This window comes from Buteo buteo, chromosome 30 (assembly GCF_964188355.1).
Source record: "Buteo buteo chromosome 30, bButBut1.hap1.1, whole genome shotgun sequence".
Taxonomy (NCBI): Eukaryota; Metazoa; Chordata; class Aves; order Accipitriformes; family Accipitridae; genus Buteo; species Buteo buteo.
This window is the reverse complement of record NC_134200.1, coordinates 3,523,037-3,592,043: the sequence shown is the minus strand read 5'-3', so window position 1 is coordinate 3,592,043 and position 69,007 is coordinate 3,523,037. Positions and strand designations below refer to the sequence as shown.

The following is a 69,007-nucleotide window of genomic DNA, read 5'->3' as shown; positions in this document are numbered from 1 at the left end:
ACCTTCCAGCAGCTTCTCTCAGGAGCCACCCCTGCGGCCCCAGAAAAACCGCCCCACACAAACCCCTAACAATTTCTTTAGGGCCCACAGTTTCGCTTGGGGGGTTTAAGCCCTCAGTTTTAGGGCAGAAAGCCTCTTCTCAGGGTCCAAAGCCTCCTTTTCCCGTCCCAAAGTCTTAGTTTTGGCTTCCAGAGCCCCAGTCGGATGGGCCGCAGGCTCCGTTGCAGTTGGCAAAGGCTCCTTTTTGGAGCCCAAAGCCACCTTGTCAAGCTCCAAAGGATCCGGCCAGTTGGTTTGAGGGCCCACGCTGCATCCTGAGTTTGCAAACCCTCATTTTCATGCTCCAAACCCCTCTTCTAGGGCCCAAAGCCTCATTTTTTACCCTCCAAACCTGGGATTCTAGGGTTGAAAGCCTCCTTTTGGGGGTCCAAACCCTCGCTTTTTGGGCCCGGGGACGCATTTTGAGGGTTTTAATCGCTCTTTTAGGCTAACATGCCTCATTTTTACCTTTCAAACCTTCATTTTTAGGACAGAAAGCCACTTTTTAGAGTACGCAGCTTCCTTTATAAGGCCCAAGTACACATCTTTCTGTCCCGAAGCCTCCTTTTGACTGTCCAAATACTCCTTATAGCGTCCCAACCCTTATTTTTCTGAACAAATCCTCATCTTGACGGTCCAAAGCTTCATTTATAAACTCCAGAGCCTCACTTCAGGCTCCACAACCTTGTTTCTAAACTCAAATTTTGAGGCTCCGAACCTCATTTTTAGGGCCCAATGCCTCATTTTCAGGGTCCAAAGAATCGTTTCCACAATCCAGCCCTTCATTTTTAGGGTCCTGAAGCCTCACTGCAAGGGCCCAAACACCCATCTTTAAGGTCCAAACCTTCCTTTTACAGCACACACCCCACCGTTAGAGCCCCAAGCCTCATTCTTTACCTGCCAAAGCCTCCTTTTCAGGGACCATAGGCTCATTTTTAGGATCCGGTCTGCAACTAGGAGAGCCCAAGGCCTCATTTTGAGGGTCCAAATACTCAATTGGAGGGCCCAAAGCCTCATTTTGGAGGCCAAGCTCCTCGTTTAGGGTGCAAGGCGTCTCTTCTTTAACGTACAACCCCTCATTTGGAGCCTCCAAAGACCCATTTCTAGGGCGCAAAGCCTTCGGTTTTGGTACCAAAGCATCCCTTGAAGGCACAAAACCTAATGCAGGGTTCAAAGCCTCAGTTTCATTTCCAAAGCCCCATTCTTAGGGCCCAAACCCTCCACAGGAGGGTCCAAAGGCCTCTTTTACAGCTGAGGGCCTCCCCCGGAGTGACCCAAGCCCTCTCTTTGGGGCCAAAGCCTCATGTCTTGGGGCCCTATCGAGACCAAGAGGTTCCCCTCCTTTGCAGAGCCCTAAGGGTCACGCGTAGCATCTCCCCCACCATTTTTAGTGCCCAAAGCCTCATTTGGAGGGCCAAAGTCCTCATTGTTCTGGTCCAAACCTTCTGGCCTTTTATGACCCATGCCCTTTTTTGAGGGCCCACAGTTTCATCTGGAGGGTTTAAACCCTCAGCTTTAAGGCAGAAAGCCACTCTTTTAGGGTCCAAATTTACACTTATAGGGCAGAAAGCCTCGCTTTCCCTTCCCAAAGTCTTAGTTTTGGCTTCCAGAGCCCCATTTGAGGCTCCAAACCCTCATTTTGAGGGTCCACAGGCTCCGTTGCAGTTGGCAAAGTCTCCTCTTCAGAGCCCCAAGCCACGTTTTAAGTTGCCGAACTCGCATTTTCAGACTCCAAAGCCTCATTTTTAGGATCCGGCCAGTCGTTTTCAGGGTCCAAGCCGCATCCTGAGTTTCCAATCCCTCATTTTTATGCTCCGAACCCCTCTTTTAGGGCCCAAAGCCTCATTTTTAGAGTCCAGAGCTTTGATTCTAGCATTGAAAGCCTCCTTTTTATGGTCCAAAGCCTCATTTTGAAGGCCAGTCCCTTGCTGCGACACAGACAGGACCACCAACGGCCCTGGGTGGGAACCCAAAGGCCCATCAGGAGGTCGTGAGGGGACGAGAGAATAAACGCACAGAACAAGGCGCAGCCTTCAACAGCGCCCACCTATGGGACTCACAGAAGGCAGGAGTACAGCTTTACAGAGCTGGACCAGCCCCTCCAATAGCCCAGCCACAAAGCTTTCTAAACAAGGCAAAAACACTGACTACTTTTCTCGTCCCTACTTAAGATTCCCTGTAGAACCGGGTCTTGGCCTGACCGAGGCTGTGGGAGGGAGGAAGACGAGGGAAAACTTTGCAGGGAAAACGCCCAGACACAGTATGGCCTGGCATCAATAAAGGTAGGCACAAGCAAGCCCTTGGGAGCAAACTCTTTATTCTCTGCCTGGGGGAGCTGCCCGGGGGCTCTGTGGCCCTGGAGCCGCACACCTCCTCAGGACACCCTCCACAAGGCTCCCAGCTACCGCCCTCTTCAACGACTCGGGCTGCACGGGCTCCTCCAGGAGAAGCTTTAAACACACTGGTCTGTGCCGGGCTCCTGCCTGGGTAGGGGGCTTGGGACCCGCTGGAGGCATGGGCTCTCTTGGAAACTGGGGGCCCGTGGAGGGAAGGGTGTCTGCGGTGCTCCCTGGCCGGAGTATACGCAGAGTTTCCCGTGCGGGCACTGAAGACCTTGCTGTGGCTCCGGAGGTGGAATCCCTGGACTCCTGAAGGCCTTCTGTTGGCCGGCGAGCACCTTGCGCGGCGCCTCGGCGGAGAGATGGGAGGAGAGTACGTGAGCTCTCCTCTTTGAGTTGTCCCGCTTCCTCTGAAGGCGTGACTATTGCAGGGAGGCTGAGAGGTGGCAAGACTTCCCTTGGTTGAAGCTTCTCTGATTTTTGCTTGGACTTCCTTTCCTCCTCTAACTTCTTCCTCACCGTTTCCAGAATTTCAAGGACAATGGTTTTGGCATACCCGATCAATTCAGCATCCAGCTGCTGAACTCTGGAGATGGCGTTTTGGATGCTCTCCTTGGCAATCTCACGGCTCACTCGTGAGACATCAGCAGCGTTTCGCAGTGGTTGCAACACGGGCACCTTTGCTCTCTTGCTTGCTTCTGGCATCTGCCGTTCCGATGCTCCGGCTGGTCCTTGTCCTTCTGTCACGCCTTGAATCTTCAGGATCTCGGAAAACTGACAGCGGAAGTCCTGTTCAAACTGAGACGCTACAAAGGATGACAAGGTGGAGCTAACACGTTCAACAGCCTCTTTGGTCCTTTTGTCGACAGAAGACTGTGAAGATGCTCTGTCGGAAGCTGCTAGTTCCGCCTCCCTCCATCTCTCTTCTCCGGATTTGCCTGCTCTGCTGGTGCTTCCCACAACAAGCTCTGAGAGCTTCTGCCTGCCTGCTGGCCCAGGCTCGGCTGCATCAGACGGGCTGGGTACCAAGTGCTCCCCAAAGCTCTCCAACACGCTCGCCACAATCTCTTGAGCCACCAGTCTGATCTTGTCCCGGCGATCCGCAGAAGTGTCCAAAGGCTCTGGCCTTCTGGCGCTGGCAAACAACCTTCCACGGACCTCATGGGGAGCCCTCCTTAAGACGCGGACAGACTGACCCAGCGCCTTCACCCGCTCCAGCACCGCCTGGACCACGGTCTCAGCCACCTCTTTAAGCTCCTGGTCTTCTGCCAGCGTAGCCCGCAGCACCGTAGGCTGTATGCTGTTAGGCGCTTCTTCTCCGGCACACGCTGCAGACTAAAAGGAGGAGCAGTTAATGAGTGAATGGGTTCCTTCACCTCCCTTTGCTTTCCTCTTCCTCCTCACGGGACCCCTGCCCAGACGAGCCCCTAGCAGTCAAGCTGGAAAAACTCTGGTTTCTCTGTAGGCCACCTGGCACACGGAGGTTTCTGGTCTCCTGCGGCCAGGAGCCAAGTGTTATGGGCACCTCTCAGAATCAAGCAGGTGCCATTTTGCTTAGAGCAAAGGGCACTGTAGCCCCCCTGGACCTCAGCACGGTGAACCAATAGCGGAGGGAAAGCTGTCGAAGGTACTGGACCAGGCCCTTCTGCCGCAGGTCCCAGCTGCTCTTGGGGCACTGCTGCCCTCTATCAGGGTGCCCTGTTTGCCCCTTTTCAGGGCCGAATGCCAGGAATGGCTGTTCTGAGAGCAGAAAAGAAAACGATCCTTCTTCTTGAGGCACCTGGCTGTTGTCTGCCAGCCCAAGGAAACGCCCTCGGGACAGGAGGCAGCCTGAAGGTCCACCGCGGGCTGCCGGCCTCGTGCAAAGTGGGGAAGAAACTGCAAGTCAAGCACAGAGCCAGGCAGCAGCCGGAAACTGACATTTGCTCTTTTGCAGCTTGACAGCCTGAGTGCCACGGCAGAAGGAGCTTAACCCTTCACCCCGGCGTAGACAGCACCCCACGCTATCCAGAAATGCTTCCCAAGAGGCTGTTGCAAGGGATGGAGCCGGGCAACGTTTAACGGGACCCCCGCTAACGAGAACCGGGCAACAGCAGGCTCTCTGCTAAGCTAATCAAAGACCTCCTGGAAGAGAAAACCAACCCACGAATGGCCAAGCACCGGCACTGTCAGGTTCAGGGACACTGCATCTTCGGATGCAGAAGTCTTTGGATGAAACCAAGAGTTTTTCAACCAGGCGCGAAACCAGCACCATGGACCGTGCGGCCACTTAGTGCAGCAGGTTCGTGCTAAATGTGCGAGTCCCTGCTCAGAAGTGGCCACTGAGAGTGCCCAGGCACACTTCTGTGTCAGAAAGGGCTAGTGCCTCGTGTCTCAGAGACACAGGAAGGCAAGCAACCGCTTCTTGGTCTCTGACAGCCATCCTCAAACAAGGACACGTCGCACACCGGCCAGGCACCACCTCCTCAGCAACCAAGCACCCTTCGCAAGCCCTGAGCAGCTGTGTGCGTGTGTGGCAGCGTCCTCTCCCGAGTCCCAGGTACCAACGTGCTGCCGCACAGCAGAGGCAGCCCCCAGCATCCACCCGGCTCCTACTCACCGGCCTTCCTTTGAGAGTGGACTTTTCGGAGCTGCTCTCATTGCCTGGCTGCCTTCTCTTTCCCAGCTGCTGCTGCTGCTGGCACTTGGCCTGCTGGAGGAGGCGTTGGTCTTTTTCAAGAGCCTCCAGTCTTTCCATCGGCTTCTTGGTCACAGTCAGATGCCTGTCAAGAGAAAGGAAGGCAGCTGAGAAGGAGCAGCTCTGTCCCTCTTGCCCAGGCCATTTTCTGCTCGGCCGCTCCCATCACCCTGCTCCTGGTTACTTTGCTCCAGTAGTCCCCCTGCCTGTCCAAGGCTCCAAACACAGACTGCGCCAACGTGACTGCAGCCCGCACCGGCTCCTTCCACCACTGGCCTTTGTTTGTTTACTGGAACAGGAGGCTCCAGCACTTCTCTCAGGGACCAGGGGCCCCCTTCAAGAGCAAGCGTTACTTGGCCTTTTCTTACCTCTGCCTCCTCTTCCTCTCTCCACCTGGCAAACTCTGTCTTTGCTCCTGCGGCAGCCACTCTTGCGGGTGAGAAACGTCAGTCCCTCCCGGCAGTTTGGAGGCATCCTCTGATTGGGCCAGGTCTTGCTGAAGCTTTTTCTGAAAGGTGACATCGGGTTGTGGCTTGCTGTTGCCTGGACAAGCGCTCACGCCCCTGCATGCTGAGGCACCCCGCGGACCCAGGACAGCGATCTGCTTCAGCCACGCGACAAGGGCAGAAAAGAAATGCTTCCCCCGGGACTCCGCGTGCTTGCACGTGACTTTCCTGCCCGTGCCCACCCCTGCACCCTGCGCTAGCTCAGCTCGCAGCCCGGTACTCCTCTCCCTGCCACAAGACCCGGCCCAGCAGCACAGCCCTCACCTCTTCGGCACTGACCGCCTCCCCTCCCCAACATGCTGCAAGTAAAGCCCCAGCCCTCGGCACCGTGCCGCTGACCGGTGTCCACGAACACTCCGCTTTGCCTACCTCCTCTCGCAGGAACGTTTTCTCTGCCTCCAGCTTGAGCGTGGTCAGATACTGCCTGTACTCATTGAACTCCTTCAGAGTGCAAACCACCTATGGAGAGACGAGGGGAGAAATCCCCCGAGAACTCTCAAGCCGGCTCCGTAGGCTACCTTCCCCAAAACGGCCCAAACCCAGCGGCGGGGCCCCTGACTCCCCCCCAGCCAGGGCCGAGCGGTGCTCCTCGCCTCAGCACCAGGCCTCGCACCGGCTGCCTCCTCGACGCTCAGGCAGCGCGGGGCAGCCGGAGAAGAGCAGGAGTGGGAATTGCCAGAGGGACGCTGGCGCTACTTCTGCTCCCAGGGCAAGCAGCCCCACAGCCCTGTGCCCTCCGCCAGCAACAGGCGGCTGCAGCAAGCGCTCTGGGAACCCCGCTTGATGAGGACTGTTTTTATCAGCCCCATGCCCAAACCTACTCTGCCGTCACTGGTGACGTAACCCTCCCTCTTCAGCCTCTGCAGGTTGTCCTTGCGTTTGTGGTAGGCCCGCAGATGCGGGTCATGCAGGCTGTTGTAGTCGGTGCTCAGCAGGCGGCAGTATGGATCTCCCAGATTGAAACAGCCAGAGGGCTGGTGAAGCTGTGAGAGAGATTTTGCAGACTATGAAGGAGGAAGGAGAGAGCAGCAAAGGGGTGCCAAGCGGTACTTGTGAAAAGGTAAAGGTCCTCTGAGGACCAACACTCTTCTCCATCCTTCTGAAGCCACAGAGGACACCACAGCCGGGCTGCGGGGTCAGGCTGGGCTGGGCTAGGCTGGGCTGGGGGAGAGAAGACAAAGCCCACCAGCAAAGTAGGCATCTTAGGCCAGCAGGAAGAACTGCAGACCTTGCCAGTCCTCCTCTTTGTCTCTGCACCAGGGAGCCAGGAGCTTCCCTCTACTCCCCAGCGCTGCCAGACTGAGGGGCTGCGGCGCCCGCTGTAGAACAGGCGGCCACAAGGACTTCTCTGAATGACGGGGACCCCGTAAAAGAGGAGAGCTCTTCTACCCCTTTCTACTTCCTTTACCTTTTCCCCCAGCTTTGTCCTGCAGAAGACAGGCTTGGAGCCCGCATGCACAGGGATCTTGACCCCAAGTGGGAGGTCCAGCAGCCCAGTACCTCCTTCTGCCAGTGGCTGTCTCCTGTTCCCGAGCTAGAAAGAGGGAGACACTCATGGGCACTCAGGCACTATCTCCATAAGCCTCCTGCACGGCAGTTGCGAGAAAGGCTCTCAGAAGACTCCAACCAAGGGGAGCGCCCAGAGCGGCCCAGGCAAAAGCTGCTCTCTCCTTCCTCGCCCCTGTCCCCACAACTCCCGACCCTCCCTCAACCCACGTCCGCGTCCTTTCGCAGCAAGCCCTCCCACCTGCTTAGCCGTAAGCCAGGCTGGGCAGAGAGGCAGGACTCCCTGCAAACTCTCCCCAGCCCGACCACCTTGGGATCCCTCCCAGCTCCCCGGCCATGTCCCAGGCTCCCGCGCTGAGCCCTCTCCATCGGCCCATTGCTCACCTTTCCCCCCTTCCCCACTACGCTCAGCAGTGCGTCCACGTTTCGGACGCCAGCAGTGACACGGTGCTCCATGGCTCCTTCCAAGAGCTCTCCTGGAGCTGCGACCCTGCGCTGGCACCTCTCGCTCCAGAGGCACCCAGCTGTGGCCACCACAGCCGGTCTTCCAGCAAGCGCCTATATAGAGCAGTTGCACATTGTTGCATCATTGCATTGCTGCATCATCACGTTGCTGCACCACCGCATTGTTGCATCATCGTCTTGCCACGCCGCCGCCCAGCCGCCCCAGGGCCCACCTGCAGGCCCGTCTGGACACGCATGAGGGCCACCCGCTCTCGCTGACCCTGCTTTGAGCAGGGGGCCTCCACTCGGTGCTGACCTGCTGCCCCTTCTTCCTCCTTCTACCTCTTTTTCCCAGCTTTGGCCTTCAGATGGCAGGGCTGGAGCTGGGCCGCCCGCGGGCGGCTGCTGCTGCTGCTGCTGCACTGGATTTGGTAGACCAGTTTTAGACCACTTCCCTGTCACGGGCAAAGCAGCCTCAACTTGGGGAATTGCACTGAATTACATTTTTGGCCCACTGCCCTCAACATCTCCTTCCTGATTTGCGTCTTGAGAAACACAGAGGACAAACAAAGGATGCAGGAAGCCCCTCTCCTCCCCTTCAGCCCAGACACCTCTCTGTCCCCTCCTCAGTCTCCCCTGCCCTCGTTTCTGCTGCGCGTCACCCTCTGTGACACCCTCCCAGTGCCTCCCGGGAGGTGACGGGCGGCGCAGGACGTTCTGCATCGGTGCAGGGAGCACCTCAGTGCCGCCTGCTGCTTCTGACCCATCAGCTTCCTCCCACACCAGTGACCTCACCGCACCCCAGCAATGTCACCTGCCACCGCACCACCCTCTTGCTTGCCTCTCTCCTCTGCCTCTGGTTCTCACAGTCCCTGCCCTCCTCCTGCTTCCCCAAGGGGCTGAGGAGCTCAGAGCTGGGGGAAAGTGGGCACAGCGCTGCTACAGAAACCTGCCGCTGGTGATTCGCGGGTTGAGTCCCCCATGGAAAGGAGGCACTGTCACCTCTGTCAGGAAGAAAATCCCCTCCTGATCACTGCAACACGCTCGCTCACAGCCCACGCTGCACTTATTGGAGAGGGACCAAAAAGATCCATTCATTGCCTCTGACACTCAAACGGTTTTAGCACGGACCTGACTAGTGTTTTCCCGACCCTCTTGCAGAAGGGGATAAGGAGCCACCAACAACCGCAGCCTCTGCATCTCCAGACCCCGCTGGGGAACACACTCGGCACTTGCTTTCTGCAGAGACGCCGCTTCCTCAGCAGCGGGGGGACGGGTGTGAGCCTGGCAATATATAAAACAGTAAAAGCAGGGGCAAGCCAGTGTTACTGGTCAGCGTGTCCTGCTGGGCAATCTGAAGTTCTAGTCAAAATGACACCTCCTCTCGGAATCCACAAAGACCCTGTCCATGGTTTTTTTGTCCTGGCAAGGCAGCATAAAAAAAGAAAAAAAACTAATTTAAAGAAGCCAAGAATATTAGGCAGAACAGCGTATCTTCCAGGATTTTGTAACTTGGAACCTGCAGACCGACGCAGATGCCACTGCAAATGCAGACACCATTGCAACTACCAGCTCAGAGGCAGATACCGTTACAGATTAAGATACCATGGCAGAGGCAAAGGCCGCTGCAGATGCAGGCACCACTGCAGAGGCAGGTACCACTGCAGATGAAGATACTGTTGCAGTTAACGTTGCACACATACCGTTATGCCAAACTTTTTATAGTCCAAGATTCTGTAACTTGCATCCAAGCTCTGTGCCCCCCAGAACCATCATCTCCATCTTCTCCACCATCTCCTCCTGCCCTCAGCCACAGAAGGAAGTCTGTCTCGATAGCTTCAGTAATTTGACCAGAAGAAAGCAAGAAAACGTGTTCCTGTACTAAGGAGGAAGGGCAGGAACTCGGCAGTCATTTTCCTTTTGTTACAATCATTAGGGATGTCCGTCCTTGCTATAAGAGAGATTCCCTTTGCAAGAACCAGGTGGCATCTCTCAGGGGAAGTTAGCTTCTAGTTCTAACTCTTGACTATTTTCTGACTTTCCTCACCTTTTGGAGCTGGGCCAGGGCCCTCTCCACATCAGACATCGCTTTTTGGAGTTAAGCAACAGTAACCCTGAGTTTCTCATGTCTACTCATTTCTGCCTTGCTCTCGTAATCCTCGGGAAGGATGCAGAAAGACTCTCAGAACTGTGACCTCTTTGTCCGGCCGGCCCAAATACATTGATTACAATACAGATTCCTCCTACATGGTCTATTTGTGCTAACCAGCCACTTAATTCACAGGCATATGAAAGCAGCTCTTCTCAGGAAAAAAAAAACCAACAACAACCATAACCAAACCCAAAACCCACTACAGATGACCAGAAGCGTCAGCTTTCAAACTGGCATTGTTTGAAAACAGAAACACTCTGCCCAGCCACAAACGCAAAGGTGTGCTTTTAGTACATAACATCGAGAAACAAGACGTTCAGTTGCGTTTCACGGTTATTGGGCCCGTTACATTGCCATGTTCACAGACACACAGAGGAAAAAAACCCCTTATAAACCTCTCTAAAGTGGGTCAGAGGAATAGCCACTCTCACAAAGATTGCTCCAGACAGAGTCAACAAGGTCAACCATGAAACGCTGAGCAAATGCCCCAGCTGCAGCTTTCTCGGAGGGGTCCTCCTGTTTCTGCAGCGTTTGCATCGGCTGGCGTTCGCAAGGTGCCTTTCGAGACAATGCTGCGTGTCAAAATTCAGCCTCTTGTTGGTACGTCTTTGACCTGGACTTGGAAGAGTGACCACAATGTACAACTCATCAATCCACACAAAATCAAGGACACCAGTATTTGCATTCTCCAGCCCCTCCAGTCCCTGTGTATGAAAAACAAACACCCCCGCCCCCATGTTCCTGTGAAGAAGCGATGGGCCAAACTAATCCTCTCCTGCTGCCCTAGCATGCACTAGTCTAATTAGACATTGTTTTATTGGGCTTGCAGAGAAAGAGAGCCTTGGGACAAGCTGAAGGCTGTCCAGGATTTTCTGCACTTTTCAGCGTTTACGGTTTATATCCAGTTTGGTGTAAGTAAAGACTGAAAAAAGAAATGGAGAAGGCTGATGAATGGTGAGTAAGCATTACTGTAAAGGTGGATAATTATTATTAGGATGGTGACAGTTTTTTATCAGAAATAAAATTCTATTATTATAAATAAACACCGTTATGAAGAGGAAGCCTTGCCTTTTCTGTCGACTGCTAATTGGGTATTGCTCTTATCGTTCCCTGACTCCTTGGAAATCACGAACGCATGCGCACCACAAGGCATGTCTCGTTATTTTGGGAACGTGTTATTTCCCACTGAGTACCAAGACGACAGCTCTTAATTGTACGTCCCGAGAGCAGCCTCCACCGACTGTCCCCTGCTGCGCACCAACACGAACAGCACTGTGCTCTCCCCTGCCCATCTCCACGCTCCGGAGGAGCTGTTCACACACCCCTGCCCGGGCCATGCTGCCTCAAAATTCCTCCTGTGCTGCTCAAGGCCCTGAAAACTGTCACGCTACAGCTGTACCCAGATCACTGTTCCTCATTCTGAGCGAGACCGCCTGGTCCTGTGTATTCCCACCTGTCTACAGCAGCTGTTGCCTTCTGTCTTGTAAGCGTTTTGGAAAAGTACCCCTTTTTTCCTGAATACCCTCTTTGACCTCACTACAGGACAGGTCCCCAGTCCACCACCACGGCTGGTAAAGGCCGTAGCGATACAGAATTGCGCAGGGATGACAAATACCCAGTGGTCCAGCTCGCTTCAATTGTTTAAGACAAGGCTTTTGGCTAGAACACAGTCGAGAAAATTTAAAACCTAACACTCCCATCTGGACCGGCAGCTCTTTCTTCATCAGTTCTTTGCATTGCTCTCATTCCTCGGGAGTACACAGCAAGCAAAGATCAGTCACAAACATGCACGAGACCGGACATCCACATACTTGCTGCCTACCCAGTAACATTAGCAAGGCCCTGCCTAAACACAAAGATTAAATTAATGTACAGATTTCCTACGCAGGAAGCAACTAAGGATCAACCAAATACAACCATCTGTTGTTACCTATTTGCACAAGAGGCACACGCTGCTTCCGCTTCTATCTTTCAGGCTGTTACCCATGAGAAAACGGAAGCACGTTTTATTGCAAGAGGAAACCTTCAATTGGAAAGCCAGTTCATGGCCTGGTTTGCCTCTCTATGCACGTATCTAGTGAACAGCCGAGGAAACGTTACACGAGCAATTAGCAAAGCAAACCCAGGACACCTCAAGAGGTCCCGCAACTACACCAGTCTGTCTTTCCTTTTCACCCCAGTTCCCAAAGCACCAAGGCAGGAGCAGGCAGGGCACTCATGCGCTCGGCTCACACCAGGGAGGAGAGAGCAGGAGCAGCCCTCTGTCACCCAGGCTTAGCAACAACAATTTCTGCTCTCATCTGGGGCTTAGTCCATGTGTAGTCATACGTGTGAGTTATGGCCTAGCCATGGTGATACTGCTCAGCTCAGGGTTCAACATGAGACCTTGTCCTTTAAGGAGGACCATTACTCCATAGCTTCACTAGGCAAGCCTGATTACTTTGTATAAACTATGCATGCTTTGCTGAGGACCCCACCCTTGAAGAAGGAACTAAAGACTGATAAAAAGGAAACATCCTGCTCCAGAACGCCCCCGAAGATTGCCAAAGAAGCATGAACCAGTGTCCTGATTTCAGCCGGGACAGAGTTAATTGTCTTCCTAGTAGCTGGTACAGTGCTGTGCTTTGAGTTCAGTATGCAAAGAATGTTGATAACACTGATGGTTTCAGTTGTTGCTAAGTAGTGTTTAGTCTAAAGTCAAGGATTTTTCAGTTTCTCATCCCCAGCCAGTGAGAAGGCGGGAGGGGCACAAGAAGTTGGGAGGGGATGGAGCCAGAGCAGCTGACCCAAACTGGCCAACAGGGTATCCCATACCATGTGAAGTCACATCTAGTATAGGAACTGGGGGGAGCGGGGGCGGGGGATCGCCGCTCGGGGACTAGCTGGGTGTCGATCGATCGGCGGGTGGTGAGCGATTGCACTGCGCATCATTTGTACATTCCAATCCTTTCATTATTGGAAAGGATAATGAAAGGACGGGCCTGGGGGAGACCTGGAGACCTCATCAGCCCTGGGCCCTGCCATGGCCCAGCTCACCAGCCCTGGGCCCGAGCGCTCAGCCCCAGGGACAACCCCAGCACCAGGGTCAGAGCAGCTCCTGCTGCTGCCCCAAGGGTCGCCAGCCCTGAGCCAGAGTGCAGGTATCTGAGCTGGGATGAGGTGGAGGAGACTGGAAAACGATTCGTGGGGAGGAGGCGATGGAAGAAGGTGCAGTGTATGTGGCACCTGGGATTAAGTGGCACCCTCTGTTTCCTATCTGGGTCAGTACTGTACTTGCAGATGTGTTGTGCCACAAGCGGGGGTCGGTACCCTGTGTGCAGTAAGCCAATCTTACACGCAGCGCCGAGAAATTTGCTTCTTTCATGTCTGCGCAGAGATGGGTGCTGGGGGGTAACTCCACAAAGGAACCCCCAACCAAGGAACCCCCAAATCCAGGACGCCCAAACACGGGAGCCCCAAAATCTGGGACCCCCCCCCAAGCCTGCAACTCCCCCAACCCAGCATCCCCAAACACTGGGGACCCCCAAACCCCAGGCACTCCCCTAGGATTGAGACCCCCAAACCTGGGCCCCCCAGACCCCTGGAGCCCCCAAATCCCAGAGCCCCCAAACCCTGGGGATCCCTCAACCCTGGAAACCCCCAAATCTGGGACCCTCAAACCCTGGGGACCCCAAACCTGGGACCCCCTGTGAGGGACTGAAAAAGTTAATGTCTCAAACATTGTGGTGGGGCAAGTTCTGCTTAAGGACATAACAAGGAACTCTGCCTAGCAAGGAACCACAGGTGAAAAGCAGCCCATCAGCACCCCATCAGCAACAGGAGAGGGAGGGGAGGGCATGCTAGAGGGTGCACAGCTCCCTGTTCTGATATGCTGCTCTTGAAGTGCTGAGCAGGGCAGCTCACCATGCATGGCAAAAGATCACATCTGCAGGCAAGGGGAAGTCACTCCCCAAACAACCCCCAAGCCCATGGACCTATTTCCCAAAGGCTACCTAATTAGTGTAAGGAGTTGGAGTGCCCACCCAAAGGAGGGGCAAGGATGATAAAAGGACACACAAACTGAAGCCCCAGGTGTGCAAGCCCACTGCAACGGGACCTCTCAGCTGACTGGACCCCTCGGCTGACTGAACCAATGCTGGACCCAGGACTGGTGAAATCATCTTCTCCCTCCCCTCCCTCCTGCCCCCTCTCCTTTTCCATGATGCCTACATCTCATCCCTTTAGGCATAAACAGTTGACCAAGTCTGGGACTAAGAGCAGACCCAGCCGCCCCGAGGCTCCTCTCTGAGAAGGAGCCTAGAAAGCAAGGGGGTCTGCTCTGAACCTCGTGACTCAACGGGAGGGCTCTCCTCATTGTCTTCCCTGAACTGATTCCCAAATAAGCAAGGCCTGTAGTGTATCTTTGGTGATGTATGGTTATCATGTTAGACAGTTTGCCAACCTAGTTTCATGCCAATTTTTGTTGTGCGCATACGAATTCTTGTGGTGAGCATGCCAGTTCTTGTTGTGAGCGAAGAGAAGTTGAGTTTTGTGAGTTAAAGGATCCCTGGTGTTGTTTCACCTTAATCCTGACCTGGGAATCGGCAAACCTGAGTCATTGTCCTGAGAAGTTGGGACATGACACCCCCCAAACCCCGGGAACCCCTCCCCTTTAGCGGGGGAAAGACAGGGAGCAGCAGGAGCCGGCTGACCGTACGTAGGTGGTGAGGAGCAAGAACAACAGAGAGGGCTAGGGTTGTAGAGGCCTCTGGTTTTAATGTGACCTCAAATCAGAAGCGTCTTCCATCAGGAGCCTGCACCAGGGCCTTCGAGAGAGCTGTAGCCATCACTGATGGAGCCACCACAGTAGCCGCCAACAGAAATGACAAGACAGCGTACCATTCCGTGCCTCAGACAGAAAGAAAGGCCTGACTACAAAGGTCATAATAACGGAGCTGTTTAATGAGGTAACTTCATTGCCACCCTTCTGTTGTAAGTCTATCTGTGGCAGGAGTCTGCTGCCCGGTAGGAGTCCGCTGCCCTGTCCGTGTTGGCCTTCATGCGCGCTGCCAGGCGGGAGAACGTCCGTCCACTGGAAGTGCCCTCCAGGCTGAAGAGGTGCTCCAGTAAGGAAAGACAGCAGCTCTGCCGCAGCAGCCAGGCTAGCCTCTTCCTCCTGCCACACGAGAGAAACTGCTTGGCCCAGAGGCTCTAGCTGTGCAGTGCTAAATGGGACAGGGCCGGTGGAAAGCAGGGCGCAAGGAGGGAGGGAGTGTGGGGCTCTGCCGTCCCCTGGTCTACCCGCACGTGGCTCCTTACTGCCTCGGTCCTGCTAAGGCCTATGTGTCAGGTTCAGGGTGGCCTCAAGCCTAGGCAGGTTGGGCCGGGATGCCTGGAACCAGGTGGGAAATGGCTCTTCCTCCCCTGGCTTCTCAGTTCTGCTTCTTACCGGGCCTCCTGCGGAAGGGAGGATGCTCTTCTGGCAACATAAGAGGCACACGGCAACTTTTCCACCTGAGACTTGACAAAGGCTCCAATGGAGGTCCGGGGGAATTGTCTTCCGAGCAGGCTCAAAGCCTCCCTGAGCATTTTCTTTGCCAGCTTCATGCGCCCCATATGCCAGCAGACCTGCAGAGGAAAAGGGAAACATCCTGATATGGACTAGCTGCCCAGGAGACTGCAGGAATCTCCAAGTGGCTGGAGATGCCAGGGATATCCCCTGCAACCGCGGAAGGCATCCAGCTCCGTCCCCCGGGAGATCCCTCCAGACCTGCCCGTCTCTTACCTCCCCTTTGAGGCTGAAGAAGGTGGCCTCTTCAAAGCAGGCTATCACATTTGCCTTCTTCTCTAGTGAGTTCCTCAGGACCTCCGCTTCGTTCAGCTTCATGAGGGCCTTTGCGCAAGCACACAGAGAGCAGGTGAGCGTGGGTGCAGAGCCCATGGCCAGCCTTGTCCTCCCTCATCATTGCCTCTGGCATACATCTTAAGAGGGCCTGTTTCTCCCCCTGGTGATGCCCGCCCAAACACAGTCACACTGTCTCAGAGCACAGACAGGCACCAGTGATCCTTCAGACTGCCTCCCTGCTAATGCCCCTCGTGCTAAGAGCACAGTGCCTTGTGTCTCTTGCCGCAGAAGAGGCAAACCAGAGGAAAAAGTCAGGGTCTGACCCCAGCATTTCCCTTCCAAGGTCCCGCAAAGGCATGCCCTAGTGCAACGGCCAGGCAGGCAGGCCTCTGTGCACAGTGGGTGCTGGCAAGCAGGGCAACTCACCATGTAGCTGTTGGAGACATGCAGGTAGGCAGCCGCAGACTCCAGAAGGTAGTAGAAGGCTCTGGCAGCATCGCCCATCGCCATGTAGTGGCGAGCCAAAGGCACGAGCACCGATTCCACGATGGCTTTGCATTCACATGAGCAGGTACCGCTGTGCTTCCTGTCGGTCTTGCTGGGCAGCTCAGCTGTCTGTTCACTCTTTGCCAGAAACCGTCCTGCCACACTAGTCAGAGGACGGTTCCCAGGAGAAGAAGAGAGCAAAGAATACACAGGCATCACCTGTACTGCTCTTTCTCCCCACAGAGACGGCATCAAAAGCCCTTTGTTCAAAGCAGAGCACGAGGCCATGGGCATGTATGACCCGTACAGGTGCTTGGCAGGTAGGGAGAAAGAGACAAGCTGGGCTTTCTGTCACCTCTTCCCACAGGCAAACCACCCGAGTCCCCGGGGCAGGTTTTCCCCTGCAGATTTTGCAGTGCTACTCTGTAGGAACTGGAAAGCAAAGGCTGCTCCAGTGTAGTGTGATGATCGCTCTGAGCCCACAGGCTTCCTCAAGCACTCCCTCATCTCCACGGCCATCTCCTCCCACCTCCCACCCCACAGAAAGCCTCTTCCCTAAGCTGCAGTCACAACCGGCAGCCAAATGGCGGCGCTTCCTTTGTCTGCTCTGGACACCCTGAGCTCACTGCCTTCCAAAATCATCAAAACCGTGTCTGCTCACCCAAAATCCTCCTCCAGGAAAGCCTGCTGCTGCTGCAGAGCACCTGCAGCATCAGGAAAGAAAACAGGGGGTTAGATACCTCCTCACACACCCCAGGGGAAGAACTACTCTCCCTCTCTCAGCGGGCTGGGGATCGCAAGGGTCCTTGCAAGGGTCCCGACACACTGCAGAAAGTCTGCAGTGGCCATCCTCACCTCCTGGGCTCGTCCCTAGCAGATGTCCTCCCACCCCATCCCCAGCACAGCCCCCCTGGGGTCCTGGAGGGCCCAGGCTGTGAAGCATGGTGCACAGCATACCCTCAGGGGTGTGAGTCCTATCCCTCTTCAGCTGTTCTCCTGCCAGCACCAAGGCCTCCCAGCTGTGAGGGTCGCCCTGCTCAGCAGGGCCCTGACTGCTCCCTCCCTCCTGGGTGCTGGTGACAGCAAAGCGGTGGAAGGCAACAAAGTCCCCTCGGCTGCAGCTCTCGCATTTGTGCGCGTGCCGCTCCAGGAAGGCGGCGCACTTGCGGTGCAAGGCGACCCGCTGTCTCTCGGGCCACAGCTCGTAGGCAGCCTCCCGCAGCAGTGGGACACAGAAGACCAGCACGCCAGACTGCCGCTCCGTGGTCTTCTTGCTCGGAGAGGGTCTCTCCACACCTGCAGGGCAAAGGGCCTTTGCATCAGCCTGAGCTGGGGCCAGGGCTCAGGGCTGTCCCAGCCGGGGCATGAAAGTCATGCCTTGGTGAGCATCCTTAGCAGCAAACCAGCGCTGCTGCTCACCGAGCCTTGCAGGACGAGGCAAAAGGGCCCGCCTTGCCTTGCTGATGCCAGCACAGCCTTGGGGACACAGTGCTCAGCTGTGCTCCAGACAGGAGCTGGGGATGTTGCCGCCAGCCGAAGCAAGCCCCGGCCAGTGCTTTCTCTCCGCTCCTGGCAAGGCAGTCCCCAGCCTCCTGAGCTTCCCCTGCTGCACCACAGGGGAATCAAAGCTGAATAAAAGCCTCTCAAAGGCCCTGGGGCACTTTGGAGGGCATCTTTGATCCGGATGCCGCAGGCAGCTGGGAGAGGATATCGGTGATGGCACATGCCCTCCCGTGCCTGCGCTACAAGCAGCACTTGAAGGCAGAGGAGCAGAGGCACTCGGGACAGCTGGTGGGAGCTTCCCTCCAGCGCAAAGCTAGCGTTCTTTGAGATTGACTTGTAAGATCTTTGAACAAGCCATCCCGAACCGCCATGCCTGCCTGAGCTCCACCCAGCCATTACTGGGGCAGAGGGGGGAAGTGCACCATGCCCTGGCGAGCCCCACCAGGACACAGCTGGGAGCTCCCTTGGCCTCTTCACTGCTACCACTTACCACTCTCTGCCTGCCGAGAGCTGCCTGGCCCCTTGGTAGGATCTCGGACCTCTTCTGGCACCTCTGTGGTCTTCAGCCACTTAAGGATGTTGTCGCTCACCAGCATGTCCAACAAGCAATTCATCTTGTGCCTGATGCCATCAGGAAGGATGTGTGACAGCAGCTGGGTGGTAAACACTGGCCCGATGACAGCTGCAAACTTCAAAACCGTCTGCTTCAGTGGCTTTATCTGGTCCAGCTGGGCCAGCGCAATCTCTGTCAAAAAGAAGCAACACCTCTTTCTCTCTTGCCTGTTCCCCATGCTGAGGCTGGAGAGGCTGGAAAGTCTCAACACATGAAATGGGGTAGACTTTGGCCTCTTCTCCTCGGCACTGCACCTGCTGGGCAACGGCAGCCCAGGGCAGGCGTCTTCAAAATGGCTCCGCACCTGTTGGAATCGCAGGCCACGAGGCCTGGGGAAGAGCGAGATGCTCAAACAAACACTCGCCCACCTGGGGTGAGGAGGGCAGGATCCAGCAGGTACATGCATCCGTGATGCACCCTACCAGATCTGGAGTAGGGTTTTGCCCAACAGCGCACACAGAAAACAGAGAACCTTCCCTACCGCAGAGGTGGACTCAGAGCTCCCCACAACAGCTCTCTTAACTTGGCCAGACAATACTACGCCTTTCGTTTGGTTTTCTTTTTTTGGGGGCGGGGCAGACGGGACAAAACAACGTCATAGCAGGAATGCTTTAGCATGACGTTTCTTCAAGGTTCATACAAACGGCTATGGCTAGAGAGGAGGGACAGTCGTTGACAGCTCCCCCATCCAGCTCACCTGGCTATGGGGGGATTTCCGTGCCAATCCACAGAAAAAACCAATGGATTTGGTTTGGATTAAGTGCCTTGAGAGCGACGTTAGCTGGGGAGCTTAAGAAGAGAATAGCGAGGGCAAAGCTGCGATCGCAGCTGAGTCAGCGGCAAGTCAAAGACTTTTCCCAGCAAAGGATTTGTTTCTGTGAGAAAAGGGAGCCATCCTAGTGTTGCACCAATAGCCTTTTCTCTCCTACCTGCTGCTGGAAAGCAGCCAGCAGGCTCACAGCTGGTCCGCACCCAGGAGGGGAAAATGGCTGCCTGCAACCCCAGGCCTGTTTCTGCTTGCACTGGAGCCACCTTCCCAGCGGAGCCCCCAAGCTGAGCGGGTGACTCTGCAGCACACAAATGCCCAGCCTCCCTCTAGCCCATGCCCCGCGAAGGGGCCCCAGCACAGCCGTGAGCCAGCAGAGCGGCTCTCGGTCCCTCACCTTTCAAGGTGGTGGGCAGCACCGTGTTCTCCGGGTTCACGTCTGGTCTGATGATGCAGACCGTGCCATCGTTCCCCGCACTGGAGCTCGAGGTTGCTGTGAGGGGTGAAGCCTCAACTGCAGAAGCTGGGTGGAGCAAGAGAACACGAATAAGGCAATTTGCAAAGTAACTTGCGGCTTGCAAACGTTTCAAAATTCGCCTGAGATGGGACAAGTCCCACTTCACACGGTCCAGTGCAAGCGCACAGACCTGCACGCGCTGAACGTGGTCATTAAGCACAGCAAAACAGTTCCCACTGCAAGCATTTCTTTGCATAGCCCTCCCAGAACAGACAGGTGTTCTGCCTTCAGACCACCTTTCCCAAACAGCCCCTCAGTCAAAGCTTCTGGCGTGCCTAGGGGGCAACTGAACACCCCGCGACAGAAAGCGGCAGCATTGCTGCCTTCGACAGGGCTACCTCCACAGCCAGGGAAATTGCCAGTGATCATGCAAAATGCAGCATCAGCCCTGGCTGTTCCCAAGGCCACAGCACTCTGGCTGGCATGGCGCTCTCGGTGGCATTGCCGCCGTTTTCTTCCGTTACCAGCACCCTTGTGGGGATTTATGGTTTTGAATTCAAGTTTCCCAAGCCCGTCCCTCAGCCTCAAGCTGGGGTTTGTTCTCAAGTGAGCTGGCGTTGGGCCAGGGTAAATTATGTGCCCATTAGAATGCCTAAGAAACATCAGAAACACATGTGCTCTGGAACCATTTCCCCTGCGTTTTAGCCCCCCAACCCCCGCCCCAAGAATTTAGGCCCCTCCAAGCCACCACAACTCGCTAGCCCCTGCTTTGGCTGTCCCAACAGCAAGGCACGCAGGAGCCCACACCTCCGCCGGACCACGTTCTGCACTGCTGCAAGATCTGACTCTGCCCAGATCCATGGGGGAACGATGGGGCAAGACTGTGCTGCGGAGAATGCGCCACAGCAACTCGCTAGTCAGCAGCAAAGGTGCTTACTGATCAGGCTCTCCCAGTTGTCCTCTGCTTTTTCAGCCCGCCTCCGGGTGCGGAACAAGAGCATCTTGTTGCAAAGAAGGCAGCCCAGCAGCTCCTTGCAGTAATACGGGATCCCCGAGCTTCTTTGGATCAGGAACCTGGACAGGAGCAGACGCGGCAGTGACCACCACAAGAGGAGTAAAGTGAAACACGGTTCAGGTGGGCGGCGAGTCACTTGGGCAATACAGGGTAGCCAGCATCTTTGTCACAGCTGCACCTCGCCTTTGAATGGGACAGTCCTCTGCTGCCTTGGGCTTTTGGGCCCCCCTGAACCTCCAGCCTTCGCTCAAGTCCACGGGAAAAGAATTGCGGCCAACGGCCAAAGCACAGAGCAGCGAGCCCTGCCTTTCCTCTCCTCAGGAGCCTAGATCCTCTCTGGCAGCAGGGCAGGCCTCTGTCCCAGGGAATCTCCCCCACAGCCTGGCCACCTAGACCAAGGCCTTTTCACAGCCCAGCCACACTTGGGCTCGGGACTCTTCCTCCCTTCCTCTCTGTGCAGCCGCGAAGGGCTGACACTTCCCACACTCTGTGTCTCGGCAGTGGCCCACTCTCAGCTCACGCCTGCCAGGACAAGGCATAACAAGCAACCCACCTCCTAGAGTACTCGCTAGAGTCGGTGATGCTTCTAGTGGCCCTGCGCTCCCTTTCCGGGGGCGCTGATTCCCGTCCGTGGTCTGCATAGGGTCAAGCCCTCAGGAAGAGCTCCCCTGCCTCGAACTTACCTCGCTAGATCCCTGGAGATGCTGTCCACTCCAAGGTTCTGGCAGACCTCCTGCACCACAGCTGCAGGTTTCAGCTCATCCAGATGAAGATAGGTGATTTTCTGGGACGTTGTGTTGTCTGCTGCAGCTTTGCAAAAGCCCTCTGTTCTCGCGTAGCCCGGCGCCAAGCTCATGACCATGAAGTAGGAGACATTTCGGAGCACGGGTGACATGATACTCCAGGAGGCAGGGTCGATGAAATGGGCATTGTCGATGACAAAAATGCCAAATTCTCCTCCAATGGTCTGAAAAAAAGCAGGATGTTCCGAGGGCAATCCAGTGGAATCCCAAGTGTCTTGCAGGGGAGGAGACTGAGCCTCTGTCTCTTGAGAGGATGCTCTGAAGTCTCTCCCCAGCCGCTTCCCTGCTCAGAAGCTTACTGACTCTTAATTTCTTTGAGATTTTAAGGTCACACCTAACACCACCTGACCTGCAGAAGGAGGCAGCTTGGGCAAGGGAATGCAGAGGCCATTGCTCCTTGTCCAGGGTACACTTGACGGGAGGAAAGTTATGGGGTGTGTTTGTGGGGCTGCGGGGAGGAGGGGGGAGGTGGGGGTGGGGGGTTTCTCAGGCCCTGAAGCGCGATGGCCCGGGCGTGTGGTCCTCCCATCCACTCACACTGCTGTGGTGCAGAGCCTGCAGCCAGCAGGCTTGTTTTCCTTCTCTGACCCAGGAGGAAGGAAGGCAAGAAGGCAGGAAGGCAGGAAGGCAGGAAGGCTCACCTTCTCCAGCACTTTTGCCCAAGTCGAGTGCAACTCCTTTTTTCTTTCAATTCCACGCATCTTGCGAACCTTGTCCGAAACGGGAAACTGGCCAGAAAAGCAGAGTCAGGCAGAAGCATCGCTCCGGGGCGAGGCACATGAACCCACCAAGCAAGACTGCAGAGCAAACTGCCTCTGCTGGCCTCAGCACCTTACCTCTCCCCAGCACAGGTGCAAGGAGCCACAGTGGGGGCTGCACCTGGAGCCCAAAGCAGAGGCCCTCTGCTGAGGGTCACTGGCAGAGCTGGGGCTTGGGGGTGGGCTGAAGAGCTGGTTCTCTGCCTGTAGGAAGCTTGGGCTGGCTGGAGCAGACCACTCGCCCAGCACCAGCCTCTCTCCAATGCCACTTCCAAGGTGCTGAACAAGACACCAGGCACCGCCAGATGCAGCGCAGGACATGAACTCACCCCAGAAAGGGAGCCCCCCAGGGCCCAGGAACGGGAAACCTGTGCTACCACCCCCACGCTTCCCACCCCCGAGGTAAGGCACTCCCAGCAGCGCGCCCACACAACATCAGACCCAGAAAAGCTCATGAGAAGGCCTTCTCCAGGGCCAGAGAGGCCTCTTGCTCTCACCTCGACAAGGAAAATGTCATTGAGGAGACAAAAGCTGCTCTCTTCAATTGTCCCTCGGAGCTTTGTCTGCAGCGTGCACTGCCTGGCACCGCACGGTTCGCTGTCCTGGAGGCCCAGGGCCCTGGCCATCAGCGTACGGATGGCACAGAAGGACTGCCTCACGTTGACCTCTAGCAGTTCCATGGCAACTACCCTGCCGTGCAAAAGCAAAGGGGACTGAGATCCCCAACAGCCCAAGCCTTCTAAGACAAAAGGGGTGCAGATGCCCTTGGGGGGGGGGGCTCTTCAGCCACTCGTCTCAAAGTGCTTCCCAGAGGAGGCCAAGTTTTTCACTCCTCATACAAGAAAGGGCACAGAGGGGCAGTTGCTGCCAAGCCACTGGGAGAGCCGGCTCCAGACTCTTGTGTCTCCACAGCGCCGGCCCAGGTCTTGCTACGTTCCCCCTGCAGAGGAACTCAGGGGGCTAAGGGGCAAGGATGGAGCAAGTGGTGGGTTTGCCTTTGGGCTCCAGACCTTAGCAGCCTGACTCCCAGACCACAGGAAGGCTTTTCTGCCCCAGTGCTCCTTCTGGGAAACAGGCAGACGGCAAGCAGGGCTTCCGAGACAGGCCAGCCTGCTGTCTGTTGCGTCTGGAGTCAGATGAAAAGCATTGGGCTTGGGCTCTTTCCTTCTACCTGTGCCTGGCCCAGAGGTGAAGGAGGAAAGGCCATGGCTCAAGAAGCCACCTCCAACTCCCCAGAGATGTAGAGGCGGGAGCAGAGCATGCAGGTGCTCCTAGGGAGAGTCTCCAGGAGGCCTTCTCGGGAGGCTGCAGTCCAAGGGCCAGGCACACCGGCAGAGGGGACGGAATGTTCTATGGCTGCCAGGTGATGGGCAGGGGCAGCATCCCAAAGCTAGAGGTCAAAAACCTGCACCTGTGCCCAGCAGCCTGGCCTAAATAGGCCAGTTCGGTAAGTAAGTGGCTCTTTCCGGAGCCCATCGTGCCCTCAAATGCCAGGATGTGCCTTTGTCCTGAGTCCTCATAGGCTTTCAAGCAGCTGCCAAAGAGGTCAATCTCCTTCTCCCGACCTGCGAAGACAAACAAGAAAAACAGCTGCTGGGTGTGCTGAAAAGCAGAGAGATGCCACTTTGGCTGGCACCCTCCACCGCAGTTCCCTGTCCCGCCACCGCTTCCACCAGCCCGCCTACAGCCAGGCCTCCTTCCTGCCCACTCATCCCAGCTTTTTTACCTCTGCCTTCCTCAGAGCGGCAGCGGGCCCGCCTGCCCCACAGTGCAGCTTCCATGCCTTCTTCCCCGTCCCGCCACCCTCTGCCCTCCCACAGACACAGAGGTTCAGCCAGCCCCACGCAACTCCCCGCAGTGATCCAGCACAAGACTGGAAGAGATGATGCGAGTCGCTGCAGCATCTCCTCGCTGTAGCATGAGCCACAGGGCACTTCCTGGGAGCTGAGGCAGCATCTTCAGGGTCTTTTGGCTGGGCTAGAGTGAATTTTCTTCAGTGATAGCTCCTACGGTGCTATGGTTTGGATTTGTGACCAGACATGGGTGTTGATAACACAACGATGTTTTGGTTATCGCTGAAGAGCGCTTGCACAGCATCAAGGCCTTTACCATTTCTGACGCCGCCCCGCCAGCGAGCAGGCTGGGGGCACACAAGAAGCTGGGAGGGGGCACAGCCACGACAGCTGTCCCCAACTACCCAAAGGCCTACTCCGTACCATATGATGCGGTGCTTGGCAAGATGAGCTGGGGGAAAGAGGGAGGAAGGGGGGACGTTTGGAGTTACGGCGTTTGTCTTCCCAAGTCACCGTTACGCATGATGCAGCCCCGCTTTCCTGGAAATGGCTAGACACCTGCCTGCCCATGGGAAGCAGGGAACGAATGCCTGATTTGGCCTTGCATGCTTGCGCAGCTTTTGCTCTACCTATTAAGCTGTGCGTATCTCAGCCCAGCACTGTTCTCACTTTTACCCTTCCGATTCTCTTCCCCATCCCGCTGGGGGGAGCAAGTGGCTCTGTGGGGCTGAGCTGCCTCCCGGGGTTAACCTGTAACAGGGCCCAAAACCTCCAGCAAGACACCGAGGGATTAAAGGCACCCCGTGGGTCCCGACATTGCCATGTCTACGCCCAGATGCTGCCAAGAAAGGATCTCTGAGGAGTACAAGGGGGAGAACCCACCACCGGAACTCTCCGTCAGACTGGCAGAAGGCAATCGCTTTCCTGATCCCAAAGACCGGGATCAGTTTAGCCCCCAGGCGTGAGCAGCTCCGTAGCTGAAAGGTACCTTCGCACCAGGTCTGGAGCACGGCAAGGCAGCACCAGGCGCCTCACCCTGCTTTCCACCCCACAGAGATCAACCAAGTAGGGGCCGAGAGAGGCCGCACTTCCTTAGGGCCTCTGCAGCAACACCATCCCTGGCAAAAGCTTCTCCCGTCCCAGCGTGGCAGGCACTAAAAGTTACCAAGGGGAAGAAACTGGGCTTCAGAAGAGCAAGGCATTCTCCACCTACCCAGTAAGGGGGCGTACTCTGACCTCTTCTTGGCAAGACCCATGCCAAATATGCTAGAAGCAGGGGAAAAGAAAACACAAGTCAATTAGCTGGCGAGAAGCCAGGGGACACAGAGAAGCAGCCTGGCATGGAGGGGCAGGATGTGCTCCTCGTGCACCTGCTTGTCTTTCGAGCAGCATGTTTTCCCCTGTGTGCACCCCCACCCAAAGTTCAAGCTGCATGCTAGGACAGCTTCAAGCATAAAGAAGCCCAACGGCCACGGCAGGACAGGAGTACGTATCAAGAGTCCACCACCAGAGGCCAAACCAAGAGACACTGGAGACATGTGAAAGGAGCCAGGGTGTGCTGTTGGCTAGCACACGCTGGCCAAGAGAATCAAGTGTCTCGGAAAGGAGGATTGGTGTCACTGAACGGGTTGGGATGCCAAGCACCTAGCACCTTTGGCCTAACTCCTCCTGTAGTTTCCAAGAGATGGCAATGTTAACATTCAAACCCTCATCCAAAGAGAAGGTCAAATCCTGGCCCAGAGGAAAAGCTGAGGTTTCAGCAGGAAGACATGAGGAAGGGTGTCCCCATGGGCCACATTTCCCCATGGGAACCAGGCTGGCCCAAAGCTTCCTGCTCGGAAGCGCCTTGTCCCAAAAACCTCCTTGCGTCAGCATTACCAGGGCATGTGGTGGAGCAAGCACAGCTGAAAGCCATTTGAACAGAGCCTGCAAGGCCAGGTTGTGTCTGCCAAGACAGACAAACCTTCCCCATCCCTGTGGCTTCACTCCCGCTCTCTTAGCAGCAGGAGACAGCAGGGGAGAGAGGCAAAAAGCCTCCCGCACCAGGGCTTCTGACCGTCTCAGCCACACTGAGGGAGGGGAGACCAGCTTGGTCTCTCTCTGCCCAATTCCTCTTTGCTGGCCAAGGCTGCACCCTTGATGCCACAATCCCCTCGTCCAGCCCTCTCGGAGGTCACTCACCTCTTCTTGGTGATCCCCACATATTGATAGACAGTGCCAGGATGACCGACGCCTTTCATCTTTCTCTCCGGCAGCTCCTTGAAGTAGTAAGGGGGCAGCCGAGAGGAGGCATAGGTCACTGCATCACAGGACACCAGCCCAGGGTAGCGCACCATCATCCGGGCTGCCAAATTCACCTTCTGGCCAATAACTGCCAGAGAGAGAGAGAGCGTGCGAGAGCGTGCGTTGACGTACCTGTGCGATCAGCCCCGTGGCGCCCTTCCAGGCCAATGGCTGCCTCACCTCCAGCACAGGCCAACCCCACAGCGGGATCAGCAGAACCCAGGGGAACAAACGGCCACAGAGCCCATTCTCCTGCCACGGGCCAGGACCCGCGCTGCCCGGGCCGCTCCTGACCGGCTGCTGGGAAAGCCCTCTCCCAGCCCGCCTTCCTCTTCCAGAGTGCTATGCTTAAGCAGGCCCACACCAGCCTCCCATGCCTCAGACACATGCCTCCTACCTGTGTATTCATGCCTCAGAGGGTGGCCGGTGACTCCGCAGAACACCATCCCACTGGTAACTGCAACAGACACTGCCCTGGCACACAGGGAAACAGTGCAGCTTCAGCAGCGCCCCAGGCGCAGTCCTGCCCGCCCAGATTCATCCCTTCCCGCATCTCCCCTCGGCGCTAGCCTGGGCCACCTGCCATCCTGTCCTGCCAGCGCGGGTCCTGGGGACGTCGAGAGCTCAGGGGCGCAACGTACCCACGTTGCAAGGGACAAAGGACAGGGGTAGAGCGCATGTGGGATGTTTTGGACACTTCCCCTGAGGCCACATTCCCTGAGCTGCAACCTGCAGAAGGCCACAGCCCTCTCATGAGCAAAGAGGGAGGGAAGAAGGCACCCACGGTGTCACTGCCTGCGATGGCAGCAACCTGAGATCAGGTGGCTGGACCCCATCCCTGCTCAGGGGCCAGTCGCCCAGAAGGGCCTGCCTCTGGCACCAAGGAGCCTCTTGCCCTTGCAAGGGCTCGTTCCAGCACGGTGGCTAGCAGGGTGTGCTTGGCGGGACTCCGCCTGGCTGCCGAGGGCTAAGTCCGGGGCTTGCCTGCCACCTCTCAGGGCACTGCCTCCTTCCTGCCAGGGACAAGGCAGAGCAAGCTAGAAGACACGTCTCTTTCTGGGAAGCCCCCTTGCGCCATCCCAGGCAGCATGCACCCCCAACACACACTCACTCTATTTCCATCAGCATCGTGGAGCAGGAAGTGAAGATCTGAATAGCACTCTGCAAGGCGTGAATGCTCTCGTAGGGCAGCTTTTCTCCACCGAGGCCAAACACACAGAGGAACATGCAGCCCTGCCAAGGACGGATGCAGCACATCTTGCTACAATGCCTAAGAGGGAGCCTCTCCCTCTTGCTCACCGCCCACCCCCTCAGCGTGGGGGGAAGCGATTGCTCCCACACACTCACTTTATCAAACAGGACGATTTTGTTGATTTCGCCTTTGTGAGGACAGAGGATTTCTAGCATCATCCTGCTGGCATCGTGGATGATGGTGCGGATGTCCACCGTGCTGATTCTGGCAGTCAGCCGCAGTTGGACGAAGAGGCTGGTGACTGGCCGTAGCTCAGAGAAGAGGTCCAGCGGCACTCTGTCATCAAGCTGGAAGACAAGAGCACGATGGCTTCACCAGCCTGCTCTCCCGGGGGCTTACTCCCCACACCAGATACCGAGGGAGAGCAGGCATACTGGCAATAGCAGGTACTCCCCGAGGAAGGGCTAAATCCTCCTCTCAGTGCAAATGGCGGGCAGGCTGCCCAGCCTGTGGCAGGCAGATACCGAATCGTTAACGCAAATGACAAAGGAGAGAAAGGTGCTCCGGTACCACCCCATCCTGGGACGGGTATGGACATGAGGGGCGACCCGCAGGGATGCTCTGGGGACTTCAGTGCAACCTCCCCTTTATCCCACCGCCACGACCGCAGCACATCCAGAACCATACCCACAGAAAAGACAGACAGACACAAGTCTGCCTCCCACCACCCGTATCTCTCCGAGGACAACACACGCAATGGTGCAGCACCAGTGCCCCCTGGCTCAGTTTCCCCGCGTTGTCTTCTCAGGGTGCGTTTTCTTCTCTTTGGCTGTTCTCACGAGAACTCCATCTCTGCAACGCACCACTTCCTCTGCCCTCCAAAAAGGCAGCCCCCAGCAGTGGTGGCCTGGACGTACCTTCCCGAGAGCAGCTCCTGATATGTACTTGCTAAGCACGTCGTACGCATTAGCGCCACCGGGCAGGAGAAGAGCAGGTCTCATGGCACCTGAGGAGAGAAAAAGCAGGTGGTTGCTGGGAGGACAGGACTACGAGGTGTTGGAAAGCAGGGGCTGGCACGGGAAACGGGGGAGAAAGAGTCTTCTGCGTTTGCTCATGTTGCCACCTCCAGATGCTCACGGCAGTGCTGTCCCCTGGAGGGAGAAGACAGCAGCAGCCACTGCCCCAGCTGATGCACGCGAGGGCCAAAAGCATGAGTGCTAACCGAAAGGAGGAAGAGGGCGGAGGTGGTTCCTCTCTGGCCCCTGAAGCAGCCAGGCCCCACCTTTCCAGGCAAGCCGCGAACAAGGTGAAGTTGGCACTCACCTTCCCCTTCCAAGCGGTGGCTCCTTGGGTGTTGTACAAGCTTGCGTAAAGCCTCTTGGCATTCTGACCAAGACATCGGATCCATGCCTGTAACCTGGAGACACACGGCGTGAAGGCGCTGCCACTGGCCTCCCCAGGAGTCCCAGGGGACAAAGCCTGCTCTCCACCGTCACTGCCCAGAAAAGGGGAGAACAAGCCCACCTGCCTGGATGGGACAGCAGTGCTTCCTCAGAAGCACCGGTGCTGGGCAGGCATCCCCCAAGCATCCCCCAGCTGTCAACAACAGCGCCATGACCCACAGAGGACACTGCTGGTGGGGCCAAAGCCCTCCCGGTGCCTCCCGACCCCTCAAACCAAGCAAGCCCAGCCCACTGTTACCCCTGAGAGGGAAGGACAAGAGCTTCAGCTGCCCACCCACTTCCACAGCTCCAACTCTCTCCACATCCAGCTCCTCAGCCTTCTGACACCTCCCTCCTTCATGTCCAGGTCTGGGTCCTCAAAATGGCTCTACAGGCCATGCCACCCACCTACCTTCACAGCTCTTTTGCCTGCAAGGCGCCTGGTCCTGAGCCGGTGCTGCTCACAGAGCTCCCAGGAGGTGGCCGAGAGGATTACTTCACCTGCACGCGCAAGCTCTTCGGCCTCACAAACTGCATCCAGGGCCTCGCCATAGATCAAGAAGTACTGCCGCCTCCTGCTTCCGACTACCAGGAGGTCCATGGGCCCTGCAGAGATCCCTGGTGAGAGAGACAGGGAGAAGCAGCACTCACACAGGGAAGATTTTGAGCTCTACAGCCCCCAGCATCTCAGCTGTTCAGAACCTAATCTGAAGCCCAGTGGGGAGACTGGTGTTATGGAAGGAAAGGGCATCCTCCATCCTACTCAGGGGCATACTGACACAGGTCCCTGAAACGGGTGTCTAGAAATAGACAGTGTCTTGAGAGTGCCGGGTGTCTTAGCCAGCTGCCTGCCCAGAAGCCCAGCAGCCTGCCCAGAAGCCCAGCAGCCTGCCCAGAAGCCCAGCAGCCTGCCCAGAAGCCCAGCAAACCAGGCGGGCTTGATCACTGCCTGCTCTACTAACGTGCAGGCAGGTTGTAGCTGTCTGCTTGACAACACACACGACAGCCTGCCAAAGCCCTTCCCAGAGCCATGTGCAAAGCAGCTCCCCTTTGCTCTTTGTGAGAGGCAGGGGAGAATCCAGCAGGGCAAAGGATGCAAAGCTGCCCCCACCTGAAAAAATGGGAAGATAACTACCTCCCACAGACATTTGTGCTAAATCAGATATTCGAGGACCCTAATACTTGATCTGACGCCCGCTTTGCCTTTAAGCTTCCTCTGCATCTGCAAATGCGCGCAAACCCAGCAGGCCTGGTCTCCCATCCCCGCCCAGACCACAGCTGGCCCCTTAAATGCTCGCAGGAGATGCTTTCCTTTGGCACTCGCCCCAGGACGGATCCCCCCCATTCCCTGCCAGCGAGAAGCAGCCCGTGCCACAGCGCCCGTACCTATCTTCAGCTGGATCTTCTGACCCACGTGCGTGTCACGATTCCCATACTTCCTCTGGATCTGCCGGCTACATTGCAGCACCAGGCTGATGGTCTTCGCCAGCTCCTGGGGTGGTGCTCTCCACAGCACCAGCACAGCATCCCCTGGGGAAAGTGAGGGAAAGGGAAAGGCTCTGCTGAGACCTGACTCTCCCCGACCTGCGCTCAGTGGCAGGGACAGCAGAAACCGGCCGACGCGCTGAGGAAGATGGGCCTGTGGGAGGGCACCGTCCTGCAGGGCCAAACCCTGGGCACCGGCACACCTCTCCTCTCCCGGGCCAGCCACAGCGGCCGACAGCCGGCAGCGCTGGCACCCCCTGCCCCGAGCGCTCCTCTGCAGCTGCAGCACACCAGGGCCGCCTCCTCCCCTCGCAGCCTGGCAGCCCGAGCTCCGCCATCACCAGGGCCTCCCTGCCCCTCACCACCACCCCGACACACACCTTTGGCTGTGCTTTCTAGGGGGTCTCCTCCTCTCAGTGCTTCCTTGCCCCCCCACCCCCAGCCCAGGGGCCTACCAGCAGGGGCAGAATGAGGGAGGCCACAGCCCTTGCCAAAGCCAAACCGGAGGCAGGCAGGCCCAGGGAGAAAGAGAAGCCTGGAGAAAGGGCACTGCACGGGGGGGGGGCGTGAGTGGCCAGGAAGCTGGCTCAAGGTGCTGCACAGAGCCTCTTGAGAAGGAGAGCACAGCAAATGGCTGCCACAACAGCTAAATGCTGCAGGTCAGCACACGTGGGCATCGTCGTCCTAAGTACATACCAGCAAACTTCAAGATGTCTCCTCCAAAAGTCAGCACCTCTGCAGACAGAGAGAAGGAAAGGAAGAGTCATGTGGACACCTTCTTCCAGAAGCCACAGAGCAAGCCCCTCTGCCCCGAGAGGAGCACCCACGTGAGGGTGCACCGTGGGGCACAGCCCAGGAAAGCACCACTCTGGCCTGCCTCCCGGGCTCACAGGGGCCACAGCCCTGCTATGTCCACAGCAGGCACGGAGGCAGGCCTGCGAGCTGCCACCAGATCTCAGAAAGGTGGAGGCTGGAAGGGACCTCTGGGGTCCATCTGGTCCAACCCTGCTGCTCAAGCAGGGCTGCACAGAGCCAGCTGCCCAGGACGGTGGCTAGATCATTTTTTAATAGCTCCAAGGAGGGAGACTCCACAAGCTGCCTGGGCAACCTGGGCCAGCGCTCAGTCACCCTCACAGTCAAAAAGCCTTTCTTGACGTACAGAGGGAACGTCCTGTGTTTCAGTACGTGCCTGGGGCGTGGCCTCTGCTCCTGACACTGGGCAGCACTGCAAAGAGCCTGGCTCTGTCCTCGTCGCACCCTCCCTTCAGGTTTTAGACACATTACTAAGATCACCCCCCAAGCCAGTCCCAGCTCTCTCAGCCTTTCCTCATCGGAGAGATGCTCCAGACCCTTCATCATCTTTGAGGACTCTCTTGCTTTGCTCTACAGGGGCTGCCAAAGAGGTGGCCACAATGTGCTCACGGTCAGCTTAGAAGGGTCAAGAAGTCCCCTGTGAAAAGGGGCCCGTGAGGGTGTCACAGACACACACAGACACACATATATCAGCGCCAGCATCCTCAGGTCACTCGTGCCCTGGCACTTGCTGGATGCCCCCAGCCTGCTCTGGGCACTAATGCATCACTGAGCCAGGTGTTCACGCCAGAAGCACAGAGGAAGCTGCTGAGAAAGCGGGTGCCTCCTCAGCCACAGGGGGGAGCAGAAAGCACCTGCGCCCGCCTTGACTCACCAGGAGACCCTGGCTGCTCTTGCTGTTCCTGCAGGCCACAGAAAGCCCCAGCCCTTGCAAGGAGGCAGGACCAGGCTGCCCAGCATGTCTACCTCCACCCTCCACGAGCAGCCTCACGGCCCGATGCCAGACAGTCCCGCAGCACGGCTCTTACCCTCCAAAATGTCACACAGGTAGGAATTGAGGGTTTGCGCCAGCTCATCAGTGCCTCTGTCTGGGCCAGCCCTCTGGATGAATTTCTCTGTCAAAGCAGTGAAACCTGTAACAGGGACACCCAGAAGTCAGGAAATGCCCACGTGGGACAAAGGACCTGGCAGCCAGTTCCATGCTGCCCGGCCCGAGAACCTGTAGGTCACACCTTCCCACGCGCTGGCTCAGTGCTGGTGGTGGCAGTGGTTCACCGCCCAACATAACCCGTCCCCCTCTCTTTGGGCATCCCAGCAGAAGACCTCAGCAGTGACAAGGTGGCCACTCTGTCTGAGGAGCCCGGGCAGGGCTCCAAAGGGCCTAGCGTGTCCCAAAAAGGCTCGTGTCCGTGGCTGCTCCTCCCTGCTCACCCCACCTGAAATATCCGCAAAGAGCAGCACTCCTTGGACAGCCTGAACGGGACCGATAATCTTGAGGTAGTCCTCAGCAATGAGACTGGGGAGAAAAGCTGCTGCTTTCTCCAGCTGTGAGTGGTAACGGTTCCTCTCCCAGGCAGAAGCCATCATCAGCGCCCTGTGGCACACGGGAGAAGATGGCCGTGCCCAGCTGGGAGGACGAGGACCTCACCACACAGTGCGAGTTGCACAGTGAGCCTGGGGCCTCTGTGCGGGACTGGCCCTCTGCCCTCATGGTGGTGGTCACAATCACCTGGCAGTGACCTCCTCCGTAGGTCATCGCTTACCCATCGTCTGTCCTCAAGCAGCACAATCAGCTAACAGTGACATCCTCTGTATGTCATCGCCTGCTGAGCAGCTGCCGCCGTGACCCAGTCTCCCTCCTGGATGCTGAGCCAATGACTCGGAAGCAGCCAGCGCCACCCCACTTCTTGGAGGACAGTGCCGAAGGGAGGCTCGTGCAGCGACCCGACGCTGAATTTGCAGCTACCTAACTAAGGCCTTGCACCCTAAGAATGGGTCTTTGGAGGCTCCAAATGAGGCTTCATACCCTAAACGAGGAGCTTGGCCCCCAAAATGAGGCTTTGGGCCCTCCAAATGAGCATTTGAACCCTCCAGATTGCAGACTGGATCCTAAAAAGGAGACTGTGGAAGCTAAAAACTGAGGGTTGGGGCCTGAAAATGAGCCTTTGCACACTGTAAATAAGGCTTTGGCCTCTACAGCGGAGGCTCTGGCCCTTCCAAATCAGACTTTGGGCCTTCAGAATGATGCTCTGGGCCCTCAGAAAGAGTCTTTGCACCTGAAGAGTGGGGCTTGGAACTGATGAATGAGGCTTGGACCCTAAAAATGAGGCTTTGGACCATAAAAAGGAGGTTTCCGACCCTAGAATTGAAGTTTTGCACTCTAAACCTGAAGCTTTGGGCCCTAAAAGAGGGGTTTGGAGCATTAAAATGAGGGCTTGGAAACGCAGGATGCAGCTTGGAGCCTCAAAGCAACTGGCTGGATCCTAAAAATGATGCTGCTCTATAAAAATGAGATACCTGTTCCTGCGCACGTAGCACCCCTGGTCCTGGCCCTGGCCCTGCTCCCTCCCTTGCCCCAGCTGCCCCCGGCCCATCTCTCGCCTGTTTCTCCTGAGGCCGCTCAGCCTCTGCCCTCTCCGGCAGAGCAACTGGGCCACAGGTGACATCACAAGCATCTGCACGAGCCAGGTTCCTGGGCCTGCCCTATCGGCAGTGACACAAACACCACCACAGGATCCTAAAAATGAAACTGTGGCTTCTTAAAAAAAGGCCATGGGTAATGAAAGACAGGTTTGGACCCTCCAAATGAGGATTTCAGCCCTCAAAAGCAGGCTTTGTCACTGCAAAGAATGGGGGAGGTGCTACAAATACGCTTTGGACCCTGACAACAAGGTGAACCTATTGGTTCCTCTCTGGCCCCCCGAAATGAAGCTTTGATGCCAAATACAGGGCTTTGGGCACTACATTTGAGGCTTAGAGGTGTGAAGGGCAGGTTTGGACTCTCTGAAGGAGGGTCAAGGCCTTAAGAATGGGGCTTTGGGCCCTAGAAATGGTGCTTTAGACATGAAAATGAGGCTCTGAACCCTGAAATTAGGTTGGGGGCCCTCACATGATGCTTTGGTACCCAAACCTAAGGCTTTGCACCCTAAAAATGGGTCTCCGGATGCTCAAAATGAGGCTTTGGGCCCTCAGAATTGCAGAACGAATCCTAAAAATGAGCCTATGGTCCACGAGAAGGAGGATTTTGTCCCTAAGAAAGAGGCGTTGGAAGCTAAAAACGAGGCTTTGGGCCTGAAATGGAGCCTTTGGACCCTCAAAACGAGGCTTGGCACCTTCATAATCAGACCTGAAGAAATCGTTACTCACAGGATTTAGTCCTCATCACGACCATCACTCTTCTTGGCAGCAGAGGGGAAAGCTCTGGATGACAAAGGATATCAGGATGCGCTCCAGAAAGAAAAGACCAGTGCAAGAAGATCCCCGTCACCTAACTGCAAAGGAATAATTCTAGCTCAGTGAAATGGGTACCCAAAATGAAACACACGGAACAGCATCCATCATTGAAACTCTTTCAGTGTCAGTTTTAACTGCTGCGGATCTGCCGGCAGACAAACTTACTGTCACTGTCACAGGGCCCCCAAAGGAGTAATAATTAGCAAACAGAAACTCTACCCAGAGCCCATATCTATCTAGCCTTTAAAGGTAAAACAGCTCAGCCTACAGCTCTGAAGGTATAGACCAGTCCATACTTACACCCTGTGCCTACCTGCTCCATGATCTGCCTAGAAACTGAGATCAGAATCACCTTTGAAAGAGGATGCAACCTGGGGGGAAGGGGGTTGAAAGGAAGACATTGGTGGAAAAAAGGAAAAGGGTAGGCATGCAACTCAAAATGGAAGGAGCCAAGTTATCCCAAAGAGCAGCTCAGGCCGACTCGCTTTTGCTGGCAAAAAGCCGTGCAGCTCGGAGGAAAAAAAGCAGACTTTGGTGCTGGGATGCACACAAATGTCTGAGTTCAGATCTGAAACAGCAGAAGAACCTTGTCAGGGCTCCTTTCCACTGTCCTCCTACCTGGGCGCATGCTGCAACTTCCTGGTTTCCCTGAAGTCCTCCCAGACTAGCAGGGACGTGGCATCTGCCCAGTCCACGTGCCACGACGAAGAAACGGTTTTCATCGTGAAGCGGGTAGCAGGTAACTGCATCTGCAGAAGCAAAGGGGCAGCCACGCCTCAGCTTCAGAGATGCCCAAAGCTGCCCCAGGAGCCCTCGGTGCCCCAGCATCTGCTTGGCCCTGAAGCCCCGCAGGGCCTTGCCAGCACGGGGGAGCCCCAGGGACAGAAGGGAAGGACGGTGGTCAGCCCCTGTGGGGAGAGTGACAGGGCTCTGTCCTTCCTTCTGGCCGCAGGAGGATGCCCTGGGCCACGCCAGGACAGGGTGGCTCTCCTCCTCAGCCCCAGGGGAAGGTGAGGCCTGAGGAAGGCCCTGGGTGCTGGGCTCCGCATGGGCGGTGTGACCGGGGCCAGAGCCCTGTCTCCTGCCAGGTGCAGGCCTGGCCGAGGCCAGCAGCTCCCGTCATGCAGCTCCTCCTGCCCGGGGCTGCGGCCGGAGCACAGACCGACCCGCGTTTTGGGAAAGACTTGCCAATCCAGAGTGAATCCAGAGCAGATGCCCTCCTGTCCTGTCCCCTCCCCTCCTGTCCCCTCATGTTCCCTCCCCTCCCCTCTCCTCCCTCCCTGAGCAGGCCCAGACCCCACGAGCAGACCGGGGAGGTTCTGAGGGAGGGCAGACCTGTGCACACACCTTGCGCTGCTGAGAGAACAGCTCCAGGTGAAATGGCCCCTCTTGAAGGCCGTCTCTCCGCAGGCCCAGTGTCCCGGCTGGCTGAGGCGCAGCTGCGCTGAGCTGAGGGGGGGCAGCTGGCGCAGGGCAGCTCTGTGAGGAGAGGCCCGGGCTGCCCCTGCCCGCCCGGCAACAGCTGCGCCATTGGCCACGGCTGAGCCAATCAGCGGAGCCGGTGGTGGCCTGTCAGTCCCTGCTGACCTGGGGCGGGGCTGGAGGGGGCAGAGGCCGAGTGGCCTGAGGAGAAATGGGGGAGAGATGGGGTGGGGCAGCCGGGGCGAGGGGGGGACCAGGACCAGGACCAGGACCAGGACCAGGACCAGGACCAGGACCAGGACCAGGACCAGGACCAGGGCCAAGGCCAAGGCCAAGGCCAAGGCTGGGACCAGGTTTGCAATTGCAGGTGCAGGTTGTCTCCCGGCGTGGACGGGCCTGGGGGAGACCTGGAGACCTCATCACCCATGGGCCCTGCCGTGGCCCAGCTCACCAGCCCTGGGCCCGAGCGCTCAGCCCCAGGAACAACCCCACAACCAGGGTCAGAGCAGCTCCTGCTGCTGCCCCGAGGGTCGCCAGCCCTGAGCCAGAGTGCAGGTAGCTGAGCTGGGATGAGGTGGAAGAGACTGGAAAACGATTCGTGGGGAGGAGGAGATGAAAGAAGGTGCAGCGTACGTGGCGCCGGGGATTAACTGGCACCCTCTGTTTCGTATCTGGGTCGGTACTGTACTTGCACGTGTGTTGTCCCACGAGCGGGGGTCGGTACCCGGCGTGCGATAAGCCGCTCTTGCGCACAGAGCCGAAAAATCTGTTTATTTGAAGTCTGCACAGGGATGGGTGCTGGGGGGCGACTCCACAAAGCTGGCAGGGCACACCAAAGAAAAACAATGTATTTATGCTGTTACACAGTTAGTAAAAGCCCGCCTAAATTTACATTCATCAGTTGGTAGTCACCATCTCATCTACTGTTGGCCAGTTACATTTAAATTAGCCTCGCTTGCTGTATAAGTTAGCGTGCATGCTCCTTGCAGGTGTGGGGGGCAAGTTCTTCCAGCCTTGAAAGGAGTCGGTGGTCGTGATCTCCCCCGGCTTCCTTTGCTTTTCCCCTAGTTCATGCTTCTTTGGCAATCTTCGGGGGCCTTCTGGAGCAGGATGTTTCCTTTTTATCAGTCTTTAGTTCCTTCTTCAAGGGTGGGGTCCTCAGCAAAGCATGCATAGTTTATACAAAGTAATCAGGCTTGCCTAGTGAAGCTATGGAGTAATGGTCCTCCTTAAAGGACAAGGTCTCATGTTGAACCCTGAGCTGAGCAGTATCACCATGGCTAGGCCATAACTCACACGTATGACTACACATGGACTAAGCCCCAGATGAGAGCAGAAATTGTTGTTGCTAAGCCTGGGTGACAGAGGGCTGCTCCTGCTCTCTCCTCCCTGGTGTGAGCCGAGCGCATGAGTGCCCTGCCTGCTCCTGCCTTGGTGCTTTGGGAACTGGGGTGAAAAGGAAAGACAGACTGGTGTAGTTGCGGGACCTCCTGAGGTGTCCTGGGTTTGCTTTGCTAATTGCTCGTGTAACGTTTCCTCGGCTGTTCACTAGATACGTGCATAGAGAGGCAAACCAGGCCATGAACTGGCTTTCCAATTGAAGGTTTCCTCTTGCAATAAAACGTGCTTCCGTTTTCTCATGGGTAACAGCCTGAAAGATAGAAGCGGAAGCAGCGTGTGCCTCTTGTGCAAATAGGTAACAACAGATGGTTGTATTTGGTTGATCCTTAGTTGCTTCCTGCGTAGGAAATCTGTACATTAATTTAATCTTTGTGTTTAGGCAGGGCCTTGCTAATGTTACTGGGTAGGCAGCAAGTATGTGGATGTCCGGTCTCGTGCATGTTTGTGACTGATCTTTGCTTGCTGTGTACTCCCGAGGAATGAGAGCAATGCAAAGAACTGATGAAGAAAGAGCTGCCGGTCCAGATGGGAGTGTTAGGTTTTAAATTTTCTCGACTGTGTTCTAGCCAAAAGCCTTGTCTTAAACAATTGAAGCGAGCTGGACCACTGGGTATTTGTCATCCCTGCGCAATTCTGTATCGCTACGGCCTTTACCAGCCGTGGTGGTGGACTGGGGACCTGTCCTGTAGTGAGGTCAAAGAGGGTATTCAGGAAAAAAGGGGTACTTTTCCAAAACGCTTACAAGACAGAAGGCAACAGCTGCTGTAGACAGGTGGGAATACACAGGACCAGGCGGTCTCGCTCAGAATGAGGAACAGTGATCTGGGTACAGCTGTAGCGTGACAGTTTTCACAGCCTTGAGCAGCACAGGAGGAATTTTGAGGCAGCATGGCCCGGGCAGGGGTGTGTGAACAGCTCCTCCGGAGCGTGGAGATGGGCAGGGGAGAGCACAGTGCTGTTTGTGTTGGTGCGCAGCAGGGGACAGTCGGTGGAGGCTGCTCTCGGGACGTACAATTAAGAGCTGTCGTCTTGGTACTCAGTGGGAAATAACACGTTCCCAAAATAACGAGACATGCCTTGTGGTGCGCATGCGTTCGTGATTTCCAAGGAGTCAGGGAACGATAAGAGCAATACCCAATTAGCAGTCGACAGAAAAGGCAAGGCTTCCTCTTCATAACGGTGTTTATTTATAATAATAGAATTTTATTTCTGATAAAAAACTGTCACCATCCTAATAATAATTATCCACCTTTACAGTAATGCTTACTCACCATTCATCAGCCTTCTCCATTTCTTTTTTTCAGTCTTTACTTACACCAAACTGGATATAAACCGTAAACGCTGAAAAGTGCAGAAAATCCTGGACAGCCTTCAGCTTGTCCCAAGGCTCTCTTTCTCTGCAAGCCCAATAAAACAATGTCTAATTAGACTAGTGCATGCTAGGGCAGCAGGAGAGGATTAGTTTGGCCCATCGCTTCTTCACAGGAACATGGGGGCGGGGGTGTTTGTTTTTCATACACAGGGACTGGAGGGGCTGGAGAATGCAAATACTGGTGTCCTTGATTTTGTGTGGATTGATGAGTTGTACATTGTGGTCACTCTTCCAAGTCCAGGTCAAAGACGTACCAACAAGAGGCTGAATTTTGACACGCAGCATTGTCTCGAAAGGCACCTTGCGAACGCCAGCCGATGCAAACGCTGCAGAAACAGGAGGACCCCTCCGAGAAAGCTGCAGCTGGGGCATTTGCTCAGCGTTTCATGGTTGACCTTGTTGACTCTGTCTGGAGCAATCTTTGTGAGAGTGGCTATTCCTCTGACCCACTTTAGAGAGGTTTATAAGGGGTTTTTTTCCTCTGTGTGTCTGTGAACATGGCAATGTAACGGGCCCAATAACCGTGAAACGCAACTGAACGTCTTGTTTCTTGATGTTATGTACTAAAAGCACACCTTTGCGTTTGTGGCTGGGCAGAGTGTTTCTGTTTTCAAACAATGCCAGTTTGAAAGCTGACGCTTCTGGTCATCTGTAGTGGGTTTTGGGTTTGGTTATGGTTGTTGTTGGTTTTTTTTTTCCTGAGAAGAGCTGCTTTCATATGCCTGTGAATTAAGTGGCTGGTTAGCACAAATAGACCATGTAGGAGGAATCTGTATTGTAATCAATGTATTTGGGCCGGCCGGACAAAGAGGTCACAGTTCTGAGAGTCTTTCTGCATCCTTCCCGAGGATTACGAGAGCAAGGCAGAAATGAGTAGACATGAGAAACTCAGGGTTACTGTTGCTTAACTCCAAAAAGCGATGTCTGATGTGGAGAGGGCCCTGGCCCAGCTCCAAAAGGTGAGGAAAGTCAGAAAATAGTCAAGAGTTAGAACTAGAAGCTAACTTCCCCTGAGAGATGCCACCTGGTTCTTGCAAAGGGAATCTCTCTTATAGCAAGGACGGACATCCCTAATGATTGTAACAAAAGGAAAATGACTGCCGAGTTCCTGCCCTTCCTCCTTAGTACAGGAACACGTTTTCTTGCTTTCTTCTGGTCAAATTACTGAAGCTATCGAGACAGACTTCCTTCTGTGGCTGAGGGCAGGAGGAGATGGTGGAGAAGATGGAGATGATGGTTCTGGGGGGCACAGAGCTTGGATGCAAGTTACAGAATCTTGGACTATAAAAAGTTTGGCATAACGGTATGTGTGCAACGTTAACTGCAACAGTATCTTCATCTGCAGTGGTACCTGCCTCTGCAGTGGTGCCTGCATCTGCAGCGGCCTTTGCCTCTGCCATGGTATCTTAATCTGTAATGGTATCTGCCTCTGAGCTGGTAGTTGCAATGGTGTCTGCATTTGCAGTGGCATCTGCGTCGGTCTGCAGGTTCCAAGTTACAAAATCCTGGAAGATACACTGTTCTGCCTAGTATTCTTGGCTTCTTTAAATTAGTTTTTTTTCTTTTTTTATGCTGCCTTGCCAGGACAAAAAAACCATGGACAGGGTCTTTGTGGATTCCGAGAGGAGGTGTCATTTTGACTAGAACTTCAGATTGCCCAGCAGGACACGCTGACCAGTAACACTGGCTTGCCCCTGCTTTTACTGTTTTATATATTGCCAGGCTCACACCCGTCCCCCCGCTGCTGAGGAAGCGGCGTCTCTGCAGAAAGCAAGTGCCGAGTGTGTTCCCCAGCGGGGTCTGGAGATGCAGAGGCTGCGGTTGTTGGTGGCTCCTTATCCCCTTCTGCAAGAGGGTCGGGAAAACACTAGTCAGGTCCGTGCTAAAACCGTTTGAGTGTCAGAGGCAATGAATGGATCTTTTTGGTCCCTCTCCAATAAGTGCAGCGTGGGCTGTGAGCGAGCGTGTTGCAGTGATCAGGAGGGGATTTTCTTCCTGACAGAGGTGACAGTGCCTCCTTTCCATGGGGGACTCAACCCGCGAATCACCAGCGGCAGGTTTCTGTAGCAGCGCTGTGCCCACTTTCCCCCAGCTCTGAGCTCCTCAGCCCCTTGGGGAAGCAGGAGGAGGGCAGGGACTGTGAGAACCAGAGGCAGAGGAGAGAGGCAAGCAAGAGGGTGGTGCGGTGGCAGGTGACATTGCTGGGGTGCGGTGAGGTCACTGGTGTGGGAGGAAGCTGATGGGTCAGAAGCAGCAGGCGGCACTGAGGTGCTCCCTGCACCGATGCAGAACGTCCTGCGCCGCCCGTCACCTCCCGGGAGGCACTGGGAGGGTGTCACAGAGGGTGACGCGCAGCAGAAACGAGGGCAGGGGAGACTGAGGAGGGGACAGAGAGGTGTCTGGGCTGAAGGGGAGGAGAGGGGCTTCCTGCATCCTTCGTTTGTCCTCTGTGTTTCTCAAGACGCAAATCAGGAAGGAGATGTTGAGGGCAGTGGGCCAAAAATGTAATTCAGTGCAATTCCCCAAGTTGAGGCTGCTTTGCCCGTGACAGGGAAGTGGTCTAAAACTGGTCTACCAAATCCAGTGCAGCAGCAGCAGCAGCAGCCGCCCGCGGGCGGCCCAGCTCCAGCCCTGCCATCTGAAGGCCAAAGCTGGGAAAAAGAGGTAGAAGGAGGAAGAAGGGGCAGCAGGTCAGCACCGAGTGGAGGCCCCCTGCTCAAAGCAGGGTCAGCGAGAGCGGGTGGCCCTCATGCGTGTCCAGACGGGCCTGCAGGTGGGCCCTGGGGCGGCTGGGCGGCGGCGTGGCAAGACGATGATGCAACAATGCGGTGGTGCAGCAACGTGATGATGCAGCAATGCAATGATGCAACAATGTGCAACTGCTCTATATAGGCGCTTGCTGGAAGACCGGCTGTGGTGGCCACAGCTGGGTGCCTCTGGAGCGAGAGGTGCCAGCGCAGGGTCGCAGCTCCAGGAGAGCTCTTGGAAGGAGCCATGGAGCACCGTGTCACTGCTGGCGTCCGAAACGTGGACGCACTGCTGAGCGTAGTGGGGAAGGGGGGAAAGGTGAGCAATGGGCCGATGGAGAGGGCTCAGCGCGGGAGCCTGGGACATGGCCGGGGAGCTGGGAGGGATCCCAAGGTGGTCGGGCTGGGGAGAGTTTGCAGGGAGTCCTGCCTCTCTGCCCAGCCTGGCTTACGGCTAAGCAGGTGGGAGGGCTTGCTGCGAAAGGACGCGGACGTGGGTTGAGGGAGGGTCGGGAGTTGTGGGGACAGGGGCGAGGAAGGAGAGAGCAGCTTTTGCCTGGGCCGCTCTGGGCGCTCCCCTTGGTTGGAGTCTTCTGAGAGCCTTTCTCGCAACTGCCGTGCAGGAGGCTTATGGAGATAGTGCCTGAGTGCCCATGAGTGTCTCCCTCTTTCTAGCTCGGGAACAGGAGACAGCCACTGGCAGAAGGAGGTACTGGGCTGCTGGACCTCCCACTTGGGGTCAAGATCCCTGTGCATGCGGGCTCCAAGCCTGTCTTCTGCAGGACAAAGCTGGGGGAAAAGGTAAAGGAAGTAGAAAGGGGTAGAAGAGCTCTCCTCTTTTACGGGGTCCCCGTCATTCAGAGAAGTCCTTGTGGCCGCCTGTTCTACAGCGGGCGCCGCAGCCCCTCAGTCTGGCAGCGCTGGGAAGTAGAGGGAAGCTCCTGGCTCCCTGGTGCAGAGACAAAGAGGAGGACTGGCAAGGTCTGCAGTTCTTCCTGCTGGCCTAAGATGCCTACTTTGCTGGTGGGCTTTGTCTTCTCTCCCCCAGCCCAGCCTAGCCCAGCCCAGCCTGACCCCGCAGCCCGGCTGTGGTGTCCTCTGTGGCTTCAGAAGGATGGAGAAGAGTGTTGGTCCTCAGAGGACCTTTACCTTTTCACAAGTACCGCTTGGCACCCCTTTGCTGCTCTCTCCTTCCTCCTTCATAGTCTGCAAAATCTCTCTCACAGCTTCACCAGCCCTCTGGCTGTTTCAATCTGGGAGATCCATACTGCCGCCTGCTGAGCACCGACTACAACAGCCTGCATGACCCGCATCTGCGGGCCTACCACAAACGCAAGGACAACCTGCAGAGGCTGAAGAGGGAGGGTTACGTCACCAGTGACGGCAGAGTAGGTTTGGGCATGGGGCTGATAAAAACAGTCCTCATCAAGCGGGGTTCCCAGAGCGCTTGCTGCAGCCGCCTGTTGCTGGCGGAGGGCACAGGGCTGTGGGGCTGCTTGCCCTGGGAGCAGAAGTAGCGCCAGCGTCCCTCTGGCAATTCCCACTCCTGCTCTTCTCCGGCTGCCCCGCGCTGCCTGAGCGTCGAGGAGGCAGCCGGTGCGAGGCCTGGTGCTGAGGCGAGGAGCACCGCTCGGCCCTGGCTGGGGGGGAGTCAGGGGCCCCGCCGCTGGGTTTGGGCCGTTTTGGGGAAGGTAGCCTACGGAGCCGGCTTGAGAGTTCTCGGGGGATTTCTCCCCTCGTCTCTCCATAGGTGGTTTGCACTCTGAAGGAGTTCAATGAGTACAGGCAGTATCTGACCACGCTCAAGCTGGAGGCAGAGAAAACGTTCCTGCGAGAGGAGGTAGGCAAAGCGGAGTGTTCGTGGACACCGGTCAGCGGCACGGTGCCGAGGGCTGGGGCTTTACTTGCAGCATGTTGGGGAGGGGAGGCGGTCAGTGCCGAAGAGGTGAGGGCTGTGCTGCTGGGCCGGGTCTTGTGGCAGGGAGAGGAGTACCGGGCTGCGAGCTGAGCTAGCGCAGGGTGCAGGGGTGGGCACAGGCAGGAAAGTCACGTGCAAGCACGCGGAGTCCCGGGGGAAGCATTTCTTTTCTGCCCTTGTCGCGTGGCTGAAGCAGATCGCTGTCCTGGGTCCGCGGGGTGCCTCAGCATGCAGGGGCGTGAGCGCTTGTCCAGGCAACAGCAAGCCACAACCCGATGTCACCTTTCAGAAAAAGCTTCAGCAAGACCTGGCCCAATCAGAGGATGCCTCCAAACTGCCGGGAGGGACTGACGTTTCTCACCCGCAAGAGTGGCTGCCGCAGGAGCAAAGACAGAGTTTGCCAGGTGGAGAGAGGAAGAGGAGGCAGAGGTAAGAAAAGGCCAAGTAACGTGAAGGGGGCCCCTGGTCCCTGAGAGAAGTGCTGGAGCCTCCTGTTCCAGTAAACAAACAAAGGCCAGTGGTGGAAGGAGCCGGTGCGGGCTGCAGTCACGTTGGCGCAGTCTGTGTTTGGAGCCTTGGACAGGCAGGGGGACTACTGGAGCAAAGTAACCAGGAGCAGGGTGATGGGAGCGGCCGAGCAGAAAATGGCCTGGGCAAGAGGGACAGAGCTGCTCCTTCTCAGCTGCCTTCCTTTCTCTTGACAGGCATCTGACTGTGACCGAGAAGCCGATGGAAAGACTGGAGGCTCTTGAAAAAGACCAACGCCTCCTCCAGCAGGCCAAGTGCCAGCAGCAGCAGCAGCTGGGAAAGAGGAGGCAGCCAGGCAATGAGAGCAGCTCCAAAAAGTCCGCTCTCAAAGGAAGGCCGGTGAGTAGGAGCCGGGTGGATGCTGGGGGCTGCCTCTGCTGTGCGGCAGCACGTTGGTACCTGGGACTCGGGAGAGGACGCTGCCACACACGCACACAGCTGCTCAGGGCTTGCGAAGGGTGCTTGGTCGCTGAGGAGGTGGTGCCTGGCCGGTGTGCGACGTGTCCTTGTTTGAGGGTGGCTGTCAGAGACCAAGAAGCGGTTGCTTGCCTTCCTGTGTCTCTGAGACACGAGGCACTAGCCCTTTCTGACACAGAAGTGTGCCTGGGCACTCTCAGTGGCCACTTCTGAGCAGGGACTCGCACATTTAGCACGAACCTGCTGCACTAAGTGGCCGCACGGTCCATGGTGCTGGTTTCGCGCCTGGTTGAAAAACTCTTGGTTTCATCCAAAGACTTCTGCATCCGAAGATGCAGTGTCCCTGAACCTGACAGTGCCGGTGCTTGGCCATTCGTGGGTTGGTTTTCTCTTCCAGGAGGTCTTTGATTAGCTTAGCAGAGAGCCTGCTGTTGCCCGGTTCTCGTTAGCGGGGGTCCCGTTAAACGTTGCCCGGCTCCATCCCTTGCAACAGCCTCTTGGGAAGCATTTCTGGATAGCGTGGGGTGCTGTCTACGCCGGGGTGAAGGGTTAAGCTCCTTCTGCCGTGGCACTCAGGCTGTCAAGCTGCAAAAGAGCAAATGTCAGTTTCCGGCTGCTGCCTGGCTCTGTGCTTGACTTGCAATTTCTTCCCCACTTTGCACGAGGCCGGCAGCCCGCGGTGGACCTTCAGGCTGCCTCCTGTCCCGAGGACGTTTCCTTGGGCTGGCAGACAACAGCCAGGTGCCTCAAGAAGAAGGATCGTTTTCTTTTCTGCTCTCAGAACAGCCATTCCTGGCATTCGGCCCTGAAAAGGGGCAAACAGGGCACCCTGATAGAGGGCAGCAGTGCCCCAAGAGCAGCTGGGACCTGCGGCAGAAGGGCCTGGTCCAGTACCTTCGACAGCTTTCCCTCCGCTATTGGTTCACCGTGCTGAGGTCCAGGGGGGCTACAGTGCCCTTTGCTCTAAGCAAAATGGCACCTGCTTGATTCTGAGAGGTGCCCATAACACTTGGCTCCTGGCCGCAGGAGACCAGAAACCTCCGTGTGCCAGGTGGCCTACAGAGAAACCAGAGTTTTTCCAGCTTGACTGCTAGGGGCTCGTCTGGGCAGGGGTCCCGTGAGGAGGAAGAGGAAAGCAAAGGGAGGTGAAGGAACCCATTCACTCATTAACTGCTCCTCCTTTTAGTCTGCAGCGTGTGCCGGAGAAGAAGCGCCTAACAGCATACAGCCTACGGTGCTGCGGGCTACGCTGGCAGAAGACCAGGAGCTTAAAGAGGTGGCTGAGACCGTGGTCCAGGCGGTGCTGGAGCGGGTGAAGGCGCTGGGTCAGTCCGTCCGCGTCTTAAGGAGGGCTCCCCATGAGGTCCGTGGAAGGTTGTTTGCCAGCGCCAGAAGGCCAGAGCCTTTGGACACTTCTGCGGATCGCCGGGACAAGATCAGACTGGTGGCTCAAGAGATTGTGGCGAGCGTGTTGGAGAGCTTTGGGGAGCACTTGGTACCCAGCCCGTCTGATGCAGCCGAGCCTGGGCCAGCAGGCAGGCAGAAGCTCTCAGAGCTTTTTGTGGGAAGCACCAGCAGAGCAGGCAAATCCGGAGAAGAGAGATGGAGGGAGGCGGAACTAGCAGCTTCCGACAGAGCATCTTCACAGTCTTCTGTCGACAAAAGGACCAAAGAGGCTGTTGAACGTGTTAGCTCCACCTTGTCATCCTTTGTAGCGTCTCAGTTTGAACAGGACTTCCGCTGTCAGTTTTCCGAGATCCTGAAGATTCAAGGCGTGACAGAAGGACAAGGACCAGCCGGAGCATCGGAACGGCAGATGCCAGAAGCAAGCAAGAGAGCAAAGGTGCCCGTGTTGCAACCACTGCGAAACGCTGCTGATGTCTCACGAGTGAGCCGTGAGATTGCCAAGGAGAGCATCCAAAACGCCATCTCCAGAGTTCAGCAGCTGGATGCTGAATTGATCGGGTATGCCAAAACCATTGTCCTTGAAATTCTGGAAATGGTGAGGAAGAAGTTAGAGGAGGAAAGGAAGTCCAAGCAAAAATCAGAGAAGCTTCAACCAAGGGAAGTCTTGCCACCTCTCAGCCTCCCTGCAATAGTCACGCCTTCAGAGGAAGCGGGACAACTCAAAGAGGAGAGCTCACGTACTCTCCTCCCATCTCTCCGCCGAGGCGCCGCGCAAGGTGCTCGCCGGCCAACAGAAGGCCTTCAGGAGTCCAGGGATTCCACCTCCGGAGCCACAGCAAGGTCTTCAGTGCCCGCACGGGAAACTCTGCGTATACTCCGGCCAGGGAGCACCGCAGACACCCTTCCCTCCACGGGCCCCCAGTTTCCAAGAGAGCCCATGCCTCCAGCGGGTCCCAAGCCCCCTACCCAGGCAGGAGCCCGGCACAGACCAGTGCGTTTAAAGCTTCTCCTGGAGGAGCCCGTGCAGCCCGAGTCGTTGAAGAGGGCGGTAGCTGGGAGCCTTGTGGAGGGTGTCCTGAGGAGGTGTGCGGCTCCAGGGCCACAGAGCCCCCGGGCAGCTCCCCCAGGCAGAGAATAAAGAGTTTGCTCCCAAGGGCTTGCTTGTGCCTACCTTTATTGATGCCAGGCCATACTGTGTCTGGGCGTTTTCCCTGCAAAGTTTTCCCTCGTCTTCCTCCCTCCCACAGCCTCGGTCAGGCCAAGACCCGGTTCTACAGGGAATCTTAAGTAGGGACGAGAAAAGTAGTCAGTGTTTTTGCCTTGTTTAGAAAGCTTTGTGGCTGGGCTATTGGAGGGGCTGGTCCAGCTCTGTAAAGCTGTACTCCTGCCTTCTGTGAGTCCCATAGGTGGGCGCTGTTGAAGGCTGCGCCTTGTTCTGTGCGTTTATTCTCTCGTCCCCTCACGACCTCCTGATGGGCCTTTGGGTTCCCACCCAGGGCCGTTGGTGGTCCTGTCTGTGTCGCAGCAAGGGACTGGCCTTCAAAATGAGGCTTTGGACCATAAAAAGGAGGCTTTCAATGCTAGAATCAAAGCTCTGGACTCTAAAAATGAGGCTTTGGGCCCTAAAAGAGGGGTTCGGAGCATAAAAATGAGGGATTGGAAACTCAGGATGCGGCTTGGACCCTGAAAACAACTGGCCGGATCCTAAAAATGAGGCTTTGGAGTCTGAAAATGCGAGTTCGGCAACTTAAAACGTGGCTTGGGGCTCTGAAGAGGAGACTTTGCCAACTGCAACGGAGCCTGTGGACCCTCAAAATGAGGGTTTGGAGCCTCAAATGGGGCTCTGGAAGCCAAAACTAAGACTTTGGGAAGGGAAAGCGAGGCTTTCTGCCCTATAAGTGTAAATTTGGACCCTAAAAGAGTGGCTTTCTGCCTTAAAGCTGAGGGTTTAAACCCTCCAGATGAAACTGTGGGCCCTCAAAAAAGGGCATGGGTCATAAAAGGCCAGAAGGTTTGGACCAGAACAATGAGGACTTTGGCCCTCCAAATGAGGCTTTGGGCACTAAAAATGGTGGGGGAGATGCTACGCGTGACCCTTAGGGCTCTGCAAAGGAGGGGAACCTCTTGGTCTCGATAGGGCCCCAAGACATGAGGCTTTGGCCCCAAAGAGAGGGCTTGGGTCACTCCGGGGGAGGCCCTCAGCTGTAAAAGAGGCCTTTGGACCCTCCTGTGGAGGGTTTGGGCCCTAAGAATGGGGCTTTGGAAATGAAACTGAGGCTTTGAACCCTGCATTAGGTTTTGTGCCTTCAAGGGATGCTTCGGTACCAAAACCGAAGGCTTTGCGCCCTAGAAATGGGTCTTTGGAGGCTCCAAATGAGGGGTTGTACGTTAAAGAAGAGACGCCTTGCACCCTAAACGAGGAGCTTGGCCTCCAAAATGAGGCTTTGGGCCCTCCAATTGAGTATTTGGACCCTCAAAATGAGGCCTTGGGCTCTCCTAGTTGCAGACCGGATCCTAAAAATGAGCCTATGGTCCCTGAAAAGGAGGCTTTGGCAGGTAAAGAATGAGGCTTGGGGCTCTAACGGTGGGGTGTGTGCTGTAAAAGGAAGGTTTGGACCTTAAAGATGGGTGTTTGGGCCCTTGCAGTGAGGCTTCAGGACCCTAAAAATGAAGGGCTGGATTGTGGAAACGATTCTTTGGACCCTGAAAATGAGGCATTGGGCCCTAAAAATGAGGTTCGGAGCCTCAAAATTTGAGTTTAGAAACAAGGTTGTGGAGCCTGAAGTGAGGCTCTGGAGTTTATAAATGAAGCTTTGGACCGTCAAGATGAGGATTTGTTCAGAAAAATAAGGGTTGGGACGCTATAAGGAGTATTTGGACAGTCAAAAGGAGGCTTCGGGACAGAAAGATGTGTACTTGGGCCTTATAAAGGAAGCTGCGTACTCTAAAAAGTGGCTTTCTGTCCTAAAAATGAAGGTTTGAAAGGTAAAAATGAGGCATGTTAGCCTAAAAGAGCGATTAAAACCCTCAAAATGCGTCCCCGGGCCCAAAAAGCGAGGGTTTGGACCCCCAAAAGGAGGCTTTCAACCCTAGAATCCCAGGTTTGGAGGGTAAAAAATGAGGCTTTGGGCCCTAGAAGAGGGGTTTGGAGCATGAAAATGAGGGTTTGCAAACTCAGGATGCAGCGTGGGCCCTCAAACCAACTGGCCGGATCCTTTGGAGCTTGACAAGGTGGCTTTGGGCTCCAAAAAGGAGCCTTTGCCAACTGCAACGGAGCCTGCGGCCCATCCGACTGGGGCTCTGGAAGCCAAAACTAAGACTTTGGGACGGGAAAAGGAGGCTTTGGACCCTGAGAAGAGGCTTTCTGCCCTAAAACTGAGGGCTTAAACCCCCCAAGCGAAACTGTGGGCCCTAAAGAAATTGTTAGGGGTTTGTGTGGGGCGGTTTTTCTGGGGCCGCAGGGGTGGCTCCTGAGAGAAGCTGCTGGAAGGTTCCCGGGCTCCCAGTTGGACCCGCCCCTTGGAAGGCCGAGCCAATCAGCGCCGGCGGTAGCGCCTCTGGCAGAACATCCTGAAGAGGGGGAGCCTGCAGTGAGGAGGGGGATGGGAATGGGAGAGGAGCAGCTCTGCAGATCCCGAGGTCGGTGAGGAAGAAGAAGGAGGCGGAGGAGGTGGTGAGGCGGCAGGCTGTCCCCCTGCAGCCCATGGAGGTGAGCGGGGGAGCGGAGGCCCCCCCAAATGGCCGTGACTGCGTGGGAAAGCCCGCGCTGGAGCAGTGTGTGACTGAAGACCGGCCCGTGGAAAGGCCTCACGCCAGGGAAGTTCGTGAGGAACTGCAGCCCGCAGAAAGGACTCCCGTGGGAGCAGTTGGTGAAGGACTGTCTCCCGTGGGAGGGACCCCACGGTGGAGCAGGGGACGAGTGAGGAGTCCTCCCCCCCTGAGGAGGACGGAGCGGCAGAGACGAGGTGTGGTGAGCTGACCCCAACCCCCGTCGCCTGTTCCCCTGCGCCGCCGGGGGGAGGAGGTAGAGAGAGCCGGGAGTGGAGTTGAGGCGGGAAGGAGGGAGGGCTGGGGGGAAGGTGTTCGGAGGGGGGCTTTTACTTCTCCTTAGCCTTGTTTTGATTGGATCGGCAGTAAATCAAATGGCTTTTGTTTCTTCCCCAAGTTGAGCCTGTCTTTTGCCCGTGGCCGTAAGTGGGGCAGTCCTTGTCTCGACCCACGAGCCTTTCTTTGTATTTTCTCCTCCTCCCAGCGTGGCCACGGGGAGGGAGGAGTGAGCGTGCGGCTGCGTGGTGCTTTGCTGCCGGCTGGGCTGAAACCACGACGTGAGGCCGAAGGAGGAGGAAGAGGAGAAGGAGGAGGAGAGAGGAGGCAGCAGGAGGCAAGAGCAGAAGCGTGAAGCAAGTTGAGGAGGAGGCAGCAATAAAAGGCAAGAGGAGGCCCGGGAAGGACAAAGACGCCTTTTCCTTTTGCCTCCTTTTTGCCTCCTCCCTCATCACGTTGCTTCCTATTTCTCCTGTTGCCTCCACCGATTCCTACATCCTCCTCATCCTCCTCCATTACCTGTTTTATCCTGCTTCCTCTTCATGCATCTTATGGCATGCTGTTGCCTCCTCCTCTTTTGCCTCCCTTTTGCCTCCTCCTAGGTTACCCCTGGTGTCCTCCCGCGTTCCCTGGTGCCTCATCTTTTTCTTACTCCTGTTGCCTCCTGTTGTTTCCGGTGGCACCCTGATGCCTCCTCCTCCTTCTCCTATTGATTCTTGTTGCTTCTTCCTTTACCTCCTGCATGCTGCTGTGTCCTCCTCTCGCCTCCACTATTTCTCCTCCCGCTGTGTCTTCCTGTTGCCTCCTCCTTCTCTCTTTGTTAGTGTTGCCTTCTGTTGCATCCTGTTGTCTCCTCCTTTCTCTCTTTGTCTTGCCTCCCGTTGCGTCCTCCTTCTTTTGTCTCTTGTGTCCTGCTACGTCCTCCTCTTGCCTCCTTTTTTTCCTTCTCCTGCGGCTGTCTGTTGCCTCGTCCTCCGCTTGCCTCCTGTTGCCTCATCTGGCATCCCGTGGTCTCCTCCTTTTTCGCTTTCTGTTGCCTCCTCCTCCTCCTTTTCCTGCTACCGCCTTTTGCCTCCTCCTGCTTTACCTCCTGTGTCCTGCTGTGTCCTCGTGTTGCCTCCTCGTCCTCCTCTTGCCGAGACAAAGGTGACCTTTGTCTCGTGGTACCTCTTCCTCCTAAGCCCCTCTTGCCTTCTCTTGTCTGGAACCTTCCTTGTGGGAGAACTAGCTGGCTGTTTCCAGTTCTGGAAGTAGGTTTTGCAGAGAACGAGAATAACGAGATGTTCAGTTCACCGAGCAAGCGCAGATCCCCAGTGCTGCGGAGCTTGTGAATAGGCTGCAAAGGGACAGTGAGGGCCAGGAACAGCTTTCAGTCCTGGCACCTTCCTTGTGGGCGAACCAGCTGGACGTTTTCTATATTGGAAGCGGGCTGTACAGGGAATGAGAGCGATGAGCTGTTTAGATCGCTAAGGAAGCGCAGATCCCCAGTGGTGTTAGGCCTCCGACCAGGCTGCAGAGAGAAGTTGAGGGCCAGCAACAGCGTTCTGTGCTGGCACCTTCCTTGTGGGAGAACTAGCTGGACGTTTTCAATTTTGGAAATAGGCTGTGCAGAGAATGAGAATAACGAGATGTTTGGGTGCTGGGGAGAGTGCTGCGGCTGAGCCTGCCCCGAGGGAGAAGGTGAGCGGGGGCCGGGCGATGGACCGATGGACCGGCAGGTCCCGGAGAAAGCCCCGAGAAGGGCGATGGCGCCTGCGGGGGGGCGGCGGTGTCCGTGTCGGAGGCACGGAGCGGTGGTGTGGGGGGGCCGCGCCGTGTCGGAGCCGACGGGGGCAGGCGGCAGCAGTTGCTCAGGGAAAGACTGAGAAACGAAGCGTGTGTGGGGTGAGCCGCCTTCTGGTTTTGGACTTTGTGTGTCTGGGAGTCGTTGCTACGGAATTCTTGAAGCAGCTGTTGTTTTTCTAAGACTGGAGTACATTGATAGATAGCAATGAGCGGTGTTGGAGATGTTTCTTGTTGGTAAGAGTTGTCTCTGTACTTCAGGTTTTTTCATGAAAAGGTAGTGGGATACTAGTTAAAGAAAAAATTGTCTGTAGGGGAGTGTGCGTATACATACACATATACACACACACATAGACGTGGGTGCGTACTCACCCCCCACTACAAGCATGTTTTCCTTTCCTGTCCGTATCTGTGTGTATGTGTATACACGTCCCTACAATTTCTATTCTTTCAAAAATATCCTACTACCTAGTCTGTGCTTGTGTGCGTATATGCGTATATATACGTACGTGTGTATATATATATGTGTATATATATGTTTAAAATAGGGGTTGTTTTGAAACGACTTGGAACTCCCTTGGCTATTGAAACCCTTCTTGGTCTTAGTGCGGTGCTTCCCTTTGTTTTGTTTGTAGGGCCCTGGTCTAGGTTTGATTTTTCTAGTATGAGACAGAATATTCCTGTCTTTCCAGTAGGTGTTGCCACGAGAGGATCTCCAAACAGAAAGAGTTACAGGGAAGGATTCCACACAAGAAGACTAATTTCAAGAGGGTTATCAGTTAATAACTTTGGAATACAGCCGAGCAATGTTGGTTTCCTGAAATCCTGTTGAAAGACTCATTAATGAAAACTCAGTTTGTTTTGTCCAGCTCTCAGTACGGCTGTGGGTGTATGTAAATGTGAGTGTGTGTCTATGCATCTGCCAATATACTATGGCAGTTTCTTCAGAAGGCTGTAATAGAAGAGGCAAGGTACTGACTTTTTAGTAACTAGTTGGATAATCAGTGTAACTTTCTAAAGTATTGCTTACTTAGATAAAGGCAGCAGTACTAATATGCTGTTGCATTCGTTTAGTAGTTGACTGTCTTTCTGTGCTGACAGGGTTTAGTATTCTGTACAAGGAGGAGGTGTCGGAGTGCGGGTGACAGAAAATCGTAACAGTCTCATGTAAAAATCGAATATCTGAATTGTTAGCTCAGTAAGATTTTGTGGTTTGTTTTTTTAAAACCCGAAAAGCTAATCCTGGAATTTGGTTTTGAATTTAATGTGACAGTTGATCCTTGTGAAAGTTATTTTTGGTTATTTACTCTTATATTAGTTCTTTGAGTAGCTGGCACCTTTGTGCTGTCTTGCGTTCTATCAAGGTCAGTATAAAATGAATCTTGACCTTGATAAGCACGTAGAGGATTAGGGATGAGTTCAATGCAGAGTATGCAGCCTGCCTAGTAGAGAGTGTGAGTTTGTAAGGACACCTCTGCTGTAGAAACTAAGTCTCTTACTCTTTTATTTAATAGGAGCGGTGAGCTGTGTCCCTAGATGGGTATTTTCATCTTTGGAAAGCAGAGCAGCTGCTTCTGCAGAAGGTGCAGAAGCTGCTGCTTGATGCAGAAAAGCATCAAAGGTGCTTCTCTGTTTGTAGGCGTTAAATTTCAAAGATTGCCTAGCAGTTAAGGCTGTTTGCTATTCTTCGTCTGCTTCAAATGCTTGAAGAAAGAGCAGCAGTGTTTGTAAAACACTTCAAAGCTTTTATGCCAGATGAAATGTGCTGAAACTTAGAGCTTGAGGGAACTCCCCACTCCCCTCATTTTGGAGGGTGGGAAGTGCTCTGAACTTTCTGCCAGTTCTGGGTTAGCTGAGGTGAACCGTTGCGTAGAGAAGGAGGGCTACTTGATGAGCAGAATCCGTAAAGGAAGTTGCCCTTCCTGAGGTGTAATTGCAGGTCAAACCCAGACGTATCTGTGCTAGTGCATGAGGTAAGCTTTTATAGGTGAGAGCTGCTGTCTGTGTACAGCTGCTGAAGAAGTACCAGCAGCTTAGGAAGATGTAAAACAATTGACCACAACGTGCATTGTTCTTTGCGTAATACTTGGCTTCAGCCTTTCTCATCTCAGCTTGGTTCAGAGAAGGCATCCCATCTCCTTCAGTTTCTTTTCTCTGGGTGAGGTCGTTGCTTTTCTCTTCAAGGTCTGTTTTTGTGGTGAAGTTACTTTTTAGCTGAGTCCTTGTTTTTTTCACTGCAGCTTCCTTGACCCCAGCTTACAGAAGTGTTCTATGACAGTGTTCCTTGAGCAACCAAGAAACCAAACGCGAAAGCAAGTCTGAAATCTAACGGTAGCCAACATGAGTGCCTTTATGATCAACTAAATTGTACGTTATCCAAATATTTCTGAACTTTGAGAAGTGTGCCTTTTGCTTCTACTTCTTTTTGTACTGCGTCTTACTCTGTTTGACTTCATCTCAAAGCAAATCCAGTCTGTGCTGTGAGTGAATGGTTGCTTTGTAATTTTAAATCCATGAATGAGACTCTTCATTTTCAGTGTGTATTTATTTGCTTCAAACATCCAAAAGCTCACTCTTCTCATAAACAAAAAAAAACCCCAAAACCAAAACCAAACCAAACCAAACCAAAAAACAGTTTGCAGATTTGTGTGCTATTTTCCTTTTCTGGTGTGGATGCAGTATGTGTAATGGAACTTGACAGCAGGGCCAAGTGTGAGGGCTTGCAGGGTGGGTGGTCCCCTAAAGTTCTTCCCAGACTCTTAATCTGAGGTACTTCAGCCCCTTAGGAGGCAGTTTGAAGTGGTGTGAGCTATCTTGTGTGGATGCTGAAGGCTTTTCTTTTGTAATGGCTTGTTAATGTGTCTGTGTTTTGATTGTCCAGGCCAAGCTCCTCCAAAGATGCCCCGAGGTGTACCGCCCTTGTTGTCTAACCAGTATCTTGTGGGACCTGGAGGACTTCTGCCTGCCTACCCAGTAAGCAGTTTAATTGTTGCTGTCCTGGGTTGCTTACCCCTTGGTGCAAATGGGCCCTCGCGAGCTGCTGCTGTCTATGCCAAGGCATTTCTGTTGGCACGTGTTGCATGTGGAATTCTTGTTCCAAGTGCTGAAGAACCTATGCTACTGGTCCTTAACGGTGTGGTTCTTGTAAACCAAGGGGAGAATGCTACTGTGTTCCTGAATGCAGGCTGGAATGTCAGGTGTGCTGGGATTTGTCTTTGAATGCCACTTTTTAACTTGCTGCAGCTACTTCCTCAGTTCCAGCATTGAAGGCAGAGCCTTTTTGCTCACTGCCTTCCGCTGGCTCTCTGCCTAGCGTGGTATCCCCCACGGCTTCGCTTCTGCCTTCAGCCATCGCGGCACGCGGCAACGTTGCCCAGCTTGCCTCAGTCCGGTGATTTGGCCAGCAGGTGCCTTTGCCAGTGAAGCAGGTACGGTAGGAGTTGTGATAAACTGAAAGGGGTTCCATTTGGGGGAAAGGGCAACCGTGAGGGTGATTGTGTCTGGGGGCTGTCAGACCTTAGGGTCCCCTTTTCTGACCCAAACTAGAACGAGGAGAGAGATTCAGAAGAGAACAGGATGTTTCTGGTTGCACAGGATGAGCTCTGGGCTGCCTCTTCATGATAGAGCAGCTGCTGCCCTCAAGTTTTTGTGGTATATAAAGACCTTTGTGTGTCAGGGGGCTCTTGCTTCAATCATGCCAGCTCAATTAGCCCAATTGATTCCCCCCCGTTTGTTTTTCCTGCTTTGTCCAGAGTGCCTGCTGTTTGTTTAGTGCCATTCCCTAACAGTTTGCTTCCTGGCTAATTTTGAAATACTGTAGTTTCATTTGTGCATGTATTTCCCAAAGTTAAAAACGAGAAGTAACTGCACAGGGCAAGTGTGTGTTTTTTCTTTTTCTAAGGGACCGAATTCTCAGAGTCTGCTCCTTAAGATGCTTTGAGATATCGGATTGGTGTTCCTGGAAGTGCACTCAGCACAGCTTAACTCATTTGCGCTATGTGTCTGATTGTCTCAGTGCCTGTTAGTTGAGCGACGTCCTGAGGCTGTACGGGTTGAGTTCTATTTTCATACTCTCCTTTGTACTGTACTTGTTGAAGTGAGAAACTAATTGGATGGGATATCAGGTGTTTGGGGGTTTTTTCCTGTTTCACAGCTAGGACGTGGTTGATTCTCTTTTAATACCCTAGTGTTTTCTGTTGAATAAAAAGGTGACTGTGTCAAATAACAGGAATTACTCCATTCACGTTAGAAACATCCTCTCCCCACATTTGGTTGTTGGAAAGCTGTGTACGTGGTTCGAAATTTTGGTTGGAGGGTTGCTGCTGTTGGGCGGGTAGCAAGCGCCATGAAAAGAGGATGCCTGAATTCCAAGCACGTCTGACTTGGTTGTGCTGGTGGCTCTTGTGTGTGTCTCTGCCCTAGGTCAGATGGTGAATTCGGGCTTCTTAGAAGAGCTGGGGAGAGTGGGCGAGGGCGTGGTTTAAAACTGTATGTTGGAGTGAAGTATTTCTTGCCTTGCTCCCTGAAGTGGTGTCCCGGTCATTCCTGCAGATGGGGAACAGTTTTGAAGAATGGAGAAGTAAAATTAATCCGTGAAACTGCCCGGATTTCTTCTGGTCCCACCCCTCCAAGAGCTGCCAGAAGTGGTTGCCCTTAAATGAGGGCATCTAATTTAGCTGGCAGCTTTGTTATGAAAACGGCTGTATTTTCTGGTGGCTATTTCTATAGAGAATAGTAAAATACTTGATAGGGTTAGGCTCTCTCTTGCTTCTGATTTTGCACGAGGAGGGGCTTTTTGAGCACCAAAGCATCCCCGTTTTTTATGGCTTTGTTTTGTTTGCCTTTGTTCAATGTTCATTCTGTTGGTTCCGTGCTGTACTGTCAGTTATGTTGTCGGCCTCGACCGTAAGGTATAACTTTCATCAGTGTAAATGTAGAAGAAGCAGTTTCAGTCCCCTTTCAGGGAGACATGTAAGGATCTTTGGATTACGGATGGGTGTGAGGGTGCTCGTGTTCCTGCCAATAGTTGACAGGCCTGGTCAGCTAGGGAAAAAAAGTGTCATTTACAGTTTATATGAACAGTTTTCCTTCAATGTTTTGTTCCTTTCAAAGATTTACAGGTGACGTTTTGCTATTTTCGTATCAGAATTTAGGGATTTTTAACGCAAAGCTCTCCACTGAAATGTAAAAGGAGTGACCGATGTGTCCTGGAAAGAAGTCCAATTACGTAGACTGGCTAGTTCTACTCTTGTAGTTTACAGTTCTACATAAAACACAGGTGTGTGTTTTCTCACTTGGGCTGTGCAGTGGTAAGAAGACGCCACAGACAGAGAAAAAAACCCTCCCCTGGAACTTCCTCTGAAATTAGAGGTGGGTGAGACATATCATATTTTCTGCTTCTTCCGCTATCCTGCTTTCTCTTAAACTTGTTTGTATCACTATCATAAATTCCTTGCTTACGCTAGAGCCAAGACAATGTAAGGTTTTTGTTTTTTTTTCTCTTTTTTCTCAGGCCGGTCACCTCCTGTCAGGCAGAGATAGCCATGTAGATGTGGTCGGTCACAGAGACAGGACGACTAACAGGTGGGTGCGTGGTTAGTGATGGTTCTCCCTTTTCAACAGTACTGTCAGTCACATCAGGGAATGATGTGTCGGAGGGGTTTCAGATTGGTGGTAATTACAGAATAGTGATGTGATTATTACTGCAGTAGGCTGAGGGTATGAGAAGGACAAAGATTTGGGGAGGAGAGGGTAATTTTAATCAGCTGTAAGATTTTTTACAAGGCAGCTTTTGTGGGTCAGCGATGACGATGATGGAGGTGGTGGCTGAGATTCTGTAATGGATATTGTTTTGTTCTGGAATTGAATCCCAAATCACCCTCTGAGAGTCTTAGTCAGCCTACTGAGTCTGGGAGCATACAGTTTGTTTTCTTAAAACGGCAGGTAGTTGGAGGGAGAGCCTGTTTGGAAGTTTTAGCGGTTTGGGGACAGAGGCCAGTTGGGGGCTGGGGCCCTCAGGGGAGGGGGCTGTTTGTGCCCCGTGCCCGTGGGCTGGCGCTCACAGCTGGGAGCGGGCTTTCCAAAATCCTGTTGGAATGGAAGGAGCCAGACGTGGGACCTGTGGCCGAGCTGGGGGACAGGGAGCAGCCCTGGACCAGCCGGCCTCAGGACCTGCAGCAAACTTGCCTTCAGATCGGCTCTCCCAGCAGGACACTGCCCAGGAGTCGCTTTGATTGTTGCTGTTCTCCTTCAGGAAGCACGGTACGCACCAAGCACACCCAGAGCTGCGCCCGTGCCAGGAGAAGACTTGGAGTGGAGTGCAGCCGGGGCTGATGGCGACAGTTCCCACCAGCTCAGGAAGATGCAGGTAAGATGCCAGAGAGGGGAGAGCAAGTGGCTGTCACTTCTCTTGCAGGAGCAGGATTTAACAGCAGAAGGGAGGCAGGCTGAAAGGGCTTTGGAGGTCCAAAAGTGCCTCAGGCAGCTGGAGCAGTCATGTGACAGCAGAGGAAGAAGAGCAGGAGATGCAGGTGACACGTCTGGGACGATGTTTCCGAGGTACCATCTGCCACACAAACACAGAGAAAGACAGAGGCGTTGGGAGGTCACGGAATGGGTGGGAAAGGTGCCTGGGCGAGAGGAGAGCACGGGGAGATGGGAGGCAGTGCTGGAGATGGAGGGGAAAAATCCAGGGTGTTGGAAGTGAGGATGCTTCTGCTGTGCAGAGGCCTTCTGTAAAAGCTTCGAATTCATCTCCTGGCTTTGGTTTTCCCAGGCTGTGCTTTGCTGAGCCTCAAATGGGGCTGCTGTTCTCGTCCAGATTTTTGCTCTGAAACCATTCAAGTGCTGAGGGCTGGGATCTTTCAAGAGCATCCTATTTCTCTTTGGGCTTCCTGGGGAGGGATTGCAGTCACGCAAGACCTGTTGGGGAGCTCAGTCTTCTGTTGGGATGCTCCCTGTGGGACAGGAGGGCAATTGCTTTGAGCTGCCTCTATTTCGGGAGGGATTACCTACATTTGCCTTCCATCTGAAATACTGCTTAGTGCAACATGTTGGGGTTTTTTTTTTGTAAAAGTGGGGAAGTGTGTGTGAACGGCTGAGTGCTAGTATACAGTGAATTACCTTCCCCTGCTGAGAGTAAATGGGTTTAGGGATAAAAATACCCGTCTTGTGTTACAAAACTTGGTTCCCTTGAAGATGCAAGTGCTAACTGATGGACTCCTGGCTGACAAAATCTCTTCCCAGCTTGCTTAAACATTAAACAGCCTTCAAAGTGGCGTTCAGATGATCTCGTGTGATTTCTTGCAATTAATCATGGTTGTCTGAAGCGTACCACTAAAGCGTACTAAAGTGTTTTGGTTGTTAAAAAGTAGGTTTAAAAAGTAGTTCATAGAGACATCTTCTGTGTCGGGTTTCAATGAGTTCAAGCTCTTGTTGTGTCCGGTTGAGAGTTTCTGATGTTATTTTTCCCTTGTTCGGAGGGAGATTGTCATGGTTTAACCCCAGCCAGCAACTTGAGCACCACGCAGCCGCTCACTCACTCCCCTCCACCCAGTGGGATGGGGGAGCAAATCGGGAAAAGAAGTAAAACTCATGAGTTGAGATAGGAGTGGTTTAATAGAACCGAAAAGAAGGAACTAATAACGATAATGATAACACTAATAAAATGACAACAGCAATAATGAAAGGATCGGAATGTACAAATGATGCGCAGTGCAATCGCTCACCACCCGCCGATCGATCGACACCCAGCTAGTCTCCGAGCGGCGATCCCCCGCCCCCGCTCCCCCCAGTTCCTATACTAGATGTGACTTCACATGGTATGGGATACCCTGTTGGCCAGTTTGGGTCAGCTGCCCTGGCTCCGTCCCCTCCCAACTTCTTGTGCCCCTCCCGCTTTCTCACTGGCTGGGGATGAGAAGCTGAAAAATCCTTGACTTTAGACTAAACACTACTTAGCAACAACTGAAACCATCAGTGTTATCAACATTCTTTGCATACTGAACTCAAAGCACAGCACTGTACCAGCTACTAGGAAGACAATTAACTCTGTCCCGGCTGAAATCAGGACACTGGTTCATGCTTCTTTGGCAATCTTCGGGGGCCTCCTGGAGCAGGATGTTTCCTTTTTATCAGTCTTTAGTTCCTTCTTCAAGGGTGGGGTCCTCAGCAAAGCATGCATAGTTTATACAAAGTAATCAGGCTTGCCTAGTGAAGCTATGGAGTAATGGTCCTCCTTAAAGGACAAGGTCTCATGTTGAACCCTGAGCTGAGCAGTATCACCATGGCTAGGCCATAACTCACACGTATGACTACACATGGACTAAGCCCCAGATGAGAGCAGAAATTGTTGTTGCTAAGCCTGGGTGACAGAGGGCTGCTCCTGCTCTCTCCTCCCTGGTGTGAGCCGAGCGCATGAGTGCCCTGCCTGCTCCTGCCTTGGTGCTTTGGGAACTGGGGTGAAAAGGAAAGACAGACTGGTGTAGTTGCGGGACCTCTTGAGGTGTCCTGGGTTTGCTTTGCTAATTGCTCGTGTAACGTTTCCTCGGCTGTTCACTAGATACGTGCATAGAGAGGCAAACCAGGCCATGAACTGGCTTTCCAATTGAAGGTTTCCTCTTGCAATAAAACGTGCTTCCGTTTTCTCATGGGTAACAGCCTGAAAGATAGAAGCGGAAGCAGCGTGTGCCTCTTGTGCAAATAGGTAACAACAGATGGTTGTATTTGGTTGATCCTTAGTTGCTTCCTGCGTAGGAAATCTGTACATTAATTTAATCTTTGTGTTTAGGCAGGGCCTTGCTAATGTTACTGGGTAGGCAGCAAGTATGTGGATGTCCGGTCTCGTGCATGTTTGTGACTGATCTTTGCTTGCTGTGTACTCCCGAGGAATGAGAGCAATGCAAAGAACTGATGAAGAAAGAGCTGCCGGTCCAGATGGGAGTGTTAGGTTTTAAATTTTCTCGACTGTGTTCTAGCCAAAAGCCTTGTCTTAAACAATTGAAGCGAGCTGGACCACTGGGTATTTGTCATCCCTGCGCAATTCTGTATCGCTACGGCCTTTACCAGCCGTGGTGGTGGACTGGGGACCTGTCCTGTAGTGAGGTCAAAGAGGGTATTCAGGAAAAAAGGGGTACTTTTCCAAAACGCTTACAAGACAGAAGGCAACAGCTGCTGTAGACAGGTGGGAATACACAGGACCAGGCGGTCTCGCTCAGAATGAGGAACAGTGATCTGGGTACAGCTGTAGCGTGACAGTTTTCAGGGCCTTGAGCAGCACAGGAGGAATTTTGAGGCAGCATGGCCCGGGCAGGGGTGTGTGAACAGCTCCTCCGGAGCGTGGAGATGGGCAGGGGAGAGCACAGTGCTGTTTGTGTTGGTGCGCAGCAGGGGACAGTCGGTGGAGGCTGCTCTCGGGACGTACAATTAAGAGCTGTCGTCTTGGTACTCAGTGGGAAATAACACGTTCCCAAAATAACGAGACATGCCTTGTGGTGCGCATGCGTTCGTGATTTCCAAGGAGTCAGGGAACGATAAGAGCAATACCCAATTAGCAGTCGACAGAAAAGGCAAGGCTTCCTCTTCATAACGGTGTTTATTTATAATAATAGAATTTTATTTCTGATAAAAAACTGTCACCATCCTAATAATAATTATCCACCTTTACAGTAATGCTTACTCACCATTCATCAGCCTTCTCCATTTCTTTTTTCAGTCTTTACTTACACCAAACTGGATATAAACCGTAAACGCTGAAAAGTGCAGAAAATCCTGGACAGCCTTCAGCTTGTCCCAAGGCTCTCTTTCTCTGCAAGCCCAATAAAACAATGTCTAATTAGACTAGTGCATGCTAGGGCAGCAGGAGAGGATTAGTTTGGCCCATCGCTTCTTCACAGGAACATGGGGGCGGGGGTGTTTGTTTTTCATACACAGGGACTGGAGGGGCTGGAGAATGCAAATACTGGTGTCCTTGATTTTGTGTGGATTGATGAGTTGTACATTGTGGTCACTCTTCCAAGTCCAGGTCAAAGACGTACCAACAAGAGGCTGAATTTTGACACGCAGCATTGTCTCGAAAGGCACCTTGCGAACTCCAGCCGATGCAAACGCTGCAGAAACAGGAGGACCCCTCCGAGAAAGCTGCAGCTGGGGCATTTGCTCAGCGTTTCATGGTTGACCTTGTTGACTCTGTCTGGAGCAATCTTTGTGAGAGTGGCTATTCCTCTGACCCACTTTAGAGAGGTTTATAAGGGTTTTTTTTCCTCTGTGTGTCTGTGAACATGGCAATGTAACGGGCCCAATAACCGTGAAACGCAACTGAACGTCTTGTTTCTTGATGTTATGTACTAAAAGCACACCTTTGCGTTTGTGGCTGGGCAGAGTGTTTCTGTTTTCAAACAATGCCAGTTTGAAAGCTGACGCTTCTGGTCATCTGTAGTGGGTTTTGGGTTTGGTTATGGTTGTTGTTGGTTTTTTTTTTCCTGAGAAGAGCTGCTTTCATATGCCTGTGAATTAAGTGGCTGGTTAGCACAAATAGACCATGTAGGAGGAATCTGTATTGTAATCAATGTATTTGGGCCGGCCGGACAAAGAGGTCACAGTTCTGAGAGTCTTTCTGCATCCTTCCCGAGGATTACGAGAGCAAGGCAGAAATGAGTAGACATGAGAAACTCAGGGTTACTGTTGCTTAACTCCAAAAAGCGATGTCTGATGTGGAGAGGGCCCTGGCCCAGCTCCAAAAGGTGAGGAAAGTCAGAAAATAGTCAAGAGTTAGAACTAGAAGCTAACTTCCCCTGAGAGATGCCACCTGGTTCTTGCAAAGGGAATCTCTCTTATAGCAAGGACGGACATCCCTAATGATTGTAACAAAAGGAAAATGACTGCCGAGTTCCTGCCCTTCCTCCTTAGTACAGGAACACGTTTTCTTGCTTTCTTCTGGTCAAATTACTGAAGCTATCGAGACAGACTTCCTTCTGTGGCTGAGGGCAGGAGGAGATGGTGGAGAAGATGGAGATGATGGTTCTGGGGGGCACAGAGCTTGGATGCAAGTTACAGAATCTTGGACTATAAAAAGTTTGGCATAACGGTATGTGTGCAACGTTAACTGCAACAGTATCTTCATCTGCAGTGGTACCTGCCTCTGCAGTGGTGCCTGCATCTGCAGCGGCCTTTGCCTCTGCCATGGTATCTTAATCTGTAACGGTATCTGCCTCTGAGCTGGTAGTTGCAATGGTGTCTGCATTTGCAGTGGCATCTGCGTCGGTCTGCAGGTTCCAAGTTACAAAATCCTGGAAGATACGCTGTTCTGCCTAGTATTCTTGGCTTCTTTAAATTAGTTTTTTTTCTTTTTTTATGCTGCCTTGCCAGGACAACAAAACCATGGACAGGGTCTTTGTGGATTCCGAGAGGAGGTGTCATTTTGACTAGAACTTCAGATTGCCCAGCAGGACACGCTGACCAGTAACACTGGCTTGCCCCTGCTTTTACTGTTTTATATATTGCCAGGCTCACACCCGTCCCCCCGCTGCTGAGGAAGCGGCGTCTCTGCAGAAAGCAAGTGCCGAGTGTGTTCCCCAGCGGGGTCTGGAGATGCAGAGGCTGCGGTTGTTGGTGGCTCCTTATCCCCTTCTGCAAGAGGGTCGGGAAAACACTAGTCAGGTCCGTGCTAAAACCGTTTGAGTGTCAGAGGCAATGAATGGATCTTTTTGGTCCCTCTCCAATAAGTGCAGCGTGGGCTGTGAGCGAGCGTGTTGCAGTGATCAGGAGGGGATTTTCTTCCTGACAGAGGTGACAGTGCCTCCTTTCCATGGGGGACTCAACCTGCGAATCACCAGCGGCAGGTTTCTGTAGCAGCGCTGTGCCCACTTTCCCCCAGCTCTGAGCTCCTCAGCCCCTTGGGGAAGCAGGAGGAGGGCAGGGACTGTGAGAACCAGAGGCAGAGGAGAGAGGCAAGCAAGAGGGTGGTGCGGTGGCAGGTGACATTGCTGGGGTGCGGTGAGGTCACTGGTGTGGGAGGAAGCTGATGGGTCAGAAGCAGCAGGCGGCACTGAGGTGCTCCCTGCACCGATGCAGAACGTCCTGCGCCGCCCGTCACCTCCCGGGAGGCACTGGGAGGGTGTCACAGAGGGTGACGCGCAGCAGAAACGAGGGCAGGGGAGACTGAGGAGGGGACAGAGAGGTGTCTGGGCTGAAGGGGAGGAGAGGGGCTTCCTGCATCCTTCGTTTGTCCTCTGTGTTTCTCAAGACGCAAATCAGGAAGGAGATGTTGAGGGCAGTGGGCCAAAAATGTAATTCAGTGCAATTCCCCAAGTTGAGGCTGCTTTGCCCGTGACAGGGAAGTGGTCTAAAACTGGTCTACCAAATCCAGTGCAGCAGCAGCAGCAGCAGCCGCCCGCGGGCGGCCCAGCTCCAGCCCTGCCATCTGAAGGCCAAAGCTGGGAAAAAGAGGTAGAAGGAGGAAGAAGGGGCAGCAGGTCCGCACCGAGTGGAGGCCCCCTGCTCAAAGCAGGGTCAGCGAGAGCGGGTGGCCCTCATGCGTGTCCAGACGGGCCTGCAGGTGGGCCCTGGGGCGGCTGGGCGGCGGCGTGGCAAGACGATGATGCAACAATGCGGTGGTGCAGCAACGTGATGATGCAGCAATGCAATGATGCAACAATGTGCAACTGCTCTATATAGGCGCTTGCTGGAAGACCGGCTGTGGTGGCCACAGCTGGGTGCCTCTGGAGCGAGAGGTGCCAGCGCAGGGTCGCAGCTCCAGGAGAGCTCTTGGAAGGAGCCATGGAGCACCGTGTCACTGCTGGCGTCCGAAACGTGGACGCACTGCTGAGCGTAGTGGGGAAGGGGGGAAAGGTGAGCAATGGGCCGATGGAGAGGGCTCAGCGCGGGAGCCTGGGACATGGCCGGGGAGCTGGGAGGGATCCCAAGGTGGTCGGGCTGGGGAGAGTTTGCAGGGAGTCCTGCCTCTCTGCCCAGCCTGGCTTACGGCTAAGCAGGTGGGAGGGCTTGCTGCGAAAGGACGCGGACGTGGGTTGAGGGAGGGTCGGGAGTTGTGGGGACAGGGGCGAGGAAGGAGAGAGCAGCTTTTGCCTGGGCCGCTCTGGGCGCTCCCCTTGGTTGGAGTCTTCCGAGAGCCTTTCTCGCAACTGCCGTGCAGGAGGCTTATGGAGATAGTGCCTGAGTGCCCATGAGTGTCTCCCTCTTTCTAGCTCGGGAACAGGAGACAGCCACTGGCAGAAGGAGGTACTGGGCTGCTGGACCTCCCACTTGGGGTCAAGATCCCTGTGCATGCGGGCTCCAAGCCTGTCTTCTGCAGGACAAAGCTGGGGGAAAAGGTAAAGGAAGTAGAAAGGGGTAGAAGAGCTCTCCTCTTTTACGGGGTCCCCGTCATTCAGAGAAGTCCTTGTGGCCGCCTGTTCTACAGCGGGCGCCGCAGCCCCTCAGTCTGGCAGCACTGGGAAGTAGAGGGAAGCTCCTGGCTCCCTGGTGCAGAGACAAAGAGGAGGACTGGCAAGGTCTGCAGTTCTTCCTGCTGGCCTAAGATGCCTACTTTGCTGGTGGGCTTTGTCTTCTCTCCCCCAGCCCAGCCTAGCCCAGCCCAGCCTGACCCCGCAGCCCGGCTGTGGTGTCCTCTGTGGCTTCAGAAGGATGGAGAAGAGTGTTGGTCCTCAGAGGACCTTTACCTTTTCACAAGTACCGCTTGGCACCCCTTTGCTGCTCTCTCCTTCCTCCTTCATAGTCTGCAAAATCTCTCTCACAGCTTCACCAGCCCTCTGGCTGTTTCAATCTGGGAGATCCATACTGCCGCCTGCTGAGCACCGACTACAACAGCCTGCATGACCCGCATCTGCGGGCCTACCACAAACGCAAGGACAACCTGCAGAGGCTGAAGAGGGAGGGTTACGTCACCAGTGACGGCAGAGTAGGTTTGGGCATGGGGCTGATAAAAACAGTCCTCATCAAGCGGGGTTCCCAGAGCGCTTGCTGCAGCCGCCTGTTGCTGGCGGAGGGCACAGGGCTGTGGGGCTGCTTGCCCTGGGAGCAGAAGTAGCGCCAGCGTCCCTCTGGCAATTCCCACTCCTGCTCTTCTCCGGCTGCCCCGCGCTGCCTGAGCGTCGAGGAGGCAGCCGGTGCGAGGCCTGGTGCTGAGGCGAGGAGCACCGCTCGGCCCTGGCTGGGGGGGAGTCAGGGGCCCCGCCGCTGGGTTTGGGCCGTTTTGGGGAAGGTAGCCTACGGAGCCGGCTTGAGAGTTCTCGGGGGATTTCTCCCCTCGTCTCTCCATAGGTGGTTTGCACTCTGAAGGAGTTCAATGAGTACAGGCAGTATCTGACCACGCTCAAGCTGGAGGCAGAGAAAACGTTCCTGCGAGAGGAGGTAGGCAAAGCGGAGTGTTCGTGGACACCGGTCAGCGGCACGGTGCCGAGGGCTGGGGCTTTACTTGCAGCATGTTGGGGAGGGGAGGCGGTCAGTGCCGAAGAGGTGAGGGCTGTGCTGCTGGGCCGGGTCTTGTGGCAGGGAGAGGAGTACCGGGCTGCGAGCTGAGCTAGCGCAGGGTGCAGGGGTGGGCACGGGCAGGAAAGTCACGTGCAAGCACGCGGAGTCCCGGGGGAAGCATTTCTTTTCTGCCCTTGTCGCGTGGCTGAAGCAGATCGCTGTCCTGGGTCCGCGGGGTGCCTCAGCATGCAGGGGCGTGAGCGCTTGTCCAGGCAACAGCAAGCCACAACCCGATGTCACCTTTCAGAAAAAGCTTCAGCAAGACCTGGCCCAATCAGAGGATGCCTCCAAACTGCCGGGAGGGACTGACGTTTCTCACCCGCAAGAGTGGCTGCCGCAGGAGCAAAGACAGAGTTTGCCAGGTGGAGAGAGGAAGAGGAGGCAGAGGTAAGAAAAGGCCAAGTAACGTGAAGGGGGCCCCTGGTCCCTGAGAGAAGTGCTGGAGCCTCCTGTTCCAGTAAACAAACAAAGGCCAGTGGTGGAAGGAGCCGGTGCGGGCTGCAGTCACGTTGGCGCAGTCTGTGTTTGGAGCCTTGGACAGGCAGGGGGACTACTGGAGCAAAGTAACCAGGAGCAGGGTGATGGGAGCGGCCGAGCAGAAAATGGCCTGGGCAAGAGGGACAGAGCTGCTCCTTCTCAGCTGCCTTCCTTTCTCTTGACAGGCATCTGACTGTGACCAAGAAGCCGATGGAAAGACTGGAGGCTCTTGAAAAAGACCAACGCCTCCTCCAGCAGGCCAAGTGCCAGCAGCAGCAGCAGCTGGGAAAGAGAAGGCAGCCAGGCAATGAGAGCAGCTCCGAAAAGTCCACTCTCAAAGGAAGGCCGGTGAGTAGGAGCCGGGTGGATGCTGGGGGCTGCCTCTGCTGTGCGGCAGCACGTTGGTACCTGGGACTCGGGAGAGGACGCTGCCACACACGCACACAGCTGCTCAGGGCTTGCGAAGGGTGCTTGGTTGCTGAGGAGGTGGTGCCTGGCCGGTGTGCGACGTGTCCTTGTTTGAGGATGGCTGTCAGAGACCAAGAAGCGGTTGCTTGCCTTCCTGTGTCTCTGAGACACGAGGCACTAGCCCTTTCTGACACAGAAGTGTGCCTGGGCACTCTCAGTGGCCACTTCTGAGCAGGGACTCGCACATTTAGCACGAACCTGCTGCACTAAGTGGCCGCACGGTCCATGGTGCTGGTTTCGCGCCTGGTTGAAAAACTCTTGGTTTCATCCAAAGACTTCTGCATCCGAAGATGCAGTGTCCCTGAACCTGACAGTGCCGGTGCTTGGCCATTCGTGGGTTGGTTTTCTCTTCCAGGAGGTCTTTGATTAGCTTAGCAGAGAGCCTGCTGTTGCCCGGTTCTCGTTAGCGGGGGTCCCGTTAAATGTTGCCCGGCTCCATCCCTTGCAACAGCCTCTTGGGAAGCATTTCTGGATAGCGTGGGGTGCTGTCTACGCCGGGGTGAAGGGTTAAGCTCCTTCTGCCGTGGCACTCAGGCTGTCAAGCTGCAAAAGAGCAAATGTCAGTTTCCGGCTGCTGCCTGGCTCTGTGCTTGACTTGCAATTTCTTCCCCACTTTGCACGAGGCCGGCAGCCCGCGGTGGACCTTCAGGCTGCCTCCTGTCCCGAGGACGTTTCCTTGGGCTGGCAGACAACAGCCAGGTGCCTCAAGAAGAAGGATCGTTTTCTTTTCTGCTCTCAGAACAGCCATTCCTGGCATTCGGCCCTGAAAAGGGGCAAACAGGGCACCCTGATAGAGGGCAGCAGTGCCCCAAGAGCAGCTGGGACCTGCGGCAGAAGGGCCTGGTCCAGTACCTTCGACAGCTTTCCCTCCGCTATTGGTTCACCGTGCTGAGGTCCAGGGGGGCTACAGTGCCCTTTGCTCTAAGCAAAATGGCACCTGCTTGATTCTGAGAGGTGCCCATAACACTTGGCTCCTGGCCGCAGGAGACCAGAAACCTCCGTGTGCCAGGTGGCCTACAGAGAAACCAGAGTTTTTCCAGCTTGACTGCTAGGGGCTCGTCTGGGCAGGGGTCCCGTGAGGAGGAAGAGGAAAGCAAAGGGAGGTGAAGGAACCCATTCACTCATTAACTGCTCCTCCTTTTAGTCTGCAGCGTGTGCCGGAGAAGAAGCGCCTAACAGCATACAGCCTACGGTGCTGCGGGCTACGCTGGCAGAAGACCAGGAGCTTAAAGAGGTGGCTGAGACCGTGGTCCAGGCGGTGCTGGAGCGGGTGAAGGCGCTGGGTCAGTCCGTCCGCGTCTTAAGGAGGGCTCCCCATGAGGTCCGTGGAAGGTTGTTTGCCAGCGCCAGAAGGCCAGAGCCTTTGGACACTTCTGCGGATCGCCGGGACAAGATCAGACTGGTGGCTCAAGAGATTGTGGCGAGCGTGTTGGAGAGCTTTGGGGAGCACTTGGTACCCAGCCCGTCTGATGCAGCCGAGCCTGGGCCAGCAGGCAGGCAGAAGCTCTCAGAGCTTTTTGTGGGAAGCACCAGCAGAGCAGGCAAATCCGGAGAAGAGAGATGGAGGGAGGCGGAACTAGCAGCTTCCGACAGAGCATCTTCACAGTCTTCTGTCGACAAAAGGACCAAAGAGGCTGTTGAACGTGTTAGCTCCACCTTGTCATCCTTTGTAGCGTCTCAGTTTGAACAGGACTTCCGCTGTCAGTTTTCCGAGATCCTGAAGATTCAAGGCGTGACAGAAGGACAAGGACCAGCCGGAGCATCGGAACGGCAGATGCCAGAAGCAAGCAAGAGAGCAAAGGTGCCCGTGTTGCAACCACTGCGAAACGCTGCTGATGTCTCACGAGTGAGCCGTGAGATTGCCAAGGAGAGCATCCAAAACGCCATCTCCAGAGTTCAGCAGCTGGATGCTGAATTGATCGGGTATGCCAAAACCATTGTCCTTGAAATTCTGGAAATGGTGAGGAAGAAGTTAGAGGAGGAAAGGAAGTCCAAGCAAAAATCAGAGAAGCTTCAACCAAGGGAAGTCTTGCCACCTCTCAGCCTCCCTGCAATAGTCACGCCTTCAGAGGAAGCGGGACAACTCAAAGAGGAGAGCTCACGTACTCTCCTCCCATCTCTCCGCCGAGGCGCCGCGCAAGGTGCTCGCCGGCCAACAGAAGGCCTTCAGGAGTCCAGGGATTCCACC

General features: G+C 55.0%; 1 protein-coding gene across 1 annotated transcript; it reads right to left on the bottom strand.

Annotated features, from left to right (window-relative positions):
* Positions 1 to 14,640: 14,640 nt before the first annotated feature.
* Positions 14,641 to 32,652, bottom strand: LOC142025828 (adenylate cyclase type 10-like). The gene is made up of 25 exons (XM_075018508.1): positions 32,540 to 32,652; positions 32,333 to 32,490; positions 31,925 to 32,029; positions 30,780 to 30,818; positions 29,985 to 30,128; positions 29,011 to 29,216; positions 28,480 to 28,573; positions 28,074 to 28,162; positions 27,312 to 27,503; positions 27,076 to 27,197; positions 26,362 to 26,438; positions 25,863 to 26,052; positions 24,895 to 24,947; positions 23,300 to 23,453; positions 22,386 to 22,578; positions 21,772 to 21,858; positions 21,011 to 21,294; positions 20,250 to 20,386; positions 19,253 to 19,369; positions 17,967 to 18,221; positions 16,931 to 17,269; positions 15,914 to 16,128; positions 15,428 to 15,535; positions 15,092 to 15,270; positions 14,641 to 14,818 (listed from the first exon to the last, which is right to left on the bottom strand). Exons 1-25 carry the CDS (start codon positions 32,650 to 32,652, stop codon positions 14,641 to 14,643), a joined length of 3,828 nt encoding a protein of 1,275 aa, XP_074874609.1.
* Positions 32,653 to 69,007: the final 36,355 nt, after the last annotated feature.

Coding starts and splice junctions, on each gene's coding strand:
- LOC142025828 (XM_075018508.1), bottom strand. CDS start 32,652: ATGACCTACGGAGGAGGTCACTGCCAGGTGATTGTGACCACCACCATG. Junction 21,859..22,385: donor ATGACATTTTCCTTGTCGAG/GTGAGAGCAAGA, acceptor TTTTCTGGCCAG/TTTCCCGTTTCGGACAAGGT. Junction 21,295..21,771: donor GGGCAAAAGTGCTGGAGAAG/GTGAGCCTTCCT, acceptor GCTTTTTTTCAG/ACCATTGGAGGAGAATTTGG.